Source organism: Mytilus californianus, unplaced genomic scaffold (genome assembly GCF_021869535.1).
Source record: "Mytilus californianus isolate M0D057914Y unplaced genomic scaffold, xbMytCali1.0.p SCAF_2, whole genome shotgun sequence".
NCBI classification, from domain to species: Eukaryota; Metazoa; Mollusca; class Bivalvia; order Mytilida; family Mytilidae; genus Mytilus; species Mytilus californianus.
The window spans coordinates 14114939-14187027 of record NW_026262668.1 but is presented as its reverse complement, the minus strand read 5'-3'; the positions used below and the strand labels follow the sequence as shown (position 1 = coordinate 14187027).

At 33.1% G+C, this 72089-nt stretch overlaps 1 long non-coding RNA gene across 1 annotated transcript; it reads left to right on the top strand.

The window, feature by feature from the left end:
- The first annotated feature begins 23716 nt into the window (after window positions 1-23716).
- LOC127729298 (uncharacterized) lies at window positions 23717-60785 on the top strand. Its single transcript, XR_007994580.1, has 3 exons — window positions 23717-23763; window positions 30562-30643; window positions 59839-60785. It is a non-coding gene; the product is annotated as an uncharacterized LOC127729298 (long non-coding RNA).
- Window positions 60786-72089: the final 11304 nt, after the last annotated feature.

Here is a 72089-nt window from a genome sequence, read left to right as displayed (position 1 = left end):
TTTCTCAACATTTCCCATATAATTATTCAACAGAAATTATTGGATGTATTCTTCTTTGTTGACAAAAGTTGTACAAATCATATTATTCCACTGTTTAAACATATTGATAGTGTAATCAATATTTGATTGGTTGAGACTATCCCACGTGTCATTGAACAAATCTTCATATTCCATTCCGAGGATCATATTCCCCTCTGAAATGTCGGGATTACTTCGTGCGACGTTACGCGCGGTTAATGTACATAACGTTTTGAACTTCTTATTCTTCTTAAAATAGCGATAGCAAAAATCATTATCATGTTCAAATTTATTTCAGACGATAAAACAAAAAGACTTATAATTAAATTATGATCCTTACTGTTTACCAATGGGTATTTCGTGTTTAGTTTGACTTGCAAAAACAAGCGGATAAGAAAAAAATGTATGCATAATAATATTTAATGTATTGATAGTAAACAAAGCATAGGCAGCGGAATAAAACATTCATTTCCCTTTGCCTCGGGAGATATGAAGATTTGCTCACCCTCGAAAAATCATATTTCCCTCGGGCAGAGCCCTCGTGAAATATGAATATTCTTGGGTGAACAAATTTTCATATCTCCCTCCGGCACGGGAAATAAATGTATAATGTTCACTCCTTGTTGTTGATATCATATTCTGAAAACTACCGCATTCGTTAATCGACTGATTTCAACAACACCGTCGTCCTGAACATGCATGAAATATTTGCCACTGGACGTTAAGCAAACATTAACCAATCAATCAACAAAATCATTTAAAAACCAAACAACTTTAATCCGCTAATTTAAGTTTAGAGGCCTTTTCTATGTCGAACAGTTTTAAAAATATTTATAACAAAATTAATTTAATACAAAATGTATGAGTTTGAAGAATTCAGACAACAAAGTTTTATTGACTTGAACTAATAACGATATAAGGATTATAGTCAGTTGTTTTGTATGTTTACACAGTTTTGGCTGCTGGATCCCAATTATTGTCACATTAACCTATAACGTCTGTTTGGGTTGCTCACCTAATTTTGTCAATATAACGGAATTATAATAAACTGTCATACAAGTGGGAGGTTTTGCAAGCTATAAAACCAGGTTTAACCCACCATTTCTTCGGGAAATGCCTGTACTATGCCAGGAATATGGCAGTTGTTTTTCACTTGTTCCGTTGATTGATAGCGTTTGATTTTGTCAGTGTTTATGGACTTCCCTTTTTAATTTGCATTGGATTTCGGTATTTTTGTTATACTTTTTACACTACTATTATACATATGTAATTACTTACGTGTTGATAGGCAGTAATACGATTTCCGATTCGTTCTCGCACATTTTTCGTTCTCAGAACATGGACTAGGGTAGCAAGGATCGTCAGTCTAAATATTACAATATATATAAAGTACAGGGACCAGGTTACTTTGATGGATAGTTGTCTCATTTACAATCAGACCACATCTCTTTATCTTTTTATAGTATATATATGTACCGTTTTCTATATCCCTTTCCCATCAATGGTAGACAATGCAAAGATTTGAGTCTAACAAATCATAAATTGTTTGTTACATTCATTTCAAAGCGCAACTCTGCATGGACAGAAATAAATCCAATAATCCAAGCAATAATCTCTCGGAAGAAAAAAAAATGATATGAGCATAATCAACTATAGTATTAATATAAAAGAAAAAGTCAATACATGACATAAAAAAGGGAAATCAAACTATGAAAGTAGGTCATTTAAAAAAATAACAAACAACGATTCAAATTGTATTGGCATCTAAAATAATCAACTTATAGTATTGAAAAATCCCATCCACATGTCCAAATAAACAAAAAATATTGCGCTAGATATGCATCTGTTTGCAGTAACTTCTCAACTTTGTGACAAATTTATAGATATATTTTTTTATTTATCTTTTTAAAATCAAAATTCCAAGTTTTCCTGTTTTTAATTACAAGCGGTATTTTACATGTGGCGTTATATGAGAATTTTATCTATAAAAAAAACAAGATTTAGAAGCAAAAGAATTGTCATTCAAATCTCTCGTTTTGGTTAATTATCATCCGTGAAACTTTTGACATATGTGAAATGACGAAACTGCTTTGCACAGTTCTTAAAAATTGCGTTGAGCTTTGAAAATCTCCAATTCAAAATATGATTAATTTATTTGAATATATTGAATTGTTACAATGTAATATGACAAAAAGGTAGAGACGTGGTGTGGATATTTTGTCCGTGTGATCATGTATACATACTGAACTGGGCAGGTTGCATTGAATACTATAGTTTCAAAATGCTTTATATATAAGGATGAAAGAAAATTGTTTCCTGTATTAGTAGTTTCTTTAAAGCTCATAATATTGTTTTGCCTCGGAAACTTTTGCAGCATCGTGTTACCTTAAAAATGAGCATGATCCGTGCGTGAAAAGCTTTCGACACCTTCTTATTTTTCCTATTGTTTAAGACTGTAAGATGCCTTCTAGGTGTCTTTTGGTCAGTTTTTAGTGTTGGTTACAAGTGAGAGGTTTAGCGCTATAAAACCAGGTTCAATCCACCATTTTCTACATTTGAAAATGCCTGTACCAAGTCAGGAATATGACAGTTGTTGTCCATTCGTTTGATGTGTTTTGTCATTTGATTTTGCCATGTGATTAGGGACTTTCCGATTGAATTTTCCTCGGAGTTCAGTATTTTTGTGATTTTACTTTTTACTGTCTTACAGACTTTTTAGGGTTCACTCTAAAAGATAATAATATCTTCAACGATAGAAGTTTTTGGTCGCGCCATGATTTATCAATAAAAGTAACCAGCTTACCAATGACCAAGTGTCGATTGCTGAATATATAAAATCTTGAACTGTTGAGTGTGGATCCGTTGCCGATCCAGCAAGTAATTCACATACTAAAGATACCGGATTATAATTTACAGCTGTACACAATTTATGGTACAGACAATAACGACCACACATTTTCAATCCCATATCACTGTATGTTATTAACACCGGTGAATTGCGATAATCATTTTCACTATAAGTTCCCATCTGAACTTCACAAAGACATGCAGTTATGAGAAAAACAGACAGAAACGGATATATATCTAAAAGAAGCATAGCTGCTGTCGGACTGTTTAAAACCATAGAAGCAAAGCAAGGGATATCCTTTATATACACAATTTGAAGCCTGGTATCTATGATGAGTTTATATACACACCAACGTCATTTCCAGTAAAACTGAAACATGTATTCGTGTTTAATTGAAACTTAATTTAGTAGTGCTTTGGTGCAAACAGTTTTTATGATATTATGTAATTTGTTTAACCGTGAAGCAGTCTACCGTTTTGATTGTAAATAAACATAAGTAATAAAAAATGTATTGTTGATACATATTAACAATTCCCATTGGATAAAAATTAGATTGTTATCACTATGTATAATTTGCATCTATTAAAATTTGATAAAAAATTGTAACATCCAACCCGATATAATTACAATTCAATTCCACTTATTGCAACATTTAAATTCATAGTATTGATTGGTTTCAATAAAACCTTATGAAGTATGGCTTTTTTTGTGTTAAGAAATTTGTAATTTAATAGCAATCACAGATGAATTAACATGAATCCCTTTCTGTCCAATATCCCACCAATATTGTAAATTTTAGAGAATTTGAGAATGTTCCGCTGTTACAGGAAATTATCAGCTGGTAAAGGCATATGTTTTATACTGGCCACTCTTATGTTTTTTTTTCAAGTTCATGTAGGGGGATTTTAAATGAATAAAAGGAGATGTGGGGTAGACGCCAAAGAGACAAACGCTCAACGACAAAAATATTCATAAGACACCTTTGTGTCATGAATATATTTAATATAGCATACATTCTTTTCAAAACAAGACAAAATTCAAAAACAATAAGAATTAATATCTGACCGACAAACGTTTTATTAATATCCAAATGATATTAATGAATTTATAATACTTCTTAATCATGTACCATCTCATTTATGTGATTGTTTTTAAAGAGAAGTTTATGAGGTTTATTATTTTATTCATTTGTTTTTGTTATTTCTAGTACAGATATGAAATTGAAAGACGCTACTTATAGAATAACTAATCGAAGAATTCAAATAGAGAAAAATATTCAACGAGTGACCGAACAACACATTAATTCACGAATGCGCGTAGCGCATGAGTTAATTATCAGTGTTGTTCGGTCACGAGTTGAATATTTTTCGATATTTGAATTCTTTGATTAGTTATTCTTTTTATTACATTGGCAAATGACTTTTTTTAATGAAATTAATGTAGAAAATGTAAGGAACTATATCTTTTTTCTACGCATTCACAATTTGTTTTGATCCGACGTTATCGACGTCTTGACAACGCCTATTGTTGTATGACGTCAGAGAGTGAAATAACCACGTTTAATTCACATGTGAAATTATCGGTTTGTATTTGACTTGGAAATCAATATAATTCATTGCTACCAATGTAATAAATGACGTTAATACAACAAACACAAAATCACAAAAAAAAAACAAAAGAAGTCATATAGTTCCCGATCTCCGGTTGATACTGTAGTACAATGTCAAGATTAAAATCGTGTGATACGTGGTAACAATTGGAAATTGTCGTGTGTAAGACTTTGCTTACATACTAAGCAGGGGCGGATCCAGCCATTTATAAAAGGTGGTTCCAACTCAGGATAAAAGGGAGGGGGGTTTCAACCATATTTCCCCATTCAAAAGCATTGATCGACAAAAAAAGGGGGTTCTAACCCACAGACCACCTCTCTCCGCCCACCTACCCCCCCCCCCCCCCCCCCCCCCAACTGGATCCGCGACTACTAAGTTGTTTGTCAGTGGTCACAGCTATTTCACCATTTACCTGATGAGTCTTTTGTAGACAAAACGCGCGTCTGTTGTAAAAATTTATTCCTGGTATCTATGATGAGGTTATCAACCCGAATCAAATCAACTGAGAATGAGAAAAAAATACCAAATGGCATTAAGTGTTCCATTGACTAAAGCTATACATAGTAATATTATCAAATTTTTCAACAGAGTCCTCAGCACGGTAGGTATAGTGTCGGCTAGGATCGTGGTTTTCGAGTGAATATGATCAAAAATGTAAAAAACAGTTTTCTTTTCTGGTAAAACGTGAAAAAAAGATGCTAGAACCTTATAAACAAGTTCATAGAAGGTTAATTAGTATTTTGATAAAAATATATTACCAATCCTGCATTATTTCGTTTTACAAAGGTTTAATTTAGCCTTGCAATGCTTTATTCCAAAATATAGATTAAAGCCATTTTTATACACATGCCAAACCAAATGTCAACGGAAATGTGGACATGGAATCTATATATACTTAGATATACAGACACTTTACAAAAATTCTTGTTTTTGGATTTTAAAAAAGGACATAAATCTTCATGTTAGTGTACCGATATGGATTTCATATGTAGTAAATTTTTCGTGATGTAAACAATCTTTATGTGAGATCACACATGTTGGACTAAGACGTACGTACACAAAGTGATTAAAGCGGGTAAATGTGTTTTTTTTTACAGAAAATATATCCTTTATGTTTCATTTACTATTTGTTTTGGTCCTTGTTTGACCGACTCTTGCCAAAGTGGGACGTCCGTTTGGTTGTATGGGATGTACAAGTACGCAGCCACGTCCGGTCAGAATGGGGCGTGTAGAGAGAGTGCTACGTTTATTGCACGCTAAGAAACCTTGCAACAGCTTTTTGAAGGGTCCGTAGGTGGCCTGTTGCAAGGCAAAATTTCTGTCCATATCCAATATACTCTCATTTTCAGTGGCAGTCTAAATTTCCCGACTTTCATCCCGAACATCCTCTGTTACAGGACCTACTAATTGGATTTATTGTCAATTTGTTCCCGTCCTGAACATGCATGACACATTTGCCACTGGACGTTAAGCAACCAATAATCAATCATTTAGAATTGTCCGCGTATAAAGAGGCTAAGGTTTCAACTCCATCAGGCAAAGTTGACCTTAGATGGATTTGGCTATTTTTTAGGTCCCTTTGGTCATATAGCATAAAATTATAAAGTGTCCTTTTCATCTTTCATTATAATTAGATATTCCATTCAAGTTATTGTAATTTGTTATTTATTTAGTTTTTCTGGGAGGAAGGCTCTTTTAGTAGAATATTTGGGTGTTTATTGAATTTTTCTGATTGTTTACTCCTTTTCCCTAGTTTTCTTGCTCCTATATTTTTTCGTCACTGTAATATATAGCAATCAAAAATTTTATTGACTGTAAAAACAAAGGTAGCATGCAATGAAATAAAAAAGATTATGAATCCCTGTACTCGGTTCTTAAGACCATTTTAAAAAGGACCAACTTATTTCTTACAAATCGTAACACTGCAAGGTTATGGTAAAATGTTTTTAGAACAGAAAGTTATCATTAAATTGAAAATGGTTAAATTTAATCAACACAGTAATCTGTTTTTGTGACTTATTAAGAATATATAATATTGTCCTTCGCTAAATTACTGTTACAAACTAGAAAAGAAAAAAACCCGGACCATTTGTTGAAAAACCCGGACCATTTGTTGAAAAACCCGGACGTTTTAAATGTTGCAATCGCAAAAACACGGACAATATAAAACACGATATTGTAAGTGAACTACGAGGAAATGCTGCGTCGTTTGTGTTCAAAACATATATAGCATTCAGAATAAGATGAACAGTCACGAATTAAATTATTATACTAGCGAAAGAGCAGTAAATCATAGTATATACTATGAAATTTAGACCTAGAGGCTCGCCCCGAGCACTTAATTTCATAGAATATACTTTTTAATAGACTATCCAATTTTTAGAACATACTCACCCAATCTCGTCCAATGGAAAATCATTGTTTTTACTTCTACTTTTCATAGTACATGGCTTTCCGTGCACTATAAAATGCTGTCAATGCTATACATGAATGACTTTTCATTGTAGATTAAATATGAGCAGATTGACAGGGTCGACAGGTTGACAAAGTAGAAAGGTCGACAGGTTGACTGGTTGACAGGGACGACAGGGTCGACAGGTTGACAGGGTAAACAGTTTGTCGTAAAATTAACGGCTTCCAAATGAACAGGTTCGTCAAATTGGCATATGCGGCATAAATGGAAATTTAAATAATGCCTTCTTCGCAACATTCTTTTTATGCCCTAGCGAAAACATGTCGAGGGTCATATTAATTTACCCCTGTCCGTCTGTCTGCACGTTCGAAATTCGTCAGTTTGTACGTTCGTCTGGATAAAAATATATGGTTTGTCTGGCTATCTCCTCCGACAGTTTTGAAGCTACAACTTTAATATTTTGAAAAATGTTTATACCAATAATTAAGGTGTGCATGGCCACAGGATTTTGATTTTTTTCAAATATTTTGAAAATGACAGGTAGTTGGACTTATTATTTGTTTCACACTAGCTGCATAAAGGGAGCATGGTTTGTCCGGTTATCTCCTCTTACAGTTTTAGAGCTACAGCTTTAATATTGTGTAGGATGTTTATACACATAATGGTGTGCATAGCCACAGGATATTTTTTTCCAAATATTCTAAAATTAACATAAAGTTGGACTTAGTCATTTTTTCATACTAGCTGCATAAATTAAGCTTGGTTTATCCGGCTATCTTCTCCTACAGTTCTGGAGCTACAGCTTTAATATTTTGTAGAATATTTATACCCATAATAGATGTGTGCATGGCAACATGATTTTGTTTTGTTTTTTTTTTAAATATTTTAAAACTGACAGGTAGCTGGACTTTGTCTTTTTTTTTTCGTAGTAGCAGCATAAAGAAAACATGGTTTGTCCTAGCTTACTCTTTCAACAGTTCTCAAGCTGAAACTTTTATATATTATGTAGAGTGTTAGAACTATGGCTGGCGCATCAACACTTGTCTTACAAACACAGCCATTTCAAGTTATACTTCTGCATCACTGTTTGCTAAATCTTATGTTTGCAAACTTATATTCATGAATGCAGCAGGGCCAAAGGGGAAATCTCATATATCTAGTTTTCAACATACAACACTATTTGAATCCTGAAAATGTAATGTTGTAATTCTACCTTTTTGACTCATGTTAAAACCAAATTTTATTAATTATCTTCAATGCCAATCTTTAAAATCAATTGGTTGCTTTTAAGATTAATACAACTGTTGGCGTTACTTCAATATCCCCCTTATTTCATCCAGGGACGTATATATAAGTCATTGTTTCAACACTGAGCACTACTGATGAATCATAACTTTACTTTACTTTTCATATTTACTACATTCAACTTGGTGTCAGAAATTGTTTATACCAATAAATTTTAACGTTCTATTTTACTGGGTTTTTGGGAGGTTTTTGTGTAGTCTTTTGTCCATTTCTATTTTGTTAAATGTTTGGTTTTTTTATAACCATTTCTAATCTATTTTTATCAAAATCATTTTGAATTAATCGTACCTGAATTTATGTCGGTTTTATTCAATTTAGTAAATTTGCTACATTCAAGTAATGGAATGTAAAATCTATTACAATAAGATTTAATTGCACAGTAAAATAAAAGAAAATTCTCAAGAATATCTAATATGGTTATCGTATTTAAAAATAGTTCTCACTGCAAACAACAAAGACAACCAAAATTTGTACAACAGTAGTCAATGTGTCACCATTATGTAGGAAAAACAAAAACTATTCATTGTCAAACATTATTCTAATTAATTGTAATTTATTGGAGAAAAACCAGCAATGTCAAATAGCAACCTGTAGAAAACGTATCCATTTTCAAAACCAAATCTGTAGCTGTACATAAACTCATCTAGTATGGCAGGAAGTTTATTTGGTAAAATTCCTTTCTTTTTTTTTATCCTAATCTTTGCTAGTCCCCATAGTCTTTTAATATAATTCGTACAACAGCCTTCCTCGCTTTTAAATTCTACGCTGTGGTTGACCGTTGAGTGTGTAAACCCCTCGTTATCAAGACTGTTGTATGCTGCCCACATATCCAAAAGTATGGTACTTGCCGGAACAACGTATCTTCTAATAATAGGAATGAAGGTGTTCTTGTCTCTTCTATCAACAAATTGCATAACACAATTTCTTGTGCCCCTCTCTACCATACCAAAAACCCAAAATTTTTGGTTACCTGTACCGCGATGGTATTTGCGTTTTTTTCCAAAAAGACTTTCATCAATTTCCACAATTGATGAATTAACATCTTTTCCCAAAACTATCGGATTCCTCGTAAGCCCAGATGAGCAAACATCTCTCAGCATACTGTACCAATTAATAATAATTTTTTCATTAATTTTTGGATTAAGTTTGTGGCACTGGTAAATTTGAAAGTCCAATCCAAATGCATAAATAATCTGCATCAGTGAAATTAATGAAAGACGACTTTTTTGAAAATATAAGATTATCAAAGTTTAAGTATCCTTGTAGTAATTATAAATTCATGTTTATTAGAATGAATAAAATCCTAACGCAAGATAAAAAGTAATGCATATGTGTAACCACAATTTTGCATACCTAAATAAAATAATTAGATACAGCATAAACTTTATGCAAAATTATAAAACACAAACCCCATCAACAATTTTTAAAAAATGCACAACATACTGTGCTATTGCACACATAAACACAAACTACGACGCTAGGTGGCACATTGACAGGGACTACGGCGCTAGGGGACACATTGACGCAACCTACAGCGCTAGATGGCAGTTTTTTTAATACAGCATACGGCGCTTAATGCCAATAGTTCAAAAACCCTTAAGGCGGTGTTTCTAAATCTATCACTAACCAAACTCTAACCCAAGAACGCATCCTACTGGGCTATGTAGCACATTGACACAGCCTACGGTACAAAGCGGCACATTGGCACAGCCTACTGCGCAAGGAGGCACATTGACACAGGTTATGGTGCTAGGCGGCACATTAACATAGCCTACGGCGCAAGGCAGCACATTAACATAGCCTAACACTAACCCTAACCGCGCTATGCGGCACACTAACACAGCCTTACCTTAACCATTACCCTAACATTAACACTAACGGCGGTAGATGGCACATCAATAGGGGCTACGGCCCAAGGCCGCACATACAGCCTAGAGCGCTAAATAACATTTTTTAATACAGCATTCTGCTCTTTATGCAAATCTTTCAAAGACCCATAAAGCACTGGTTATAAATCTAGCACAAACCTAACTCTAACTCAAGGACACAGCCTCCGGCGCTAGGTTGCATATTGACCCAGCCTACGGCGCTAGGTTGCACATTGACCCAGCCTACGGCGCTAGGTTGCACGTTGACCCAGCCTACGGCACTAGGTTGCACATTGACACAGCCTACGGCGTTTAATGCCAATAGTTCAAAAACCCTTAAGGCGGTATTTCTAAATCTATCACTTACCAAACTCTTACCCAAGAACACATCCTACTGGGCTATGTAGCACATTGACACAGCCTACGGCACAAAGCGGCACATTGGCACAGCATACTGCGCTTGGCGGCACATTGACACAGCCTACGGCGCTAGGCGGCACATTGACACAGCCTACGGCGCAAAGCGGCATATGACACAGCCTACGGCGCTAAGCGGCACATTGACACAGCCTTCGGCGCAAAGCTGCACATTGGCACAACCTACTGCGCTAGGCGGTACATTGACACATGTTACGGTGGTAGGCGGCAAATTGATACAGCCAACGACGCTAGGCCTCACATTGATACAGCTTACGGCTGTAGGTGTCACATTAACATATTAGCCTAACACTAACCCTAACCTTAACGGCGCTATGCGGCACATTAACATAGCCTTACCTTAACATAAACCCTAACACTAACGGCGAAAGTGGCACATTAACAGAAGCTACGGCGCTAGGCCGCACATTTGACGCAACCTACAGCGCTAGATAACATTTTTTAATACAGCATACGGGGCTTAATGCACATTTTCTGAAGACCCATAAGGCACTGGTTCTATTAAAAATACTAAATCTAACACTTACCTAACTCTTACCCAAGGACACATCCTACGGCGCTAGGTTGTACATTGACCCAGCCTACGGCGCTAGGTTGAACATTGACACAGCCTACGGCGGTAGGCGTCACATTGACACAGCCTACGGCGCAAAGCGGCATATGACACAGCCTACGGCGTAATGCGGCACATTGACACAGGTTATGGTGATAGGCGGCACATTGACACAGCCTATGGCGCTAGGCGGCACATTGACACAGCCTACGGCGCAAAGCGGCACATTGGCACAGCTTACTGCGCTAGGCGGTATATTGACACATAATACGGTGCTAGGCGGCATATTAATACAGTCAACGATGCTAGGCCTCACATTGATACAGCCTACGGCAGTAGGTATCATTTTAAAGGAAAACTTTGCAAAAAAATTAAAAATTGATATTATGTTCATTATGTATAAAAACACAAATTCATAGATATAAACGTTTTATTCTCCTAGATAAGAGATTAAGATCGATTTTAATTTATGAAAATGTTATCCAGATAGCATCCATATTACCGGCATGTTGATTAAATAAAACCACGTGATGTCTATAAACCACAAAGAACCAAAACAACGAGGGACTAACGTAGTCGCTGTTTGTTTTAAAAAGACATGTCAAGCGTACGGTTCTTCTACCAATAATGTTATGACAAAAGCATGTACGTAGTTTCCCGGATCCTATAAAAAAATTATTATACCAGGCATAGTATTAGCAAATTTGATACAGAACAATGTTAAAAAAGAAAGGTTCAAGAGTCGGGAAAGTCGGGACTATAGGATATCTTTCTTTTTTTAAATGACTGTGGTCTGTCGTTTTAAAAACATTTTTTAAACCAAGCTAATTAAAACAAGTTAATATACAGGTAATAAGTTAAGAGTGGTTACTTTGTTATATCCTATGTCCTATATGATATTAAAGTGTAAAATTGTCACAGTTTGAAAAAATCAATTTTGTTCTTTAAAAACTCTTGTGTAAAACATTTATTTAATTTGAGTTCTTCCCTGATTTAATCATCTTCATGGCAATATGAATTCTTTCCAGCGGTATTTTGAGAGGTGACACGTTCAGGTATTCAATGATTTCCTGGCGAGCTTTAAAACTCTTGTTACATAATTACGCAATGCAGGTTCATGCATCGCTTCTCTCCTGAGCGTAAAAGTGTACACAAGTAACTTGGAACTTGCATGATATTTCAAAACTATCAGGTGTAATATACATCGTGCGTACATCTTTTTTGTATCGAGTCCGGCAGTTAAAGAATGATATAAAATGAAAATATTAATCATTGTAATACCATTTACATGTATTCCCAATTAATTCCTAGTTTTCAAACAAACATTACAAAAAAATGTAAAACTGTTAAGGTTAATGGAAAAAACAAGATGGGAAACTTTTCTTTCAGTTTTAATTGGCAATATACCTGCATCTCCTGCATATGGTGTGTTCATTAAACAGCTTATCAGCTACTCCAAAGCATGTGTTGATAATAACAACTTCATTAAAAAAGGAGCATTGCATCCAAAAAACTGCTCAATCATGGTTTTTGTCTCTGTCGCAGAAAGCGAAACTTAAGAATAGTGATCCGGCGGCGACGTTAGCTTTTAACTTATATGACCATTGTCCTTAACCTCATTTTTATGGTTCAGTGACTACTTAAAAAATTAGTTAAGATATTTTGTTATGTTAATTTCTCTCTTATTAATTGTAACACGATAATTATATTGGGTATGCGCGTACCTTAAATTGCAAGGTCCTCGTGTCTGTTTTTCAGATACTATAAGGAATAGGTAAACTATATTTGGTTTATGAAATGTTTGTAAGGTGTATATATATGTCTGCCATGTTTCATCTGACCTTGACCTTATTTTCATGGTTCATTGGTCAATGTTGAGATTCTCTAATTGAATCTGTTTTTCAGATACTATAGGAATAATAAAATTATATTTGGTGTTTTATATAATTGTAAGGTTTATATGTCTGTTTAGAAGTTGTCAGTTGACGTTGACCTAATTTTCATGGTTGGTCAATGGTAAATTTTTAGTTTGGCCAGTTTTTTAGATATTATAAGTAATACGTCATGTATGTGTTGTGTATAAAGCGGTCTTAGTAGATGTACATCTTTAAATGGTAAGATGAAATTCATAATGAAATGGATCAAGTTCCTTAAGAAAGTTAAAACATCATCACCAAGTTGCCTTAATTTCCCCTTCACAAGTTTTCAATTTCATAGTACATAATTTTTTTGTACAGAATAATTGCATGGATGATAAATTATTATAATTATAAGATAGCGTTGTACTCTAATCAATGTAAATAGAGGTCGGTAAAATTTTAAACGTATCCACTCATATCAGATACGTAGACGTTAACTTATCTGGAGATATAACAAAACACAATATTTGATCCCGAGTATAAGACTATGTTGCGTATCAAAACTCGTTATGCTCTTTATTTCATAGAAACCTGGCTATAGCTAAAACAATTATACAGTTTTATTAGATTGGCAATGGTAGTGTTTTGCGAAAAGGGGGGTTCTATCATTAGCTAACGTAGGCTTTTTCTGTGTTGCATTTGGTAATTTTTACTGTCTTCGTGCCATTGCCCCATATCTCGGTTTTTTCACCGAAAATGAAAAAACCGAGATATGGGGCAATGGCACGAAGACAGTAAAAATTACCAAATGCAACACAGAAAAAAAGACATCCTATGCATGCCTGGCAATTGCATTTCAATAGCAAAGGTCTACAAATCGTTCTATTTTACTTTCTCACACTTTTATTCATTAACTGGAAGTACTTTTCGTTTTGACATAATGGACTTGATATTGGGGCCAAAATAAATTACTTACCTTGCTTACCGCGCCTACCTTTTGCGATGGCCTATCACACTTGTCTTTCCCTTTTTGTTATTTCATGCCTGTTTTATGGTTTTTACCGTTTCCAGTAAGGAGCTGGGTTTGCTTCATTTCTTAATCTTGCATTTTCTTGCATTTACAAACGTACCATTTGGAAATCTTAAGTTTAATGACTTAATGACTTAAACTTCTTCTACACACTTTGTGGCTCAAAATACGGTGCACTCGATTCGGTTACTATGTTCCAGGCGCAAGACAATTAAACTTGGACATTTATATTTGTTACACACATAGTGCCACGTACCTCGTAAGCGCAGCTCCTACACATATCTAATTTGACACAACAGTACAATGAAATAGTAGAAATTTTCGTAATTTTGAGTATGAGTGTAAATTATGTAATAATTCAATGAGGAATTATCTTTTTGTATATTTACAGGTCAATTTAATAAATTCCAAATTAGAGTTACAACTAAATTGCATCCCACAAACAATTGTATTCCAGCTTTTTAATACTACTTAATTAACTAGAATTTAACAATTAAAAGAAAATGTGTGTTTTTTTTTTTTTTCAGAAATTAAAAAGTTACATCTGTAATTCGAAGTCAGTTATGTATCGGTATATTGGAAATGACTTTTCCTACTAAATGCGGATACAGTAATCTGATTTTTGGTAAACGTATTAGCTAAAGATTTAGGTTAAGTTTAATCTAAAAAGGTTTCTATTTTGTTTGTTTTCACATTGCTTTGATAATGCTTTTTTTTTAATGTAATTTCGAAGTTCTAAATATTCACATAATAACATAAACGATACCAATTATACTGCACAAGTAAACTTCAAACTTATTTTGATTTTTTTGTTTGTTTCAAAATTAGATAGATAGATAGATCTTTATTCTCATTTACTAAATTACATAGTTACAGAAATGATAATATATACAATATAACATATTTTGCATGTGTGAAAATTACATAAATAACTGTACTTTAACCAGGAGGACAGACTTTCACTGATATATAACTAATAAATCTATACAACTTTTCTAGTAAAACAATATTGACTGTAGTTAAATTTAAGAATATTAACATTTGTACAACAATAGTGTGGTAAATATTTATATCGTTCTTTTTTGAAAAAAGGACAAAACATTACATAATGGAATTCATCGCCGATGTCAGCAGATTCACAAAGGTAACATAATCACTGATAATCTCTCTGGTCTTTGAACATTTTGACCAGACTCAAGCTGGCAGCCACTTTTAGCAGTCAATCAAGATAGCTGCCACTCTTTTCCAGTAGCCAATTTTAATGATGTTTATAAAAAAATGAAAAAACCGTATAAGACTCAAACGTTCCAAAAATCTCAAAATCTTAGTTAAATACAATATCACCTCTTTTGACAGCGGAATTCGCCATTTTCACTTGTTGTCGTGGTTCTCAAAAGATGACAATCTGTTTTATATACAAATGGTGCCAGCAGCCACTTTTTTCTGAGTACACTATAAAATTGAGAATGGAAATGGGGAATATGTCAAAGAGACAACAACCCGACCAAAGAGCAGACAACAGCCGAAGGCCACCAATGGGTCTTCAATGCAGCGAGAAAAATACCGCACCCGGAGGTAGTCCTCAGCTGGCCCCTAAATAAAATTGTGCGCAAATCTGTTTGTTTAATAAAAAATGTACTTTCGTTCTTTTTCTCGTTTTTTAATTCATTATGATTAGGAGGTACAGACAGAACGTAGGAATAGAAAATTTAAACAAATCTAAGTACAATAACCATTGTTAATAATTGTTTTAAGTAAGTTGTGGTGAATCGTACTACATATATATATATTCCCATTGATCTCTTGAAGAAAGAAGCAATGTACGACATAAAAACTACGTACAGGCTTTGCATACACACGACATCCTCAAATATCCAGAATTTCAGTTCAAACCATTTTTAATATCTATTTCTCTATACATGAAATGAAAACATTTCGATATACATATTATGTGAATCCGGTTTTTTTTTAATGTGAACAAGTATTTTCTATTTTGTACGGCATGCAACATTATCAGTTTATTGATTTAAAATTAAAATTGCCATCTAAAATATGCCAGTACAAATAAGTGACTTGTAACTAAATATGTGGTGACCAGACGGTCCCGGATCCCAGAAAAATATTTAAGTGGCGAAACAGACCTAGCTCATTTCAAAGGTTTTGACCGAGGCTATTCGCCACTTAAATATTTTCTGGGATCCGGGCCCGTCTAGACACCACAGATTTAGTTAAATGTCAATTATTTGTACTGGCACATTTGACAAGGAAAATTCCAGTTTTAGATTAATCAATTGTCAATGTTGCATGCCGTAGTCCACATAGGATTTTTATAGAAAATACTTGTTCACATTTAAAATACTGATTCCCATTACATGTATATCGAAATGTCTTCATTTCATATATACAGAAATAGATATTGAAAATTGTTTGCACTGAATCACTAGATATTTGAGGATACCGAGTGTATGGAAAGCCTGTGTGTAGTTTTTTCTGTCGTACATTGCATCTTTTTTATTCAGTTCAATGGAAATATATATATAACCAGATTCCTCACAACTTATTTAAATCAATTATTAACAATGGTAGTTGTACCTTGATTTTTTTATTTTCTATTCTTACATTGTTTCTGTACCTCCTAATCATAAGGAATCAAAAAACGAGAAAAGAACGGAAAAACGATTTTAAATTGTACATTTTTTTATTAAACAAACAGTGTCCTCCGAAAAAAGTGGCTGCTAGCATCATTGGTATTTTGAACGGATTGTCACCTTTTGAGAGTGAAAAGGTCGAATTCCGCTGTTAAAAGAGTGTTATCATATTTAACTAAGATTTTGAGATTTTTAGAACGTTTGAGTCTTATACAGTTTTATGGTTTTTAGACATATCATTAAAATTGGCTGCTGGAAAAAAAGTGGCTGCTATCTTGATTGGCTGCTAAAAGTGGTTGCCAGCTTGAGTCTGTCAACATTTTGCCACCTCCCTATCTCCACTGGCAAACGGTGATTGCCACATCTAACTTTACATAATTTCAGTGCATTATTAAACGCTAAAACTGAAATATACTTTTCAAATTTAAGTTCAGTTTTGAATAATTTATAATAACATAAACCTTTTGATGATTGATTCACATCTGTAAACCATTAATTCTTGTCTAAACTGATCTTTTAACTTTTGTTCAATGCTTAATACAATTCATTGTTTTGAGATATAATCTTGATTTTGACATATATTTGACATTCCACAATAACACAATAATTATCAAAAATACTCTTGATAAATGACAACCACTTTTTTTTCAATTCCATAATTGTTATATTTAATATATATATCGACTTATATAACATTGACGAAATCTTGTTTCCAAGTGTGTTATCAAGAAGGTTGCACCAAAATTTTATCATCCGTAATTTAACGTGTACAAAAATCGGATATCTTCCCATAAAATTAGGAGTCGATCTTTTTAACCGTAAAACATGTTCACAAAAACTCAAATGTATCCTTTCCAAAATGTCAAGGTTTTCGTATCCCCAGATTTCGGCCCCATATAAAAGAATAGATAAAACAACCTTATCAAACACCGACCTTGCAAGGGCTGTATAGCCAGTCAAGGTCGTTAAAAACTTCCATTTGTCTTATCAAACATATCGAGCTGGCACTCTATAGATAGATGGTTAGATCTACACTTCTTAATGACACAGTACATAGCTTTACTAGCTTGATCTCTTAAGATATTTTCTAGTTGCTAAAAAAGATGCATTTCTAGAGAATATAACACCAAGGTATTTATAGTTCTTAACAATTTCTATCTCTTCGTTATTAATGTAAAACTTCAAATATTATTTTGTGGTCTACCTTTTGAAAAAATCATTAAGTTTGACTTGTTCACTTTAAGTTTCCACTTTTCACAATATTGAGAAAAACCATTTAAAGGTAACTGTAAATCTGTGCTTGAGTCAACCAGTAAAATCGAATCGTCAGCATACAATAAGACAAATATCTTAAAATAAATATCCAATTCATTTTCTATGTCAGATATAATTGAATGTAAACCTTTTATATCACTATTTCCTAAAGATTCTTGAAGATCATTTAAGTACAAAGAAAATAAAATAAAGGAGAAAGATTTTCTCCTTGGCGGACTCCAATATCACTAGCAAACATGTCAGATGCTTCATTATCATGTACAACTCGTGATTTAACATCTTTATACAAATTTTCTACAATTCTAAGAAATTTACCAGTTATCTTATTTAAAACAATGCAGATGACACTATCATACTAGCTGAAACAGCGAGTGATATACAGAATACATTAAATATGTTTGAATTATATTGTACACAATGGAAACTTTCTGTGAACACTGATAAGACAAAAATTATGATATTTTCAAAAAGAAAAAGCAAAAGAAACCACTTACATGATTTCCTATTATATGGTTCTGATATTGAAATAGTAGATTGTTATCCTTACCTAGGCTTACTTTTTAATAGTAACGGTAGATTTACAAATGCCAGAAAAAAATTGATAGATCCAAGCAGAAAAGGCACTTTTTGCTCTTTACAGAAAAATTAGAAATTTACATATCCCTATTGATTTACAACTGAAATTGTTCGATTCTTTGATTGAACCCATACTGATTTACTCTTGTGAAATGTGGAGTTTCGAAAATATTGATGCTTTAGAAAGAGTTCATTTAAAATTTCTAAAAAAAATTCTTTCATTAAGAACAAGTATCCTTATGTTATGGTGTACGGTGAACTGGCAGATATCCCTTGGAAAATAAAGTACGATTACGAATGTTACCGTTCTGGTCTAAATTATTATTGAACAGCACAAAACTATTAGGATTATTATACCAATTTTGGTATAACATGCATAATTCTGGAAATATTATTTCTAAGTGGATTAATTTTGAAGGTGTGAATATTCTCTAAATGGGCCAGGCATTACTTAGTCATATATTGAACATTTAAAACCCTCGTATACACCTCTGGCTTTAACTGTGCATATAATATGACCAAGTATTGTTTCACATTTAAGTAATGAATAATTTCCAATGTAACTTAAATGTATTTAAATGAGTAAATATCTTATCATTAAAGTTGATAAATTATCACATATCTGGTTGGTAATAAATATATATTAATCCACCTCAGTGGCACTTATATTAATCTTTTTTTTTAATTTTCACTGCATCTGGTAGAAAAATAAATTTAAACTTCGCAACTTATTTCCCTCCTTCAATAAAGACGTGTTTTTATTTAACTGACCTTTTAAAATTTCAGCATACATATACGCCCTTGATCCATATCGGGACCTTCGGCTTAAGCCCTCGGTCAGTTATGGAAGTCTCGAGATCATGTCATGTCCGATGATGACAATGCCGTAAACGGACAACAAAGAATCATATATACTGTAGAAAGGATGAGAAAGAAAATATATGATAATATGGTACTAATAAAAGATCAACTTAGGAAACTGTAGAGATTCAATTTATCAAAGGAGACGTTTAACGTCAAGAACCCGTCCTCGCTCTTTTTCTCAGTTTTAGTTTTTAACCTTAATTTATATTTTCTGACGAGATTTGAACATCGGTAAAATACTCTTCTATCTTATCAACATAGATTGTACTTTTGTATTATTTAAAGTCAATAGACGTTTATTCCATCTGAAATCTCCTTGTTTTGTTTTGATCGTTTTTATTGACAAACCTTCTTTGTATGATAAATGTTTAGATAATTTACCCTCTGTTAGCCAACTCTCCTTAAATATTTACTTGTTTTATATGTTTAATTGTATAACTCACATGTTTATATAATACAATACAAAACCAATCGTTAATATGTTATCATGATGTACACGCCAAGTTCATTCTTTATTTCAGATAAAACTAGTTGTCTAATTTCTGTTTGTTTTTATAAGACTATAAGTGCTTGATTGTAGGAATTATTCGATAATTTACTTTATACAAATTAAAATCAAAGTGCAGACAATGGAACAATTGGTAATGTTTTAAAATCTTTTGCCGACCGTAAATTGTTTCATTCTCCGTTAAAGCTAGGATAACTTTGGTCAAAATATAAAAATCATGAACAAATTATTAACTTTTTTCTTAGGATTACAAACACTGTCATTTCTTGTATTGTGCTCTGCTGAAGTTATAGGTAACATTTACGAAATAGAGGACAAAACTACGTTTGTAACGTTAAATACATCAAAGATTTCAGAAAATAACTTAGCTGCTTGTGTAGTACGTTGTCTCTCAAATGAAAAATGCTGCGCCGCTAACTACGTGGAATCTGAAGATGGATGTTATCTCGTTGATACTGATCACTGTAATGATTCTCTCACAAGTGACGAAGATTGGAAACTTATTCGAATAAGACTACCGCAGAAAATTACTACTAAGGAAAGTAAGAAAAATTACTCACTATTATTTTTGCTTAAAACATACTATAAGAAACCATCTTATACACATTTAAGATATACTTTGATTTAATTAACTTAAAGTTACAGATCCTTTAAATTTAACAAAAACAAGATGAAAATGTTTTATATACTTGAATGGCTAAGCATTATTTTTCACATAACATCTTTTATTAAATATTCAGAAATGTACAACTATGAAATTATTGTTTTCCCGTACTCGCCGAAAGCTTTTCCCTATGCAGAGACCTCAACCATGACACTTTTTGTTAGAATTTCAGCAATTGCACAGCCGCAAGTGCGAAGGAAAAAAACAAGTTGAAAGAAAGAGTAAACAAACGTGAAAGGAACATTTTATTAACCGATTCTGAAAGAAAACTTTTAATGTACCAATATTTAAATAAATTAACAACTGTTATTTCGAAATTAAAGTTTCAAATGGGAATGCATGGACAATATAAAGGAAAAAAATAAACATCGCATTATCACCTTCACGTGCTCAATGCTTCTGTGTTGATTGTTTATCAAGGTAATGATTCGGTAAATATAGGCATCTAAACCTGAAAGATAATTACCAGTCAAAGTTTTCAACCGCCGAATGAAATATTTTTGACGATTATACGTTCTGGATTCGTAATAAAACGTGTGCAATGGACTTCTTTCGGTATATATGTTAGTCATTTTCTAAATTTGGGCATTTTGAAAAATGACTGATTTTTTAGGCAATTTATATAAAATGCCTAACATTGACAGGCATTATTTGAAATGACTAAAAATACCTGCCTGTTCAGTTTCAGGTAATTTGTAGAAAAAAGGATATGACCGAAATCTTAATATCTTGCAAAGAAAATATAACAAATGGTTCAGTAAAATTAAATGTATTCTTCAAATACTAGCTGGAAAATTTTGTATGTCTATAATTAGTTCTTTTTATCGATTGATTGGTGTTAAACGCCACTTTCAGCACTGTTGTGTTATTTCTTGGTGGTCAGTTTTTATTGGTGGAGGAAGAGAACCACCGACCTTCGGTAGGAAAACTGAAATTCTAGTCAATTAAGGTTAGAGTCGAACGCACCTACCACGTGCGGGATTCCAACTCATAACCTCAGTGTTGACAGGCCAGTGATACAGTAGTTTGACTACTTAGACCACTCGGCCACCGAGGCACCAAGTTCATTTTAAGAAACTATGTTAAAAATGCACACACACTGTATTTCAGATAGTACTTTTTTTATCTTCTTGTCATGATGACAGAAGACAAATTGTTCTTACAATAGAACGAAATTTACAAATATTTTTTTATAAAATCTAGAATCAAAACAGAAGTGTGTAACTGAAGCACCTGAAAAAGAAGGATATTTCTTAATGACGGAATGCTGTTTGTTTGCGTTCAGTTGCAAATATTTCATGCATATTTAGGACTAGAACAAATTGATAATAAATCAAATATGTTACTGTAATTTCTGCAATGGATTGCTCCAATCAAAGAAGGAGAATTTCGACTGCCGCTTGAAATGAAGGTATATCGAATAGTGACAGAAATGTTGCCTTCCAACAGACAACCTACGGTCAAAGAGTTCTTAACATGCAGAGCTACACGAGGCATTCGATTGAAAGTCCCAATTCGAATTTATACATACTGCACAGCCAAACGAATTCCCCTCTATAGCAATGGATTTACCGTACCAGGCCGTATTTGGTTGTGATGCAAAGATATAAGTATCTTAATCTTCACTGCCTCATTTGAATTATCGGGTCTTTATAATCTGATGAATTAAGGTGACAGTGGTTTACACATTTTCAAATCTCGAAAATCGACCCAGAACAGAGTATTCAAGGTAACCGTGAAACAATACCTGAAGGAATCTCATGAACTCCATTAGAAGTAAGACCGGGTGGGCGGCAGGGTAAGCATCTCTTGCTGTACAATTAAAATCCGCACTTCGAATATTGGATGTTGAATATCAGAGCTCTGATAAGCAAAACGATGAAAGTCAACCTAATTGTGGTTATGAGACTTTTAATCTTTTGGGAACACACGAAGTAGAAGATTGTCATGTGTGTGATATTACGAAACAGCAAGTGTTTCGTACATTAAATGTTTTATCAGAAAGAAAAAAATGACATAGCTGCATGTGTCATGGTCCGGGTTTCACCAAATGTGTTTGTAGTGATAAGACCAGAATTTAAGCCAAACGATGTATTTGCAAAAACATCAGGACAAATAGGTAACAGGACCTGCCTTCCGAACATTTTATGAAATATTAAATAATTGCCGAGTTAAATGCTTGTGGGAATTTTGAATAATTCAGTAGAATTTAGTTTTAATTGTTAAAACTTTTAAATTCCAAGCGTTAAAGTTCAGTAATTATCATAGATAAGACTCTCTGTTAAAGTTATTAAATACTTTTAATGGTTCAGTTTTTTATTAAATTTCATATTATAAAATAACTTCAGGCATTTTGTAAAATGCTTTTCAATTTTCTCAGGTATTTTATGAAATACCTGGAAAAATTAATAGATATATAAAATGCCTGAATCATTCAGGCAATTTAGAAAATGTTAAAGTTTTCTAGCATTTTAAAGAATATCTAAATTCAGAATATGACTGTAACATATAGAAATGCGTTGGTTCAATAATTTTCGTAAAGTTATGATTACCAGCAACACGTTTCATATGACACTAATTCTAAAACATAACATAAACTGACCTAAGTTTGTTCATATGTTGTACTGTTACACCTCTATCACATATTAAGGGAGGGTTATGCGCCCGATAACATGTTTAATCCCGCCATATTCTGTATGTGCCTGTCCCAAGTCAGGAGCCTGTAATTCAGTGGTTGTCGTTTGTTGCTGTATATCATATTTGTATTTCGTTCATTGTTTTTTACATAAACCAGGCCGTTAGTTTTTTTCGTTCGAATTGTTTTACATTTCTCATTTCGGGGCCTTTAATAGCTGACTATGCGGTATAGATTTTGTTCATTGTTGAAGGGTGACCTATAGTTGTTAATTTCTATGTCATTTTAGTCTCTTGTGGAGATTTGTCTCATTGGGAAGAATATGACATCTTCATATTTTTATACTAACGTTAGAATAAATCGAAGAAGCATGTTTCTATAAGTCCTCACTTCGACCCCTTTGTAAGGATCAAATTAATTATGGCATGATCTAGTTGTAAAATCTTTATGAATTGAGAATTATATAGCAACGTATGAAAGGAGGAGCACATCTTTTAAATTATTCTGTTATAAATGGCGACACCATTTAAACAAGACTTACCATTATTTTCCTTTACAATTATTGTGTATTGAATCTATGGGACATATTTTAATTCTATTTCAGCAACGAAGGAAATTTTTAAGATGTGGAAGACATGGACTGAGGCGCAGGTATAATTAATTGCCATCAATATATCTATTTCATCATAAACACTATCAACATATCGCATATGTTATATGAATAAAAAATGCAACTATAGGTCAGCGTACGGCATTCAACAATGAGTAAAACTCATACCGCATAGCAAACTATATAAAAGGTCCCGACATGACAAAAAAATTCAGAATAAAAAACTAACAGACTAAATTTTGAACATATTGTACACTAACGAGATTTATAATTCGACATACACACTATCGACGTATATCATTAATCATAAACAATAAAAACGTATCTAATTCATCATCAACATTATCAGCGTATCTAGTTCATTATAAACACTTAAGACGTATTTTACTCATCATAAATACTAAAGACGTATCTAATTTATCATAAACACTAACGACATATTTGATTATTATTCATAAACACAAACAACGTATCTAATTAATCAACAACACTAAAGACACGAATCCAGTTCATCATAAATACTATCGACGTGTCTGATTCTTCATAAACATTACCACCGTATCTAATTCATCATAAACAATATCGACATATCGAATTCATCATACACACTAACGATGTATCTAATTCATCATAAACACTAACGACGTATCTAATTCATTATAAACAATATCGACGTATCTGATTCTTCATCAACAATAACGATGTATCTGATTCTTCATCAACAATATCGACGTATCTGATTCTTCATCAACAATATCGACGTATCTGATTCTTCATCAACAATATCGACGTATCTGATTCTTCATCAACACTAACGACGTATATAATCCTTCATAAACATTAACAACGTATATAATTCACCATAGACCCTAACGACATATCTCATTCATCATCAACACAAACGACGTATCTAATTCATCATAGACACTAACGACATATTTAATTCACCAAATAACACTAACCATATATCTAATTCATCATAGACACTAACGAAGTATCTAATTCATCATAAACACTAACGACGTTTCTAATTCATCATAAATACTAACGACATATCTAGTACATCATAAACACTAACGACATATCATATTCATCATCAATACTATCGACGTATCTAATTCATCATAAACACTTACGACGTATCTTATTCATCATAAACACTAACGACGTATCTAATTCATCATAAACACTAACGACGTTTCTAATTCATCATAAACACTTACGACATATCTAATTCATCATAAACACTAACGACATATCTAGTACATCATAAACACTAACGACATATCATATTCATCATCAACACTATCGACGTATCTAACTCATCATAGACACTGACGACGTATATAATTCACCATAGACCCTAACGACATATCATATTCACCTTAGACCTTAACGACATATCTTATTCATCATCAACACTAACAACGTATCTTATTCATCATACACACTAACGACGTATATTAATTCATCATAGACACTAACGACATATCTAACTCATCATCAATACTAACGACATATCTAATTTATCATAGACACTAACGACGTTTCTAACCCATCATCAACACTAACGATATATCAAGTTCATCATAAACACTATTACACATTTAGTTCATCATAGACACTAACGACATATCTAATTCATCATAAACACTAACAACGTATCTAATTCCCCATAAACAATGATGGATCTAATCATTCATCAACACTAACGACATATCTAGTTCATTATAAACCCTTACGGCATATCTAATTCATTATAAACACTTACGACGTATCTAATTCATCATAAACACTAACGACATATTTAGTTCATCACAAACACTAACGACATATCTTGTTCATCATAGACACTAACGACGTATCTAATTCACAATAAACAATAACATCGAATATAATCCTTCATAAACACTAACGACATATCTAGTTCATTATAAACACTAACGACAGATCTAATTCATTATAAACACTAACGAAGTATCTTATTCATCATAAACACTAACGACATATCCAATTCATTATAAACACTTACGACGTATTTAATTCATCATAAATACTGACGACGTAACTTATTCACCATAAACAATGATTGAACTTATCCTTCATAAACACTAACAACATATCTAGTTCATTATAAACATTCACGGCACATCTAATTTATTATAAACATTAACGACGTATCTAATTCATCATCAACACTAACGACATATTTAGTTCATCATTAACACTAACGACATATCTAGTTCATCATACACACAAACGACGTATCTAATTCACAATAAACAATAACATCGAATCTAATCCTTCATCAACACTAACGACATATCTAGTTCATTATAGACACTAACGACAGATCTAATTCATTATAAACACTAACGAAGTATCTTATTCATCATAAACACAAACGACATATCCAATTCATTATAAACACTTACGACGTATTTAATTCATCATAAATACTGACGACGTATCTAATTCACCATAAACAATGATGGAACTTATCCTTCATAATCACTAACAACATATCTAGTTCATTATAAACACTAACGGCACATCTAGTTCATTATAAACACTAACGACGTATCTAATTCATCATAAACACTAACGACATATTTAGTTCATCATAAACACTAACGACATATCTGGTTCATCATTGACACTAACGACATATCTAGTTCATCATAAACCCTAAATACGTATCTAAGTCACCATAAACAATAACAACGAATCTAATCCTTTATAAACACAAACGAAATATTTAGTTCTTTATAAACACTAACGACATATCTAATTCATTATAAACACTAACGACGTATCCAATTCATTATATTTACTAACGACCTATCTCATTCATTATAAATACTGACGACGTAACTTATTCATCATAAACACTAACGACATATCCAATTCATTATAAACACTAACGACGTATTTAATTCATCATAAACACTTACGACATATCTTATTCATCATACACCTATCGACGTATCTAATTCATCATAAACACTATTACATATTTAGTTCATCATAGACACTAACGATATATCTAGTTCATCATAAACACTGTTACATATTTAGTTCATCTTATACACTAACGGCATATCTAGTTCATCATAAACACTAACAACGTATCTAATTCACCATAAACAATGATGGATCTAATCCTTCATAAACACTAACAACATATCTAGTTCATTATAAACACTAACGGCATATCTTATTCATTATAAACACTAACGACGTATCTAATTCATTATAAACACTAACGACATATTTAGTTCATCATAAGCACTAACGACATATATAGTTCATCATAGACACTAACAACATATCTAATTCATCATAAACACTAACGACGTATCTAATTCACCATAAACAATAACATCGAATCTAATTCTTCATAAACACTAACGACATATCTAATTCATTATAAACACTAACGACATATCTAATTCACCATAAACACTAACGACATATCTAATCATCATACACCTATCGACGTATCTTATTCATCATAAACACTATTCCATATTTAGTTCATCATAGACACTAACGATATATCTAGTTCATCATAAACACTATTACATATTTAGTTCATCTTATACACTAACGGCATATCTAGTTCATCATAAACACTAACAACGTATCTAATTCACCATAAACAAAGATGGATCTAATCCTTCATAAACACTAACAACATATCTAGTTCATTATAAACACTAACGGCATATCTAATTCATTATAAACACTTACGACGTATCTAATTCATCATAAACACTAACGACATATTTAATTCATCATAGACATTAACGACATATCTTGTTCATCATAGACACTAACGACATATCCAATTCATTATAAACACTTACGACGTATTTAATTCATCATAAATACTGACGACGTAACTTTTTAACAATAAACAATGATTGATCTAATCCTTCATAAACACTAACGGCATAACTAATTCACTATAAACACTTACGACGTATCCAATTCATCATAAACACAAATGACATATTTAGTTCATCATAAACACTAACGACATATCTTGTTCATCATAGACACTAACGACGTATCTTATTCACAATAAACAATAACATCGAATATAATCCTTCATAAACACTAACGACATATCTAGTTCATTATAAACACTAACGACAGATCTTATTTATTATAAACACTAACGAAGTATCTTATTCATCATAAACACTAACGACGTAACTTATTCATCATAAACACTAACGACATATCTAATTCATCATACACCTATCGACGTATCTAATTCATCATACACCTATCGACGTATCTAATTCATCATAAACATTAACTACGTATCTTATATATCATAAATGCTAACGACATATTTAGTTCATCATAAACACTAACGACATATCTTGTTCATCATAGACATTAACGACGTATTTAATTCGCAATAAACAGTGATGGATCTAATCCTTCATAAACACTAACAACATATCTAGTTCATTATAAACACTAACGGCATATCTTATTCATTATAAACACTAACGACGTATCTAATTCATCATAAACACTAACGACATATTTAGTTCATCATAAGCACTAACGACATATCTAGTTCATCATAGACACTAACAACATATCTAATTCATCATAAACACTAACGACGTATCTAATTCACCATATACAATAACATCGAATCTAATTCTTCATAAACACTAACGAGATATCTAGTTCATTATAAACACTAACGACATATCTAATTCATTATAAACCCTAACGAAGTATCTTATTCATCATAAACACTAACGACATATCTAATTCATCATAAACACTAACGACATATCTAGTTCATCATAAATACTAACGACATATCTAATCCATCATACACCTATCGACGTATCTAATTCATCGTAAACACTATTACATATTTAGTTCATCATAGACACTAACGATATATCTAGTTCATCATAAACACTATTACATATTTAGTTCATCTTATACACTAACGGCATATCTAGTTTATCATAAACACTAACAACGTATCTAATTCACCATAAACAATGATGGATCTAATCCTTCATAAACACTAACAACATATCTAGTTCATTATAAACACTAACGGCATATCTAATTCATTATAAAGACTTACGACGTTTCTAATTCATCATAAACACTAACGACATATTTAGTTCATCATAAACACTAACGACATATCTTGTTCATCATAGACACTAACGACGTTTCTAATTCACAATAAACAATAACATCGAATATAATCCTTCATAAACAATAACGAAATATCTAGTTCATTATAAACACTAACGACAGATCTAATTCATTATAAACACTAACGAAGTATCTTAAGCATCATAAACACTAACGACATATCCAATTCATTATAAAAACTTACGACGTATTCAATTCATCATAAATACTGACGACGTAACTTATTCACCATAAACACTAACGACGTAACTTATTCATCATAAACACTAACGACATATCTAATTCATCATACACCTATCGACGTATCTAATTCATCATAAACATTAACTACGTATCTAATATATCATAAATGCTAACGACGTATTCATCGTACACACTAGCGACGGAATTAGTGTTGATGGTGAATTATTTGTGTTTTTAGTGTTGGTGGTAAATTAGTTGTGTCTTTAGTGTTTATGATATTCGTCGACTTATCTAATTTTTCATATACACTAACGACATGTTTTGTTAATATAATAATGCATGCAATCTATTGATTTGTTAGAAATTTTCACATGGCCTGGGCCGTTATATTATAATTTTATCCCATCATTACCGATATAGAGATAAAGCTTAGTGAGACTCTGTCGAGCATTGTTCCGTTACATGGCGAATCCTTTGAATCGCCATTTACGTCAAGTGTAAACTGCTTTTAAAGATTAACTGTTGAAAATGCGGAGTAAAATTGTTACGTTTCAAAATATGTGTTGCTGTAATCAGTCAAATGAACGAATGCAACTGATAACAAAACAAAATGTCACCACTAATTATTTATCGTAATGTAATTCATACAAGAATGACGTCATACAGTAGCATATTAGGAAGAACGAAAAGAAGCTAGCATTATTCTTTAACTTCACTTTCCGCTGTATAGATGATGTCCTCTCACTAAATAATTCAGAGTTTGGTGACTATGTTAAACGCATCTATCCCATAGATAAAATAAAGAATATAATAGATACAGTTAAGTCTGCCTCATATCTTGACTTATATCTAGAAAGTGACAACGAGGTTGGTTGAGAACAAAACTTTGCCACCAAAGAGATTATTTCAGCTTTCCAATTGTGAACTTTTCATTTATCTGTAGCCACATTCCAGCACGTACCTGCTTATGGAGTATATATCTCCCAGTTGAAACGATATTTCAGATCACGTATTTCCTAAAATAATTTCCTTGATAGAGGGTTGCTGTTCGCATGGAAGCTATCAAACCAAGAGTTCCAAGTGGTGAAGTTGAAATCATCCCTTCGAAATTTTACGGACGTCATCACGAGTTGGTTGACCGTTATGGAATATCTGTTTCACATCATAAAAAAACAAAAACAATATGTTTATAGAGTAATGAATTTTTTGGAAGTGTGAACAATTCATTACAAATTTCAAAATGTAAATGTTCAATTTTTTTTGTAATAAATAGTTACCACCAGTATAAAGCATTAAGCCACGCCTACGTTTTAAAACGATTGCAGCATATATTATAAGCGGTTAAAATGAAGGGCAATGGAAAACCTTTCTCTCCTCTCGTTTTGTTCTTATACTTTTAAATGTGATTTTTTTTAACTTTCAAAATAAAAGAAAGCATTTATTAATAGGAATATTGTGTTGCATTGGGAGGAAGACTGGCGACAGTTTCAAGTTCTGATGAGGATGAGTTTTTGAAGAGTCTAACAAGCCGTAAGTATCAACAAACAACAGTTAAGTTTACGTTTGTTCAGATTTTCACTTCATTTTCAAAAAGATGATAACTCAGTACTTCTGTATGCAAACGAAATCTTTTATGTCCATTAACGTTAGATTGTATAGCTTTTAAAATGGAGATGCAAATATTTTCCAAATAACGAAGAAGAACCAGAAAAACAAATTGAATTATATTGTTTGTCATAGTATATAGGTATATAGGTATATTTCGGTGTTATTACATACATATATAGAAAATGTTTGAACATCCTTCATAACAGATTGTCACAAGAAATATTACCAATATAGGTTCTAAAAAGTAAAATAGCAAAAATACCGAATTAATGGGAAATTCAAAACGAAAAGTTCTTTATCAGATGGCAAAATCAAAAGCTCAAACACATTAAACGAATGGAAAACAACTGTCATATTCCTGACTTGGTACAGGTATTTTCTGATGTAGAAATTGGTGGATTAAACCTTGTTTTATAGCTAGCTAAACCTCTCACTTGTATGACAGTCATATAGAATTCCCTTATATTAATAGGTAAAAATGTCAAATATCGGGGTACAACAGTCATCATTGTGTTATAATCTTAATCACTATAACAACAAAAAACTATTTTAACAAAGAAAAAAAAAATGTTCGACGTACACAAGCAAAAATGAAAGACAAGAATATAAAAATGACCATAGCACAATAACACAATGGCAGGTTGTATAAATACCTAGTCACGCCAAAAGTTTATCACCAAAAATGGACTAAACAGTTAAGGTTAATAATATACAAAGACACATAAAAAGAACATTATAACACGTAATTACAACGTCAGTACCTAGGACATTATAACACGTAATTACAACGTCAGTACCTGGAACATTATAACACGTAATTACAACGTCAGTACATAGAAACTACACTTCAAGACCATCATGTATTATTTGTGAAGTTGATACGGAATATTTATCAACAAGGTATCTTCCGATGAACTTTTTTAGAAAAATGACGAGACGTTCTTTGACATAACCCTGGTTCATTAACCTTTTGCACAGGCACTGGTGCGTAGCAGCTGCAAGCTCTAATTAAATAATGTTATACAAGATAAGGCTAACGGTTAAACACAATGCTCATGACCCACCTCAATATATATTTATGTTGCTTAGTTTGTAATAATGAAATTACCAGTTTGATTACAAGTCAAAGCCGTAGTGTGGCATAATTTTCATGTTCATATATAAGGCCTTTTTAATATTCTTTGTTCTACTGCCACTGACGAGTCTTTTGTAGGCGAAACGCGCGTGTGCCGTACACAATTTTGATCCTGGTATCTATGATGAGTTTATTTATATCATACATTTTCATCTTTCTATTTTCACTTCGAATGACATAAAAATTAAATTTGTTTCCATAATTTCTTACGATATGAAATTCAACAACTACACATCCTTTCGTCTTTTTCGACAATGTATATATTTTATTTCGATATCTTACCTGTTGCAGTATTCATCACGAGTCCAAGCCTGGTGTTCCTTTTTTACATTCCACTTATAACCCGGGCAGTCATTAGTTACAAAAATAAAAATAAAGCAATATATATCAGCCTTGTATCACCATCATTGGTGATCCGATGGATAAAATTTGTCGTAGAGTTGTCACTGGTTCAGACGTACTTATGTATATATATATATATATATATATATATATATATATATAAACAAGTCTAAATTGAAAACAACGTTCAAACCAATGATTACGTTGGATAAAAACCGCAATTTTTATACGTGTGCATGCAAAACAAATTTCTTGGTAGAGGGGTCTAAATACAGCACAAACAACATTTTCCAAAAGACCAAAAAGTGAAAAAGTATATTTTAACAAAACGCATTTGACTAGCAGGTCGAACAACTGATGTTCTTAAACCCTGTTGACTGCCATTGGCGATTGCCAAATAAACGGATCACCAGATGTAACAAAATGGATCTTAAAATAATTTATTACCCAACAGAAAACAATAAACTTGAGGAAAAGATGGTATACCGCAAACATGAGGTGCAAAAATTTGTACACCATATCCGGATTTCGACAATTAATGTCTCTTCAGTGATGTTCGGAATAGAAACGGTATTTGGAAGGCCATATAATTAACCTCAATTTAGGATAGACTCTTGAATTTTGAAAGAGTCGAAATAGGATGAACGGATCATATAAACCCGAAGGCAAATATAATACAAGCCCAAACGAAAAAATATATAAACAAGTCTAAATTGAAAACAACGTTCAAACCTATGACTACGTTGGATAAAAACCGCAACTTTTATACGTGTGCATGCAAAACAAATTTCTTGGTAGAGGGGTCAAAATACAGCACAAACAACATTTCCAAAAGACCAAAAAGTGAAAAAGTATATTTTAACAAAACGCATTTGACTAGCAGGTCGAACAACTGATGTTCTTAAACCCTGCTGACTGCCATTGGCGATTGCCAAATAAACGGATCACCAGATGTAACAAAATGGATCTTAAAATAATTTATTACCCAACAGAAACAATAAACTTGCGGAAAAGATGGTAAACCGCAAACATGAGGTGCAAAAATTAGTACACCATATCCGGATTTCGACAATTATTGTCTCTTCAGTGATGTTTGGAATAGAAACGGTATTTGGAAGGCCATATAATTTACCTCAATTTAGGATAGACTCTTGAATTTTGAAAGAGTCGAAATAGGATGAACGGATCATATAAACCCGAAGGCAAATATAATACAAGCCCAAACGAAAAAATATATAAACAAGTCTAAATTGAAAACAATGTTCAAACCTATGATTGCGTTTGATAAAAAAACGCAATTTTTATACGTGTGCATGCAAAACAAATTTCTTGGTAAAGGGGTCTAAATACACCACAAACAACATTTTCCAAAAGACCAAAAAGTGAAAAAGTATATTTTAACAAAACGCATTTGACTAGCAGGTCGAACAACTGATGTTCTTAAACCCTGTTGACTGCCATTGGCGATTGCCAAATAAATGGATCACCAGATGTAACAAAATGGATCTTAAAATAATTTATTACCCAACAGAAAACAATAAACTTGCGGAAAAGATGGTATACCGCAAACATGAGGTGCAAACATTAGTACACCATATCCGGATTTCGACAATTAATGTCTCTTCAGTGATGTTCGGAATCGAAACGGTATTTGGAAGGCCATATAATTTACCTCAATATAAGATAGACTCTTGAATTTTGAAAGAGTCGAAATAGGATGAACGGATCATATAAACCCGAAGGCAAATATAATACAAGCCCAAACGAAAAAATATATAAACAAGTCTAAATTGAAAACAATGTTCAAACCTATGATTGCGTTTGATAAAAACCGCAATTTTTATACGTGTGCATGCAAAACAAATGTCTTGGTAAAGGGGTCTAAATACACCACAAACAACATTTTCCAAAAGACCAAAAAGTGAAAAAGTATATTTTAACAAAACGCATTTGACTAGCAGGTCGAACAACTGATGTTCTTAAACCCTGTTGACTGCCATTGGCGATTGCCAAATAAACGGATCACCAGATGTAACAAAATGGATCTTAAAATAATTTATTACCCAACAGAAAACAATAAACTTGCGGAAAAGATGGTATACCGCAAACATGAGGTGCAAACATTAGTACACCATATCCGGATTTCGACAATTAATGTCTCTTCAGTGATGTTCGGAATCGAAACGGTATTTGGAAGGCCATATAATTTACCTCAATATAGGATAGACTCTTGAATTTTGAAAGAGTCGAAATAGGATGAACGGATCATATAAACCCGAAGGCAAATATAATACAAGCCCACACGAAAAAATATATAAACAAGTCTAAATTGAAAACAATGTTCAAACCTATGATTGCGTTTGATAAAAACCGCAATTTTTATACGTGTGCATGCAAAACAAATTTCTTGGTAAAGGGGTCTAAATACACCACAAACAACATTTTCCAAAAGACCAAAAAGTGAAAAAGTATATTTTAACAAAACGCATTTGACTAGCAGGTCGAACAACTGATGTTCTTAAACCCTGTTGACTGCCATTGGCGATTGCCAAATAAACGGATCACCAGATGTAACAAAATGGATCTTAAAATAATTTATTACCCAACAGAAAACAATAAACTTGCGGAAAAGATGGTATACCGCAAACATGAGGTGCAAACATTAGTACACCATATCCGGATTTCGACAATTAATGTCTCTTCAGTGATGTTCGGAATCGAAACGGTATTTGGAAGGCCATATAATTTACCTCAATATAGGATAGACTCTTGAATTTTGAAAGAGTCGAAATAGGATGAACGGATCATATAAACCCGAAGGCAAATATAATACAAGCCCAAACGAAAAAATATATAAACAAGTCTAAATTGAAAACAATGTTCAAACCTATGATTGCGTTTGATAAAAACCGCAATTTTTATACGTGTGCATGCAAAACAAATTTCTTGGTAAAGGGGTCTAAATACACCACAAACAACATTTTCCAAAAGACCAAAAAGTGAAAAAGTATATTTTAACAAAACGCATTTGACTAGCAGGTCGAACAACTGATGTTCTTAAACCCTGTTGACTGCCATTGGCGATTGCCAAATAAACGGATCACCAGATGTAACAAAATGGATCTTAAAATAATTTATTACCCAACAGAAAACAATAAACTTGCGGAAAAGATGGTATACCGCAAACATGCGGTGCAAAAATTTGTACACCATATCCGGATTTCGACAATTAATGTCTCTTCAGTGATGTTCGGAATAGAAACGGTATTTGGAAGGCCATATAATTTACCTCAATTTAGGATAGACTCTTGAATTTTGAAAGAGTCGAAATAGGATGAACGGATCATATAAACCCGAAGGCAAATATAATACAAGCCCAAACGAAAAAATATATAAACAAGTCTAAATTGAAAACAACGTTCAAACCTATGACTACGTTGGATAAAAACCGCAACTTTTATACGTGTGCATGCAAAACAAATTTCTTGGTAGAGGGGTCTAAATACAGCACAAACAACATTTCCAAAAGACCAAAAAGTGAAAAAGTATATTTTAACAAAACGCATTTGACTAGCAGGTCGAACAACTGATGTTCTTAAACCCTGCTGACTGCCATTGGCGATTGCCAAATAAACGGATCACCAGATGTAACAAAATGGATCTTAAAATAATTTATTACCCAACAGAAACAATAAACTTGCGGAAAAGATGGTAAACCGCAAACATGAGGTGCAAAAATTAGTACACCATATCCGGATTTCGACAATTAATGTCTCTTCAGTGATGTTTGGAATAGAAACGGTATTTGGAAGGCCATATAATTTACCTCAATTTAGGATAGACTCTTGAATTTTGAAAGAGTCGAAATAGGATGAACGGATCATATAAACCCGAAGGCAAATATAATACAAGCCCAAACGAAAAAATATATAAACAAGTCTAAATTGAAAACAATGTTCAAACCTATGATTGCGTTTGATAAAAACCGCAATTTTTATACGTGTGCATGCAAAACAAATTTCTTGGTAAAGGGGTCTAAATACACCACAAACAACATTTTCCAAAAGACCAAAAAGTGAAAAAGTATATTTTAACAAAACGCATTTGACTAGCAGGTCGAACAACTGATGTTCTTAAACCCTGTTGACTGCCATTGGCGATTGCCAAATAAATGGATCACCAGATGTAACAAAATGGATCTTAAAATAATTTATTACCCAACAGAAAACAATAAACTTGCGGAAAAGATGGTATACCGCAAACATGAGGTGCAAACATTAGTACACCATATCCGGATTTCGACAATTAATGTCTCTTCAGTGATGTTCGGAATCGAAACGGTATTTGGAAGGCCATATAATTTACCTCAATATAGGATAGACTCTTGAATTTTGAAAGAGTCGAAATAGGATGAACGGATCATATAAACCCGAAGGCAAATATAATACAAGCCCAAACGAAAAAATATATAAACAAGTCTAAATTGAAAACAATGTTCAAACCTATGATTGCGTTTGATAAAAACCGCAATTTTTATACGTGTGCATGCAAAACAAATTTCTTGGTAAAGGGGTCTAAATACACCACAAACAACATTTTCCAAAAGACCAAAAAGTGAAAAAGTATATTTTAACAAAACGCATTTGACTAGCAGGTCGAACAACTGATGTTCTTAAACCCTGTTGACTGCCATTGGCGATTGCCAAATAAACGGATCACCAGATGTAACAAAATGGATCTTAAAATAATTTATTACCCAACAGAAAACAATAAACTTGCGGAAAAGATGGTATACCGCAAACATGAGGTGCAAACATTAGTACACCATATCCGGATTTCGACAATTAATGTCTCTTCAGTGATGTTCGGAATCGAAACGGTATTTGGAAGGCCATATAATTTACCTCAATATAGGATAGACTCTTGAATTTTGAAAGAGTCGAAATAGGATGAACGGATCATATAAACCCGAAGGCAAATATAATACAAGCCCACACGAAAAAATATATAAACAAGTCTAAATTGAAAACAATGTTCAAACCTATGATTGCGTTTGATAAAAACCGCAATTTTTATACGTGTGCATGCAAAACAAATTTCTTGGTAAAGGGGTCTACATACACCACAAACAACATTTTCCAAAAGACCAAAAAGTGAAAAAGTATATTTTAACAAAACGCATTTGACTAGCAGGTCGAACAACTGATGTTCTTAAACCCTGTTGACTGCCATTGGCGATTGCCAAATAAACGGATCACCAGATGTAACAAAATGGATCTTAAAATAATTTATTACCCAACAGAAAACAATAAACTTGCGGAAAAGATGGTATACCGCAAACATGAGGTGCAAACATTAGTACACCATATCCGGATTTCGACAATTAATGTCTCTTCAGTGATGTTCGGAATCGAAACGGTATTTGGAAGGCCATATAATTTACCTCAATATAGGATAGACTCTTGAATTTTGAAAGAGTCGAAATAGGATGAACGGATCATATAAACCCGAAGGCAAATATAATACAAGCCCAAACGAAAAAATATATAAACAAGTCTAAATTGAAAACAATGTTCAAACCTATGATTGCGTTTGATAAAAACCGCAATTTTTATACGTGTGCATGCAAAACAAATTTCTTGGTAAAGGGGTCTAAATACACCACAAACAACATTTTCCAAAAGACCAAAAAGTGAAAAAGTATATTTTAACAAAACGCATTTGACTAGCAGGTCGAACAACTGATGTTCTTAAACCCTGTTGACTGCCATTGGCGATTGCCAAATAAACGGATCACCAGATGTAACAAAATGGATCTTAAAATAATTTATTACCCAACAGAAAACAATAAACTTGCGGAAAAGATGGTATATCGCAAACATGCGGTGCAAAAATTTGTACACCATATCCGGATTTCGACAATTAATGTCTCTTCAGTGATGTTCGGAATAGAAACGGTATTTGGAAGGCCATATAATTTACCTCAATTTAGGATAGACTCTTGAATTTTGAAAGAGTCGAAATAGGATGAACGGATCATATAAACCCGAAGGCAAATATAATACAAGCCCAAACGAAAAAATATATAAACAAGTCTAAATTGAAAACAACGTTCAAACCTATGACTACGTTGGATAAAAACCGCAACTTTTATACGTGTGCATGCAAAACAAATTTCTTGGTAGAGGGGTCTAAATACAGCACAAACAACATTTCCAAAAGACCAAAAAGTGAAAAAGTATATTTTAACAAAACGCATTTGACTAGCAGGTCGAACAACTGATGTTCTTAAACCCTGCTGACTGCCATTGGCGATTGCCAAATAAACGGATCACCAGATGTAACAAAATGGATCTTAAAATAATTTATTACCCAACAGAAACAATAAACTTGCGGAAAAGATGGTAAACCGCAAACATGAGGTGCAAAAATTAGTACACCATATCCGGATTTCGACAATTAATGTCTCTTCAGTGATGTTTGGAATAGAAACGGTATTTGGAAGGCCATATAATTTACCTCAATTTAGGATAGACTCTTGAATTTTGAAAGAGTCGAAATAGGATGAACGGATCATATAAACCCGAAGGCAAATATAATACAAGCCCAAACGAAAAAATATATAAACAAGTCTAAATTGAAAACAATGTTCAAACCTATGATTGCGTTTGATAAAAACCGCAATTTTTATACGTGTGCATGCAAAACAAATTTCTTGGTAAAGGGGTCTAAATACACCACAAACAACATTTTCCAAAAGACCAAAAAGTGAAAAAGTATATTTTAACAAAACGCATTTGACTAGCAGGTCGAACAACTGATGTTCTTAAACCCTGTTGACTGCCATTGGCGATTGCCAAATAAACGGATCACCAGATGAATCAAAATGGATCTTAAAATAATTTATTACCCAACAGAAAACAATAAACTTGCGGAAAAGATGGTATACCGCAAACATGAGGTGCAAACATTAGTACACCATATCCGGATTTCGACAATTAATGTCTCTTCAGTGATGTTCGGAATCGAAACGGTATTTGGAAGGCCATATAATTTACCTCAATATAGGATAGACTCTTGAATTTTGAAAGAGTCGAAATAGGATGAACGGATCATATAAACCCGAAGGCAAATATAATACAAGCCCAAACGAAAAAATATATAAACAAGTCTAAATTGAAAACAATGTTCAAACCTATGATTGCGTTTGATAAAAACCGCAATTTTTATACGTGTGCATGCAAAACAAATTTCTTGGTAAAGGGGTCTAAATACACCACAAACAACATTTTCCAAAAGACCAAAAAGTGAAAAAGTATATTTTAACAAAACGCATTTGACTAGCAGGTCGAACAACTGATGTTCTTAAACCCTGTTGACTGCCATTGGCGATTGCCAAATAAACGGATCACCAGATGTAACAAAATGGATCTTAAAATAATTTATTACCCAACAGAAAACAATAAACTTGCGGAAAAGATGGTATACCGCAAACATGAGGTGCAAACATTAGTACACCATATCCGGATTTCGACAATTAATGTCTCTTCAGTGATGTTCGGAATCGAAACGGTATTTGGAAGGCCATATAATTTACCTCAATATAGGATAGACTCTTGAATTTTGAAAGAGTCGAAATAGGATGAACGGATCATATAAACCCGAAGGCAAATATAATACAAGCCCAAACGAAAAAATATATAAACAAGTCTAAATTGAAAACAATGTTCAAACCTATGATTGCGTTTGATAAAAACCGCAATTTTTATACGTGTGCATGCAAAACAAATTTCTTGGTAAAGGGGTCTAAATACACCACAAACAACATTTTCCAAAAGACCAAAAAGTGAAAAAGTATATTTTAACAAAACGCATTTGACTAGCAGGTCGAACAACTGATGTTCTTAAACCCTGTTGACTGCCATTGGCGATTGCCAAATAAACGGATCACCAGATGTAACAAAATGGATCTTAAAATAATTTATTACCCAACAGAAAACAATAAACTTGCGGAAAAGATGGTATACCGCAAACATGAGGTGCAAACATTTGTACACCATATCCGGATTTCGACAATTAATGTCTCTTCAGTGATGTTCGGAATAGAAACGGTATTTGGAAGGCCATATAATTTACCTCAATTTAGGATAGACTCTTGAATTTTGAAAGAGTCGAAATAGGATGAACGGATCATATAAACCCGAAGGCAAATATAATACAAGCCCAAACGAAAAAATATATAAACAAGTCTAAATTGAAAACAACGTTCAAACCTATGACTACGTTGGATAAAAACCGCAACTTTTATACGTGTGCATGCAAAACAAATTTCTTGGTAGAGGGGTCTAAATACAGCACAAACAACATTTCCAAAAGACCAAAAAGTGAAAAAGTATATTTTAACAAAACGCATTTGACTAGCAGGTCGAACAACTGATGTTCTTAAACCCTGCTGACTGCCATTGGCGATTGCCAAATAAACGGATCACCAGATGTAACAAAATGGATCTTAAAATAATTTATTACCCAACAGAAACAATAAACTTGCGGAAAAGATGGTAAACCGCAAACATGAGGTGCAAAAATTAGTACACCATATCCGGATTTCGACAATTAATGTCTCTTCAGTGATGTTTGGAATAGAAACGGTATTTGGAAGGCCATATAATTTACCTCAATTTAGGATAGACTCTTGAATTTTGAAAGAGTCGAAATAGGATGAACGGATCATATAAACCCGAAGGCAAATATAATACAAGCCCAAACGAAAAAATATATAAACAAGTCTAAATTGAAAACAATGTTCAAACCTATGATTGCGTTTGATAAAAACCGCAATTTTTATACGTGTGCATGCAAAACAAATTTCTTGGTAAAGGGGTCTAAATACACCACAAACAACATTTTCCAAAAGACCAAAAAGTGAAAAAGTATATTTTAACAAAACGCATTTGACTAGCAGGTCGAACAACTGATGTTCTTAAACCCTGTTGACTGCCATTGGCGATTGCCAAATAAACGGATCACCAGATGTAACAAAATGGATCTTAAAATAATTTATTACCCAACAGAAAACAATAAACTTGCGGAAAAGATGGTATACCGCAAACATGAGGTGCAAACATTAGTACACCATATCCGGATTTCGACAATTAATGTCTCTTCAGTGATGTTCGGAATCGAAACGGTATTTGGAAGGCCATATAATTTACCTCAATATAGGATAGACTCTTGAATTTTGAAAGAGTCGAAATAGGATGAACGGATCATATAAACCCGAAGGCAAATATAATACAAGCCCAAACGAAAAAATATATAAACAAGTCTAAATTGAAAACAATGTTCAAACCTATGATTGCGTTTGATAAAAACCGCAATTTTTATACGTGTGCATGCAAAACAAATTTCTTGGTAAAGGGGTCTAAATACACCACAAACAACATTTTCCAAAAGACCAAAAAGTGAAAAAGTATATTTTAACAAAACGCATTTGACTAGCAGGTCGAACAACTGATGTTCTTAAACCCTGTTGACTGCCATTGGCGATTGCCAAATAAACGGATCACCAGATGTAACAAAATGGATCTTAAAATAATTTATTACCCAACAGAAAACAATAAACTTGCGGAAAAGATGGTATACCGCAAACATGAGGAGCAAAAATTTGTACACCATATCCGGATTTCGACAATTAATGTCTCTTCAGTGATGTTCGGAATAGAAACGGTATTTGGAAGGCCATATAATTTACCTCAATTTAGGATAGACTCTTGAATTTTGAAAGAGTCGAAATAGGATGAACGGATCATATAAACCCGAAGGCAAATATAATACAAGCCCAAACGAAAAAATATATAAACAAGTCTAAATTGAAAACAACGTTCAAACCTATGACTACGTTGGATAAAAACCGCAACTTTTATACGTGTGCATGCAACACAAATTTCTTGGTAGAGGGGTCAAAATACAGCACAAACAACATTTCCAAAAGACCAAAAAGTGAAAAAGTATATTTTAACAAAACGCATTTGACTAGCAGGTCGAACAACTGATGTTCTTAAACCCTGCTGACTGCCATTGGCGATTGCCAAATAAACGGATCACCAGATGTAACAAAATGGATCTTAAAATAATTTATTACCCAACAGAAACAATAAACTTGCGGAAAAGATGGTATACCGCAAACATGAGGTGCAAAAATTAGTACACCATATCCGGATTTCGACAATTAATGTCTCTTCAGTGATGTTTGGAATAGAAACGGTATTTGGAAGGCCATATAATTTACCTCAATTTAGGATAGACTCTTGAATTTTGAAAGAGTCGAAATAGGATGAACGGATCATATAAACCCGAAGGCAAATATAATACAAGCCCAAACGAAAAAATATATAAACAAGTCTAAATTGAAAACAATGTTCAAACCTATGATTGCGTTTGATAAAAACCGCAATTTTTATACGTGTGCATGCAAAACAAATTTCTTGGTAAAGGGGTCTAAATACACCACAAACAACATTTTCCAAATGACCAAAAAGTGAAAAAGTATATTTTAACAAAACGCATTTGACTAGCAGGTCGAACAACTGATGTTCTTAAACCCTGTTGACTGCCATTGGCGATTGCCAAATAAACGGATCACCAGATGTAACAAAATGGATCTTAAAATAATTTATTACCCAACAGAAAACAATAAACTTGCGGAAAAGATGGTATACCGCAAACATGAGGTGCAAAAATTTGTACACCATATCCGGATTTCGACAATTAATATCTCTTCAGTGATGTTCGGAATAGAAACGGTATTTGGAAGGCCATATAATTTACCTCAATTTAGGATAGACTCTTGAATTTTGAAAGAGTCGAAATAGGATCAACGGATCATATAAACCCGAAGGCAAATATAATACAAGCCCAAACGAAAAAATATATAAACAAGTCTAAATTGAAAACAACGTTCAAACCTATGACTACGTTGGATAAAAACAGCAACTTTTATACGTGTGCATGCAAAACAAATTTCTTGGTAAAGGGGTCTAAATACAGCACAAACAACATTTTCCAAAAGACCAAAAAGTGAAAAAGTATATTTTAACAAAACGCATTTGACTAGCAGGTCGAACAACTGATGTTCTTAAACCCTGCTGACTGCCATTGGCGATTGCCAAATAAACGGATCACCAGATGTAACAAAATGGATCCTAAAATAATTTATTACCCAACAGAAACAATAAACTTACGGAAAAGATGGTATACCGCAAACATGAGGTGCAAAAATTTGTACACCATATCCGGATTTCGACAATTAATGTCTCTTCAGTGATGTTCGGAATAGAAACGGTATTTGGAAGGCCATATAATTTACCTCTATTTAGGATAGACCCTTGAATTTTGAAAGAGTCGAAATAGGATCAACGGATCATATAAACCCGAAGGCAAATATAATACAAGCCCAAACGAAAAAATATATAAACAAGTCTAAATTGAAAACAACGTTCAAACCTATGACTACGTTGGATAAAAACCGCAGCTTTTATACGTGTGCATGCAAAACAAATTTCTTGGTAAAGGGGTCTAAATACAGCACAAACAACATTTTCCAAAAGACCAAAAAGTGAAAAAGTATATTTTAACAAAACGCATTTGACTAGCAGGTCGAACAACTGATGTTCTTAAACCCTGCTGACTGCCATTGGCGATTGCCAATTAAACGGATCACCAGATGTAACAAAATGGATCCTAAAATAATTTATTACCCAACAGAAACAATAAACTTACGGAAAAGATGGTATACCGCAAACATGAGGTGCAAAAATTTGTACACCATATCCGGATTTCGACAATTAATGTCTCTTCGGTGATGTTCGGAATAGAAACGGTATTTGGAAGGCCATATAATTTACCTCAATTTAGGATAGACTCTTGAATTTTGAAAGAGTCGAAATAGGATGAACGGATCATATAAACCCGAAGGCAAATATAATACAAGCCCAAACGAAAAAATATATAAACAAGTCTAAATTGAAAACAACGTTCAAACCTATGACTACGTTGGATAAAAACCGCAACTTTTATACGTGTGCATGCAAAACAAATTTCTTGGTAGAGGGGTCTAAATACAGCACAAACAACATTTCCAAAAGACCAAAAAGTGAAAAAGTATATTTTAACAAAACGCATTTGACTAGCAGGTCGAACAACTGATGTTCTTAAACCCTGCTGACTGCCATTGGCGATTGCCAAATAACGGATCACCAGATGTAACAAAATGGATCTTAAAATAATTTATTACCCAACAGAAACAATAAACTTGCGGAAAAGATGGTATACCGCAAACATGAGGTGCAAAAATTATTACACCATATCCGGATTTCGACAATTAATGTCTCTTCAGTGATGTTTGGAATAGAAACGGTATTTGGAAGGCCATATAATTTACCTCAATTTAGGATAGACTCTTGAATTTTGAAAGAGTCGAAATAGGATGAACGGATCATATAAACCCGAAGGCAAATATAATACAAGCCCAAACGAAAAAATATATAAACAAGTCTAAATTGAAAACAACGTTCAAACCTATGACTACGTTGGATAAAAACCGCAACTTTTATACGTGTGCATGCAAAACAAATTTCTTGGTAGAGGGGTCTAAATACACCACAAACAACATTTCCAAAAGACCAAAAAGTGAAAAAGTATATTTTAACAAAACGCATTTGACTAGCAGGTCGAACAACTGATGTTCTTAAACCCTGTTGACTGCCATTGGCGATTGCCAAATAAACGGATCACCAGATGTAACAAAATGGATCTTAAAATAATTTATTACCCAACAGAAAACAATAAACTTGCGGAAAAGATGGTATACCGCAAACATGAGGTGCAAAAATTTGTACACCATATCCGGATTTCGACAATTAATGTCTCTTCGGTGATGTTCGGAATAGAAACGGTATTTGGAAGGCCATATAATTTACCTCAATTTAGGATAGACTCTTGAATTTTGAAAGAGTCGAAATAGGATGAACGGATCATATAAACCCGAAGGCAAATATAATACAAGCCCAAACGAAAAAATATATAAACAAGTCTAAATTGAAAACAACGTTCAAACCTATGACTACGTTGGATAAAAACCGCAACTTTTATACGTGTGCATGCAAAACAAATTTCTTGGTAGAGGGGTCTAAATACAGCACAAACAACATTTCCAAAAGACCAAAAAGTGAAAAAGTATATTTTAACAAAACGCATTTGACTAGCAGGTCGAACAACTGATGTTCTTAAACCCTGCTGACTGCCATTGGCGATTGCCAAATAACGGATCACCAGATGTAACAAAATGGATCTTAAAATAATTTATTACCCAACAGAAACAATAAACTTGCGGAAAAGATGGTATACCGCAAACATGAGGTGCAAAAATTATTACACCATATCCGGATTTCGACAATTAATGTCTCTTCAGTGATGTTTGGAATCGAAACGGTATTTGGAAGGCCATATAATTTACCTCAATTTAGGATAGACTCTTGAATTTTGAAAGAGTCGAAATAGGGTGAACGGATCATATAAACCCGAAGGCAAATATAATACAAGCCCAAACGAAAAAATATATAAACAAGTCTAAATTGAAAACAATGTTCAAACCTATGATTGCGTTTGATAAAAACCGCAATTTTTATACGTGTGCATGCAAAACAAATTTCTTGGTAAAGGGGTCTAAATACAGCACAAACAACATTTTCCAAAAGACCAAAAAGTGAAAAAGTATATTTTAACAAAACGCATTTGACTAGCAGGTCGAACAACTGATGTTCTTAAACCCTGTTGACTGCCATTGGCGATTGCCAAATAAACGGATCACCAGATGTAACAAAATGGATCTTAAAATAATTTATTACCCAACAGAAAACAATAAACTTGCGGAAAAGATGGTATACCGCAAACATGAGGTGCAAAAATTTGTACACCATATCCGGATTTCGACAATTAATGTCTCTTCAGTGATGTTCGGAATAGAAACGGTATTTGGAAGGCCATATAATTTACCTCAATTTAGGATAGACTCTTGAATTTTGAAAGAGTCGAAATAGGATCAACGGATCATATAAACCCGAAGGCAAATATAATACAAGCCCAAACGAAAAAATATATAAACAAGTCAAAATTGAAAACAACGTTCAAACCTATGACTACGTTGGAGAAAAACCGCAACTTTTATACGTGTGCATGCAAAACAAATTTCTTGGTAGAGGGGTCTAAATACAGCACAAACAACATTTTCCAAAAGACCAAAAAGTGAAAAAGTATATTTTAACAAAACGCATTTGACTAGCAGGTCGAACAACTGATGTTCTTAAACCCTGTTGACTGCCATTGGCGATTGCCAAATAAACGGATCACCAGATGTAACAAAATGGATCCTAAAATAATTTATTACCCAACAGAAACAATAAACTTACGGAAAAGATGGTATACCGCAAACATGAGGTGCAAAAATTTGTACACCATATCCGGATTTCGACAATTAATGTCTCTTCAGTGATGTTCGGTTTAGAAACGGTATTTGGAAGGTCATATAATTTACCTCAATTTAGGATAGACCCTTGAATTTTGAAAGAGTCGAAATACGATCAACGGATCATATAAACCCGAAGGCAAATATAATACAAGCCCAAACGAAAAAATATATAAACAAGTCTAAATTGAAAACAATGTTCAAACCTATGATTGCGTTTGATAAAAACCGCAATTTTTATACGTGTGCATGCAAAACAAATTTCTTGGTAAAGGGGTCTAAATACACCACAAACAACATTTTCCAAAAGACCAAAAAGTGAAAAAGTATATTTTAACAAAACGCATTTGACTAGCAGGTCGAACAACTGATGTTCTTAAACCCTGTTGACTGCCATTGGCGATTGCCAAATAAACGGATCACCAGATGTAACAAAATGGATCTTAAAATAATTTATTACCCAACAGAAAACCATAAACTTGCGGAAAAGATGGTATACCGCAAACATGAGGTGCAAAAATTTGTACACCATATCCGGATTTCGACAATTAATGTCTCTTCGGTGATGTTCGGAATAGAAACGGTATTTAGAAGGCCATATAATTTACCTCAATTTAGGATAGACTCTTGAATTTTGAAAGAGTCGAAATAGGATGAACGGATCATATAAACCCGAAGGCAAATATAATACAAGCCCAAACGAAAAAATATATAAACAAGTCTAAATTGAAAACAACGTTCAAACCTATGACTACGTTGGATAAAAACCGCAACTTTTATACGTGTGCATGCAAAACAAATTTCTTGGTAGAGGGGTCTAAATACAGCACAAACAACATTTCCAAAAGACCAAAAAGTGAAAAAGTATATTTTTACAAAACGCATTTGACTAGCAGGTCGAACAACTGATGTTCTTAAACCCTGCTGACTGCCATTGGCGATTGCCAAATAACGGATCACCAGATGTAACAAAATGGATCTTAAAATAATTTATTACCCAACAGAAACAATAAACTTGCGGAAAAGATGGTATACCGCAAACATGAGGTGCAAAAATTTGTACACCATATCCGGATTTCGACATTTAATGTCTCTTCAGTGATGTTTGGAATCGAAACGGTATTTGGAAGGCCATATAATTTACCTCAATTTAGGATAGACTCTTGAATTTTGAAAGAGTCGAAATAGGGTGAACGGATCATATAAACCCGAAGGCAAATATAATACAAGACCAAACGAAAAAATATATAAACAAGTCTAAATTGAAAACAATCTTCAAACCTATGATTGCGTTTGATAAAAACCGCAATTTTTATACGTGTGCATGCAAAACAAATTTCTTGGTAAAGGGGTCTAAATACAGCACAAACAACATTTTCCAAAAGACCAAAAAGTGAAAAAGTATATTTTAACAAAACGCATTTGACTAGCAGGTCGAACAACTGATGTTCTTAAACCCTGTTGACTGCCATTGGCGATTGCCAAATAAACGGATCGCCAGATGTAACAAAATGGATCTTAAAATAATTTATTACCCAACAGAAAACAATAAACTTGCGGAAAAGATGGTATACCGCAAACATGAGGTGCAAAAATTTGTACACCATATCCGGATTTCGACAATTAATGTCTCTTCAGTGATGTTCGGAATAGAAACGGTATTTGGAAGGCCATATAATTTACCTTAATTTAGGATAGACTCTTGAATTTTGAAAGAGTCGAAATAGGATCAACGGATCATATAAACCCGAAGGCAAATATAATACAAGCCCAAACGAAAAAATATATAAACAAGTCTAAATTGAAAACAATGTTCAAACCTATGATTGCGTTGGATAAAAACCGCATTTTTTATACGTGTGCATGCAAAACAAATTTCTTCGTACAGGGGTCTAAATACAGCACAAACAACATTTTCCAAAAGACCAAAAAGTGAAAAAGTATATTTTAACAAAACGCATTTGACTAGCAGGTCGAACAACTGATGTTCTTAAACCCTGTTGACTGCCATTGGCAATTGCCAAATAAACTGATCACCAGATGTAACAAAATGGATCTAAAAATAATTTATTACCCAACAGAAAACAATAAACTTGTGGAAAAGATGGTATACCGCAAACATGAGGTGCAAAAATTTGTACACCATATCCGGATTTCGACAATTAATGTCTCCTCAGTGATGTTCGGAATCGAAACGGTATTTGGAAGGCCATATAATTTACCTCAATTTAGGATAGACTCTTGAATTTTGAAAGAGTCGAAATAGGATGAACGGATCATATAAACCCGAAGGCAAATATAATACAAGCCCAAACGAAAAAATATATAAACAAGTCTAAATTGAAAACAACGTTCAAACCTATGATTGCGTTGGATAAAAACCGCAATTTTTATACGTGTGCATGCAAAACGAATTTCTTGGTAGAGGGGTCTAAATACAGCACAAACAACATTTTCCAAAAGACCAAAAAGTGGAAAAGTTTATTTTAACAAAACGCATTTGACTAGCTGGTCGAACAACTGATGTTCTTAAACCCTGCTGACTGCCATTGGCGATTGCCAAATAAAAGGATCACCAGATGTAACAAAATGGATCTTAAAATAATTTATTACCCAATAGAAACAATAAACTTGCGGAAAAGATGGTATACCGCAAACATGAGGTGCAAAAATTTGTACACCATATCCGGATTTCGACAATTAATGTCTCCTCAGTGATGTTCGGAATCGAAACGGTATTTGGAAGGCCATATAATTTACCTCAATTTAGGATAGACTCTTGAATTTTGAAAGAGTCGAAATAGGATGAACGGATCATATAAACCCGAAGGCAAATATAATACAAGCCCAAACGAAAAAATATATAAACAAGTCTAAATTGAAAACAACGTTCAAACCTTTGATTGCGTTGGATAAAAACCGCAATTTTTATACGTGTGCATGCAAAACGAATTTCTTGGTAGAGGGGTCTAAATACAGCACAAACAACATTTTCCAAAAGACCAAAAAGTGGAAAAGTATATTTTAACAAAACGTATTTGACTAGCTGGTCGAACAACTGATGTTCTTAAACCCTGCTGACTGCCATTGGCGATTGCCAAATAAACGGATCACCAGATGTAACAAAATGGATCTTAAAATAATTTATTACCCAATAGAATCAATAAACTTGCGGAAAAGGTGGTATACCGCAAACATGAGGTGCAAAAATTTGTACACCATATCCGGATTTCGACAATTAATGTCGCTTCAGTGATGTTCGGAATCGAAACGGTATTTGGAAGGCCATACAATATACCTCAATTTAGGATAGACTCTTAAATTTTGAAAGAGTCGAAATAGGGTGAACGGATCATATAAACCCGAAGGCAAATATAATACAAGCACAAACGAAAAAATATATATAAACAAGTCTAAATTGAAAACAATGTTCAAACCTATGATTGCGTTGGATAAAAACCGCAATTTTTATACGTGTGCATGCAAAACAAATTTCTTGGTAGAGGGGTCTAAATACAGCACAAACAACATTTTCCAAAATACCAAAAAGTGAAAGGAAAAGTATATTTTAACAAAACGCATTTGACTAGCAGGTCGAACAACTGATGTTCTTAAACCCTGTTGACTGCCATTGGCGATTGCCAAATAAACTGATCACCAGATGTAACAAAATGGATCTTAAAATAATTTATTACCCAACAGAAAACAATAAACTTGCGGAAAAGATGGTATACCGCAAACATGAGGTGCAACAATTTGTACACCATATCCGGATTTCGACAATTAATGTCTCTTCAGTGATGTTCGGAATAGAAACGGTATTTGGAAGGCCATATAATTTACCTCAATTTAGGATAGACTCTTGAATTTTGAAAGAGTCGAAATAGGATCAATGGATCATATAAACCCGAAGGCAAATATAATACAAGCCCAAACGAAAAAATATATAAACAAGTCTAAATTCAAAACAACATTCAAAACTATGTTAGCGTTGGATAAAAACCGCAATTTTTATACGTGTGCATGCAAAACAAATGTCTTGGTAGAGGGGTCTAAATACAGCACAAACAACATTTTCCAAAAGACCAAAAAGTGAAAAAGTATATTTTAACAAAACGCATTAGACTAACAGGTCGAACAACTGATGTTCTTAAACCCTGTTGACTGCCATTGGCGATTGCCAAATAAACTGATCACCAGATGTAACAAAATGGATCTTAAAATACTTTTTTACCCAATAGAAACAATAAACTTGCGGAAAAGATGGTATACCGCAAACATGAGGTGCAAAAATTTGTACACCATATCCGGATTTCGACAATTAATGTCGCTTCAGTGATGTTCGGAATCGAAACGGTATTTGGAAGGCCATACAATATACCTCAATTTAGGATAGACTCTTGAATTTTGAAAGAGTCGAAATAGGATGAACGGATCATATAAACCCGAAGGCAAATATAATACAAGCACAAACGAAAAAATATATAAACAGGTCTAAATTGAAAACAATGTTCAAACCTATGATTGCGTTTGATAAAAACCGCAATTTTTATACGTGTGCATGCAAAACAAATTTCTTGGTAGAGGGGTCTAAATACAGCACAAACAACATTTTCCAAAATACCAAAAAGTGAAAGGAAAAGTATATTTTAACAAAACGCATTTTACTAGCTGGTCGAACAACTGATGTTCTTAAACCCTGTTGACTGCCATTGGCGATTGCCAAATAAACTGATCACCAGATGTAACAAAATGGATCTTAAAATAATTTATTACCCAACAGAAAACAATAAACTTGCGGAAAAGATGGTATACCGCAAACATGAGGTGCAACAATTTGTACACCATATCCGGATTTCGACAATTAATGTCTCCTCAGTGATGTTCGGAATCGAAACGGTATTTGGAAGGCCATATAATTTACCTCAATTTAGGATAGACTCTTGAATTTTGAAAGAGTCGAAATAGGATGAACGGATCATATAAACCCGAAGGCAAATATAATACAAGCCCAAACGAAAAAATATATAAACAAGTCTTAAATTGAAAACAACGTTCAAACCTTTGATTGCGTTGGATAAAAACCGCAATTTTTATACGTGTGCATGCAAAACGAATTTCTTGGTAGAGGGGTCTAAATACAGCACAAACAACATTTTCCAAAAGACCAAAAAGTGGAAAAGTATATTTTAACAAAACGTATTTGACTAGCTGGTCGAACAACTGATGTTCTTAAACCCTGCTGACTGCCATTGGCGATTGCCAAATAAACGGATCACCAGATGTAACAAAATGGATCTTAAAATAATTTATTACCCAATAGAATCAATAAACTTGCGGAAAAGGTGGTATACCGCAAACATGAGGTGCAAAAATTTGTACACCATATCCGGATTTCGACAATTAATGTCGCTTCAGTGATGTTCGGAATCGAAACGGTATTTGGAAGGCCATACAATATACCTCAATTTAGGATAGACTCTTAAATTTTGAAAGAGTCGAAATAGGGTGAACGGATCATATAAACCCGAAGGCAAATATAATACAAGCACAAACGAAAAAATATATATAAACAAGTCTAAATTGAAAACAATGTTCAAACCTATGATTGCGTTGGATAAAAACCGCAATTTTTATACGTGTGCATGCAAAACAAATTTCTTGGTAGAGGGGTCTAAATACAGCACAAACAACATTTTCCAAAATACCAAAAAGTGAAAGGAAAAGTATATTTTAACAAAACGCATTTGACTAGCAGGTCGAACAACTGATGTTCTTAAACCCTGTTGACTGCCATTGGCGATTGCCAAATAAACTGATCACCAGATGTAACAAAATGGATCTTAAAATAATTTATTACCCAACAGAAAACAATAAACTTGCGGAAAAGATGGTATACCGCAAACATGAGGTGCAACAATTTGTACACCATATCCGGATTTCGACAATTAATGTCTCTTCAGTGATGTTCGGAATAGAAACGGTATTTGGAAGGCCATATAATTTACCTCAATTTAGGATAGACTCTTGAATTTTGAAAGAGTCGAAATAGGATCAATTAATCATATAAACCCGAAGGCAAATATAATACAAGCCCAAACGAAAAAATATATAAACAAGTCTAAATTCAAAACAACATTCAAAACTATGTTAGCGTTGGATAAAAACCGCAATTTTTATACGTGTGCATGCAAAACAAATGTCTTGGTAGAGGGGTCTAAATACAGCACAAACAACATTTTCCAAAAGACCAAAAAGTGAAAAAGTATATTTTAACAAAACGCATTAGACTAACAGGTCGAACAACTGATGTTCTTAAACCCTGTTGACTGCCATTGGCGATTGCCAAATAAACTGATCACCAGATGTAACAAAATGGATCTTAAAATAATTTATTACCCAACAGAAAACAATAAACTTGCGGAAAAGATGGTATACCGCATACATGAGGTGCAAAAATTTGTACACCATATTCGGATTTCGACAATTGATGTCTCTTCAGTGATGTTCGGAATCGAAACGGTATTTGGAAGGCCATACAATTTACCTCAATTTAGGATAGACTCTTGAATTTTGAAAGAGTCGAAATAGGATGAACGGATCATATAAACCCGAAGACAAATATAGTACAAGACCAAACGAAAAAATATATAAACAAGTCTAAATTGAAAACAACGTTCTAACCTATGATTGCGTTGGATAAAAACCGCAATTTTTATACGTGTGCATGCAAAACAAATTTCTTGGTAGAGGGGTCTAAATACAGCACAAACAACACTTTCCAAAAGACCAAAAAGTGAAAAAGTATATTTTAACAAAACGCATTTGACTAGCAGGTCGAACAACTGATGTTCTTAAACCCTGCTGACTGCCATTGGCGATTGCCAAATAAACTGATCAGCAGTTGTAACAAAATGGATCTTAAAATAATTTATTACTCAATAGAAACAATAAACTTGCGGAAAAGATGGTATACCGCATACATCAGGTGCAAAAATTTGTACACCATATCCGGATTTCGACAATTAATGTCTCTTCAGTGATGTTCGGAATCGAAACGGTATTTGGAAGGCCATATAATTTACCTCAATTTAGGATAGACTCTTGAATTTTGAAAGAGTCGAAATAGGATGAACGGATCATATAAACCCGAAGGCAAATATAATACAAGCTCAAACAAAAAAATATATAAACAAGTCTAAATTGAAAACAATGTTCAAACCTATGATTGCGTTGGATAAAAACCGCAATTTGTATACGTGTGCATGCAAAACAAATTTCTTGGTAGAGGGGTCTAAATAAAGCACAAACAACATTTTCCAAAAGACCAAAAAGTGAAAAAGTATATTTTAACAAAACGCATTTGACTACCAGGTCGAACAACTGATGTTCTTAAACCCTTTTGACTGCCATTGGCGATTGCCAAATAAACTGATCACCAGATGTAACAAAATGAATCTTAAAATAATTTATTACCCAAGAGAAAACAATAAACTTGCGGAAAAGATGATATACCGCATACATCAGGTGCAAAAATTTGTACACCATATCCGGATTTCGACAATTAATGTCTCTTCAGTGATGTTCGGAATCGCAACGGTATTTGGAAGGCCATATAATTTACCTCAATTTAGGATAGACTCTTGAATTTTGAAAGAGTCGAAATAGGATGAACGGATCATATAAACCCGAAGGCAAATATAATACAAGCTCAAACAAAAAAATATATAAACAAGTCTAAATTGAAAACAATGTTCAAACCTATGATTGCGTTGGATAAAAACCGCAATTTGTATACGTGTGCATGCAAAACAAATTTCTTGGTAGAGGGGTCTAAATAAAGCACAAACAACATTTTCCAAAAGACCAAAAAGTGAAAAAGTATATTTTAACAAAACGCATTTGACTAGCAGGTCGAACAACTGATGTTCTTAAACCCTGCTGACTGCCATTGGCGATTGCCAAATAAACTGATCACCAGATGTAACAAAATGAATCTTAAAATAATTTATTACCCAACAGAAAAAAATTAACTTGCGGAAAAGATGGTATACCGCATACATGAGGTGCAAAAATTTGTACACCATATCCGGATTTCGACAATTAATGTCTCTTCAGTGATGTTTGGAATCGAAACGGTATTTGGAAGGCCATATAATTTACCTCAATTTAGGATAGACTCTTAAATTTTGAAAGAGTCGAAATAGGATGAACTGATCATATAAACCCGAAGGCAAATATAATACAAGCACAAACGAAAAAATATATAAACAAGTCTAAATTGAAAACAACGTTCAAACCTATGATTGCGTTGGATAAAAACCGCAATTTTTATACGTGTGCATGCAAAACAAATGTCTTGGTAGAGGGGTCTAAATACAGCACAAACAACATTTTCCAAAAGACCAAAAAGTGAAAAAGTATATTTTAACAAAACGCATTTGACTAGCAGGTCGAACAACTGATGATCTTAAACCCTGCTGACTGCCATTGGCGATTGCCAAATAAACGGATCACCAGATGTAACAAACTGGATCTTAAAATAATTTATTACTTAACAGAAGACAATAAACTTGCGGAAAAGATGGTATACCGCAAACATGAGGTGCAAAAGTTTGTACACCATATCCGGATTTCGACAATTAATGTCTCTTCAGTGATGTTCTGAATCGAAACGGTATTTGGAAGGCCATATAATTTACCTCAATTTAGGATAGACTCTTGAATTTTGAAAGAGTCGAAATAGGATGAACGGATCATATAAACCCGAAGGCAAATATACTACAAGCCCAAACGAAAAAATATATAAACAAGTCTAAATTGAAAACAACGTTCAAACCTATGATTGCGTTGGATAAAAACCGCAACTTTTATACGTGTGCATGCAAAACAAATTTCTTGGTAGAGGGGTCTAAATACAGCACAAACAACATTTTCCAAAAGACCAAAAAGTGAAAAAGTATATTTTAACAAAACGCATTTGACTAGCAGGTCGAACAACTGATGTCCTTAAACCCTGCTAACTGCCATTGGCGATTGCCAAATAAACGGATCACAAGATGTAACAAAATAGATCTTATTATTAATTTATTACCAAACAGAAAACAATAAACTTGCGAAAAAGATGGTATACCGCAAACATGAGGTGCAAAAATTTGTACACCATATCCGGATCTCGACAATTAATGTTTCTTCAGTGATGTTAGGAATCGAAACGGTATTTGGAATATATGTAATACTCAGAAACGTGTCCTTCCCCCCAAACGTGTCCGATTCCCCCAAACGTGTCCGATTCCTACAAACGTGTCCACATGACGTCACTGAACTGCAAAACATATCTTAATGTAAAAGGGCGCCAAAGCGTGTCATTTTTATAAACCCCAAACGTGCCCAATCTCACAAACATGTCCAATCCCCCAATCGTGTCCATATCAAGCTTAATGTTTTTCTTTTACTGGAACTATCATTCGTGTCCATATTATATTACGTAGGTTATTTGGTTATTGCTTTTTCATTAACGTATACTCATTTTACTATTTCATTAAAAAATAGAAATAAATTACTTAAGGTCTTTTTTAAACCGGCAGTATAACCTGGGTAAAAGTGGGGCGTCCGTTCAACCTTGTTCGATGTAAATGTAAGCAGCCATGCTCAGTTAAATTGTAGATATTAAATCAGATACCTCGTGTAGGGAGAATGTCACTATCTCTGCGCATTTAAACCTTTATAGCATTTCACTCTTTCATGGTGCCATCAGTTGTATTTTGGAAGGCAACATTTTTTTTTTAAATTTCCGTAACTTTTGTTTAAAACGGCTTCTATTACATAACGGAGATTGAAGTAGTTTCTTACTGAAGTCATAAAAAAATCGGTCTTTACTGGCCCTTAATTTTTTTAGATTGAAATCCCAACTAGTGTTAATCCCGAATAACCGTAAAAATGTAGGCCCAATCCTAAATTCCCAGTATGATAATGAAACCTATGTACAGTATTTATTGTAAATATGATGTCGTTCAAATAATGCATGAAATATTTGGCACTGGACGTTATGTCTCTTGTTTGTGTGTCTTTAGTGATGTTCGAAACCTAAAATTAAAAAAAAAGGACTGAAAAACCAGTTTGTATCAGAACTGTTGAAAAAAGGGAAGTACATTCTATAATTGAAAGCCCGCCGTGTAATATTCGCCGACAGGAATGATATAAAAAGGCATATATCGGAGTTTAATAGTACAAAATAATTCACTTAGTAAACGAATAATTCAACTGTACTAAAATTATTTGTATGTTCGCTCTAAATATGCATGAAATACTTGCAACTGGACAATAAGCAATTTCATTCAAAAGTTAATTCATATGCAACAGATTAAATTTGCAATTATGATAATAATTAACAATCGGCATTGAACAAACTAATGATAATAAATGACCACTTCATCAACTGTGTCCCCCATCATAGAATTGCCGTAATCGTTACTGATGTCATTTAGGACAAACGTGTATTAGCGCTAAAAGACGTGAGACGTTCTGGCGTTTAACAGTGGACACATTTTGGCGAATAACAATTATCGGACACGTTTGGGGGTTATGAAATCGGACACGTTTGGGCAATATTGAATATTACGGACATGTTTGGGGAGAATAGACACGTTTGGGGGAATCGGACACGTTTGGGGGAATGGACACGTTTGGGAGTGTTACATATATACAAAAAAAAAATGTTTATTCTATTTTTCACACCTAATCTGCTTTTCATTGAATTCTTTAAAATAAATCAATAAATATTACATTGATATGTTTTGTCCTTTGATCAGATATGTGATACACCTTGTATATTGGAAAATTTTTCGTTGAATATTAGTCAAAAGTGTTCGTCATTAGAAATCTTATACTATCAATTTTCGAAGGTATCATCAGCTAATGATCAGTAGTCAGTACTTCGGTACTGACATGATTTATACCAAACTTTCTAAAATTGTCCGTTTATAGATTAAGAAATTATGAAGGAACTAAGGTTTAAACTCTCTCAGATAAAAAATTATCTTAGATGGATTTGGCTGTCCTTTTTGTTTCCTATTTGGTCATATAGCTCGAATAATATCCTTGGTTTTCAAATATTTGGCTTTGGACGTTCTTGATGAAGGTAAATTCAGAGAAGAACTTCGGACGCATGACATTTATAAAGTGTTGTATTCATTTTTTATAGTTAAAAACTTAATTTTTTAATTTTATCTTAAAAGATATTTTACCTCTCCTTAAAACACGATTTATTTTATTCCAAAATATTATTAGATAAGGACACAAAAACGTTATCTTGTTCTTGTGAACAAAAATTACATAAACTGTTATTTTACCAACTGAATAAAAGTTTCTTTATTGGTAGAATATGGCTCCTATTTCTGTATCATATGTAGTAGTTTCCACCTTTACTTATTTACTTTTTTTTCTTTCAAAGATTAAAATGAACATATATATACCTTGTCCTGATGCAACATTATATCTAGTATAATATTTAGAATACTTTTACCGTTTACTAGATCCAATAGATGGTTCAAATATTTTTGCTAACAAGAAAATTATACAACATTTTGTTTGATAATGTTTCTATTTCTATTGGCAAAACGTTCCGGGTGAACTGGTTTCCTTTTATTTTGACTGTGGTGTTTATGTCCCTTTGGTATCCTTCGCCTCTCTTTTTTGATGTTTTCCGACTTCAAGATGGTAACCAAATCATTTGGTATTTATTTTGTTATTTAATTTATTTCAACTATCTAGTTTGATTTTTATATTTCAATTTATTTAAGATATCATCTTGATAATCACAGCCTTTATCATTTCATATATGATCTACATAAATAAGATTGCTTGTAACCCAATCAATCAAAGTTGTTTTTTTTTTTTTTTTGCTTCATTGTTAGACACCCACTAGTTAATTTCCAACATTTCAAGATATCTTTATAAAATCTGGGATATTTTAAAGATTTTCACCAAGATTACTATCTCCACTGATTTTTTGAAACAGAAACCAATGTAGACAAGAATTACTGGAATAATTAAGAGGTATGAGTTTCCAATTCCAACAACGATTTTAAAGATGTCAAATAGCTTCTTAATTTCTTATCCCCCGTCTTCGTTCGAACCAATGGTAGAATTTCGTCTAACTTTGTCTGCTTTACTTGGTCAAATGCATTTAAAACTGTTTTCTATTTACTTCAAATAGTTCAATGGAACTTATAAGCATTCCCCTATAAACGTGAATATAGATATAGTTAATTTTCCAATTATTACATTTTTATTAAATATTTAAAACATTTTATGTATCTTTACTTTTATATTTTCCAAGTTTCTCACATTCCTCTCCACGGTGCTTAAAATATATACCCATGATTTTAAGTGATCCTTCACTCCAGTTGATACATTCTTATAATTGTCATTTCCGTTGACCAAAAAAGCTACTGTAACCCTTTGAATCTCGGGGACAATATAATTATCCTCGATTTTTTTTACATGGACATTACTTGTATAGTCAATTAATAATATAATAGTAGATGTAAAAGGTCCACAGTTATCTAACAAGAAACTAACATGAACTGCCTCAAATAGATCAAAATCACATTTCGGAACCATATGTAGTACAAATGCCCCCATAAAAAAGCAAAACACTTGCATACAGACTCAGCGGTTTGAACATCTACATCAATTATATTTTGAAACCTAGGCATTTTTGTCAGTGCTTACACCCGATTAAGAGGAACAGTGGTTTAACGTCAACCGCAACCAATCCGGCACGATTAACCCTGGGTTTTTGGCGGGGTTCGAGTTTCGATTTTAAATTATGTGAGTATTTTCTAGACTGAGATGCACCTCTACATATTTTTTTTATTTTAACCATGATATTGTTTTTCATTTCTTGGCCTGATTTTTCAATCCCTTGTTTATATATTCATCTTCATTTATCAACATATATCAAATGTATATAAAAAAAAAGAAACAGAAAGAGAATACTTAGAACAATCATCATTTGGACCCGGGGCATTATCTTATCTGTGTTATTAAAGTTTGTTAGAATACAAAATATATATGATATAAATATTATTTTGATTTCAAAACTTCTTTTTAAAGGTTTATTTCCAGTGTGGATAGGTGGATCGGATGTTGTATCTGAGGGTAACTGGACATGGAACGAAGGGACCAATGCAGAAAAGCGCAATATACAACCGACCTTCTGGGGACCTGATCAACCAGATAATTTAGATAGTGATCAGCACTGTTTGGGATATCACAATTTCCAGCATACGGCATATGCATGGAATGATATGTATTGTTGGAGCGGCTATTACTTTATTTGCGAGACGTAAATGCTCGTTATACTGGAAATTATCGGCAAAATGATAACACTGCTTTGATATTTTCTGCATAAATCTTTATAACTTGGTTGTATTTGATTTGAAATGATAATTCGTCCATGTACGTATAAAATAATCCTAATGAAATATGTACTTTGAACTTGGGTTCAGGTATGAAAATATAAATATTATTTGATTAAAATATCAAATAACAATTTATAAATTTCATACGTCCGAACCGCTTTTCTGGATCTACCCAACTAGTATTTAACGTATACTAGTAATTGTTATCCTCTTGTAGCACCTTATTTGTGTCTAAGTTGTAAAGGTTTGTCTTGTCTTTTAGATTGCATGTTAAGCAAAACACCTGTTCTACTGCAAGTAATCCAACTCCTGTTCCACTGCACTTAAGAAATGCATTCGTTCCATCGCAGGTAAAACAATACATCTAACGTATCGTGTTAGCATCTTTTTAAATATTATCAGTATAAATTTTGTAGTTATTGTATAGCAAGTATTGACAAACCTCGATTTATTGTTGTTGTATTGAATTATATTGCTCATTTATTTAAAGTATGACATGCTTGCAAATTTAATGTATATTTAATGTATTTGTTAATTTATAATCGTTATCCTCTTGTAGTACCTTATGTGTGCCTAAGTTGATATAAATTATCACGTCTTTTCTTGTCTATTCGACTGCAAATAAAATAATACACCTGCTCCAATGAGGTAAAATGGCAACTGTTCCATTTCAGAAAAAAAATGACACATGATCCTCTGAAGGTAAAACAATACACCTACTCCACTGAAGATTAAATGTAAAATGATCCACTGCAGGTAAAAACTCCTGTAGGTTGCAATTCTGTAAATACAGACAATGCAATTTCCCATAGGAACTCCCTTTGCGGCTAAAACTGTGACACTTTTACTATGAAGTTTCGTGAAAAATAATATCCCAGAACGGAAAGTTTATATGCACTACTATTTTATTCAAAGGTCAAAATATAGGGCTGTGCGACATATTTTCAACATTTATATGCCCTGAACTTCTAAGAGTTTAAACTTATACTAAAATTCTATACTACCCTTACCTCCATTTTTGGACCTCCTAAGAATTAAAATTTAACCGATACTGGTTACATTCCCAAGTGATGTCTCTATGAGATGAAACACAGAGATCATCAATGGGAACCAGTACGTTAACAAATTAACATACCTATGAATATTAAATATCTCCCCAAAAGAGGCGTGGTTTGAGAAACAGCTGTATTTACAAAGTGCAACCTATACAAACATTTATTCAAATAGAAAACTCTCTAAAAACACTTTTTCTCACAACAATACTTATTTATCAGAATTATAGCCTTAAAGAAATCACTGCATATACTCTAAGTCTCCTTTTACAGTACATTTTATACCCCTACCCCTGTTTCAATTTTTTAAAGATTTTGAAAACAAGACTCTAATTATTGCCAGCTTACCCTATGTGCATGTTTTCTGACATGAACTGTCTAAAACCTGTTTGAAACTATTCTGATAACAAATTGAAAGCATTTTAGAATACTATAAATGTTTTGTTTAGTAGTTAAGCATTCCAACATTCAAGATTATACAAAGTATCAAATCCTGCCTGTGTCTCCAGTCCACATCTTACTGTATGCCTATTTGTCAATGAAAGTTCACAATTTCTGCCTCAAATGGTCAGTTTAGAATTCTTGTCACAACAGTATCATCCCTAACCATATATCTAACATAAGTTAGTTAATATATGTCCTAGAAGTGTTTAAACAAAGGCATATTTGCAAAAGTTGTATTTATGAAGATATCAGTCTGGTGCATAAATTCACTACAAGTTTCATTGAAATGACTGCTTACATCTGATTTTTGCATAACTTCCTAGCACAGTTATTGTTTACTTTATAAAAGACCTTTAAAATAAAAAAATCATAGCATTTACAAGTTAAATTATCTGTTTTATGACTCAGGGGTAGGCATTTTCCTCTGTTTTTTGCCCCTGGGGCCTCACATTTCCTAATTTTTTTCCCTGTTTCTAGCAATGTGAAATATTTACTACATATTTCGGATAGAACACACTATTGTAAGTTTTACTGAGGTCTTTTTGTAATTCTAGCTTGTATTTTTTTATGCCGCAGTCACAAAAAAGCACATTTAGGCGTTACGGCTTACTTTTGGGTTATCGACAGGACAAAAACACCCCACCAGAAATATTTAGGAAGGATGAATGAGTTGCAATTACTGCGAAGAGTAAATATAAGCACTTCTAAACAATTTAAATTACAAATAGGCATATATTATGAATTTATTTTGAATTCAGGGCTTTAAGTAAACCATGCATACTTTAAACTGTGAATTTATGCTGAGTCATCATAGTTAAGGCCCAGGATTTTCTCAATCTTCATGAAATATTTATAAAACTTCATATTTGAGTTAAATTCTTTAAAATCTCTGAGATAAACCAGATTTTGTGAAATTCTGTATGTTCTATTTTTTAACCCTATATAGGTTGCAATTCTGTAAATACAGACAATGCAATTTCCCATAGGAACTCCCTTTGCGGCTAAAACTGTGACACTTTTACTATGAAGTTTCGTGAAAAATAATATCCCAGAACGGAAAGTTTATATGCACTACTATTTTATTCAAAGGTCAAAATATAGGGCTGTGCGGCATATTTTCAACATTTATATGCCCTGAACTTCTAAGAGTTTAAACTTATACTAAAATTCTATACTACCCTTACCTCCATTTTTGGACCTCCTAAAAATTAAAATTTAGCCGCTACCATGTTTATCTATACTGGTTACATTCCCAAGTGATGTCTCTATGAGATGAAACACAGAGATCATCAATGGGAACCAGTACGTTAACAAATTAACATACCTATGAATATTAAATATCTCCCCAAAAGAGGCGTGGTTTGAGAAACAGCTGTATTTACAAAGTGCAACCTGTAGACTTGTTCAGCTACAGATCAAACAATACAGATGTTTATACGAAGGTTAAACAAAACATCTATTCCACTGCTGGTAAAACAATATGGCTGTTCCACTGTGTGTTGAACAAAACACCTATTCCACTGCTAGTAAAACAATACAGCTGTTCCACAACAGGTTTAACAAAACACATATTCCATTGCTGGTAACAAAAATACAGCTGTTCCACTGCATGTTAAACAAAACATCTATTCCACTGCTGATAAAACAATACAGCTGTTCCACAATAGTTTAAACAAAACACCTATTCCACTGCTGGAAAAACAATACCTGTTGTTCCACCGCATTAAACAAACAGATATTCTACCGTAGGTTTGACAAAACACCTATTCCACTGCTGGTAAAACAATACAGCTGTTCAACTGCAGGTTAAACAAAACACTTATTCCACTGTTGGTAAACAAATACAACTGTTCCACCGCAGATTATACAAAACACCTATTCCACTGCTGGTAAAACAATACACCTGTTCCACCACAGGATAAACACAAAACACCTATTCCACTGCTGGTAAAACAATACAGCTATTCCGCCATACAAAACACGTCTAAGTGCGGCAACCAGAAAATATTTTCTTACTTGCAACAATATAACCACGAACGATGATGTACTGTTTATGATTAATTTTAAGCTAATCAACTTAACGGTGGATCCCTTGAACAATGATTAGAACTTTTGCACTAAACTTTTAATCATTTAGAAATTGATAGAAACGGATAAAAATGTGGGAACACAGAGTCAACAATTAAAGACCAAACAGCCTTTTCATTTTAACCAGTGATTCTTTTCTTCAAATTTTGTGTGAAGGTACTTCATGATATTAAGAATCAAATATGATGAAAAAAATTGGGGGATCACTGACAGTGATTTCTTCATAAAGATTGCAAGAAAAAAACATAGTGTGTTTTCTTTGAAATAAAACCTAAAAAAGTATATGTCACCGACCTTTCAACTTTTTTTTGAGTATTTCTCAAAAAAAAGCTGTCTTTCTTCAGAACACTGAATCTGACGTCATAGTACAAGTTTCTCCTTAATTTTCAAAAATATTGCAAATTGGACTTTTGAAACACACAGTCAAATTTTGAAAGATAACAGCAATAAACACCAACTTTTGTTATCCGGTACTGAAGAGATCACATGTCATTTATCAATGTATCAGTATTTGTCAGATCTCATTCTGTTGCCGCAAAAAATAGCTTTCAGAAACCCCGATCGGGTGAAATGTAAAAATTGTTCGAAAATCACCTTCTATTCCGCTTTAACCATCTCTGTGTCATGGTCCACTTTTGACCCATTTCATTAAACGCGCTAACCCTGGCCTGGTCAAACCAAAATCTTGAAAATTGGTATTTGTTGCTTTTCCGCTAAGCACGCGATATTTAGGAGTCGGGTGTATAAAAACTATTCCATCTAATTGGTGAATTCATTATTTCTGAATAGTTAAAATCTAAGAAACTTGAAATGATAGGTAGAATTAAGTATTTAATTCTAGAATGTTACATGTATTTGGCCTATTATTAAATACGAACTCGATTATACTCTTCAAAGGTCTTGTTTCAATGACACAGTAAGTACAAAATATAAATAAGCCGGAAAAGACGTCTAGTTTTAGAATTTAACAATTTTCATTTGAACTGTAAGTAATAATTTCCTGTTTAAAACTATAAATGTATATCACAAAACAAATATAAATGTAAAAGATTAACATTTCATTATCTTTTGAAACTTAGCTGTTCTTTTTTATAAATTAAAACAAATGACAACGTATACATGTACAATTGCTGGCACTGAAACTTGAAATTTGTTTTCAATCTTTAAGGTCATTGTAACTTCTTGAAAGTGAGAAAATTAATGTTGGATTTGTTTCGCGGAGAAATCGTATTTTTAATTAGTTAATGTAACAAAAGTTTAGTTTTACAAACCTTAGATTTTTTTCACATTCAAGTATTGATTTCTTAAACATTTTGCTTTAAGCTTTAGAGAGAGCAAGCGAAGTCTTTATTCTTTTTTCCTTACGACAATTATAAATGAGACAAATGACAAAATGCAATGCACCTTTAATCCTTTTAAAGATTTTGTCACACCTCATTAATAGATCGGACAATGGTATAGTTTTACGTGAATCAGTTAAACTACTCCATCCAGATAATGAGGAAAAGTCAAAATTGGTGCCAGTAGATCGAAATTACTAGAACAATTTTTATTGGCCTAAACTTTAAAAAGCTCAGTCATAGTGAAAAACAAAATTCAAATTCTAAGCGTTAGTCAATTTAAATTTACCCTTGTACACACGTAAAAAATCGCAATATTTGTAGTTGAACCTTCAATATCATGGTTACAGGTAGTGTAGCATCTTTCGTGTTAATTTTTGTCTAAATTTCAGTTTTCTTGAGAAAACTTATTTTGACGCGTACATCATATTGGAATCCGTGAAACACGGGAAATGGAACACTATAATCTGCTGTTTTTTGCCGAACTGGAAGAAACGTCATAGAGTTTTCATGTCACAATTAAGTTGCGTTAGCTAACGTGCATAAACAATAGGCTGTTTGATTTTTTAAGTACAAGTAATCCAGTTTGAGTGTAGTTCGTGTTGCGCATTTTATAGTTTTCTATCTTTTGTTTTGTGGACTGTTGTTTATTTTTAGCTTTTTGTGTTTTCCTGCCAAGGTATTGACGGTATTTCTTCGGCTTTGGATTTTTGCTGATCCCTTTGTTTTCATTTGCCTCTTTTATATATAAAAACCTTTCAAAATTTTGGGTCCTCAATGCTCTTCAACATCGTACTTTATTGGGTCTTTTTAACCTTTTTGATTTTTAGCGTCACTGATGAGCCTTTAGTAGACGAAATGCGCGTCTGGTGTACACAATTTTAATCCTGGTATCTATGATGAGTTTATTTATAAAGCTATATCTTATCTGCTGATATGACACTACATGCTTTTGTTTAAAACCTGACGTATTCTTTGCATGTACTAAGAGAAGCTAATAAATCCAAACGTCGGTATTACTTTGTGTCTATATAAAGTTATTAATATGAAATGTTATAACCCAAATTTCATACATCAGTATTGTACATAATATAAACCTGTGTAGTTGTAGGTAAACAATGTGCCTATTCAACTACAGGTAAAACAATACACTGTTTTACTGCAAATAAAATAATAATAAAGTTTTCAAGTAAAACAACATCTTTTCCATTGCAGGTAAAACAATATCTGTTAAACTGCAAGTAAAACAATACACCTGTTCCACTGAAAGTAAAATTCCATCTGTTCAACTGAAGATAAATCAGCCCCCACCCTCGTACAGGTAAAACCATGCATTTTTTTAACTTTCGGTTTTTAACACCTGTTACTGCAAGTAAAACAGGATACTTGATCTGTCCCACTGAAAGTAAAAAAATATTCCTTTTCCACTGCTTGTTAACCAATACACCTGTTCAATTGCAGGCACAACACTTGTTCCACTGCATGTAAACCAATACACCTGTTCAATTGTAGGCACAACACTTGTTCTACTGCATGTAAACCAATACACCTGTTCAATTGCAGACACAACACTTGTTCCACTGCAGGTAAACTATAACTGTTTCACTGCACGTAAAACCATAGATCTGTTTCAATTCAGGTAAATAACACGTGTTGAAGTACAGAAATCTAACACCTGTTCTACTTTGCGTAACACAATGCACCTGTTCAATTACAAGTAAAACAATACAACTGTTCCACTGCAGGTTAAACAATACACTTTTTCCACTGATGGTAAAACTATACACTTTTTCAACTTCCGGTAACACAATACACCTGTTTTATTGCAATTAAATCAAAACATTTACCACTACAGGCAACATTTTACGCCAGTTCCAATTTAATAACAACACAACAACTTGTCCCACTGCAGGGAAAATCTTTCAACTGTTCCACTGCAGGTAAAACAACACATTCCACTGCAGGTAACATAACACCTGTTTTAGTGCAGGTAAATTCATCCATATTCCACTGCAGGTAAAACTATATCTGTTTTCAATGCTGGTAAATAACACCTGTTCTACTGTTGGTAAACTAAGACATCTGTTCAAATGCAGGTAATTAACAACTGTTCATTTGCAGTTAAAATGATACACCTGTATAACTGCAGATAGATAACACTAGTTCCACTGTTGCAGGTAAAACAAAACATCAAAGCGAATACTGTTAAAGTGATACACTTGTATAACTGCAGATAGATAACACTAGTTCCACTGCTGCAGGTAAAACAAAACATCAAAGCGAATACTGTTAAAATGATACACCTGTATAACTGCAGATAGATAGCACTAGTTCCACTGCTGCAGGTAAAACAAAACATTAAAGCGAATACTGTTAAAATGATACACATGTATAACTGCAGATAGATAAAACTAGTTCCACTGCTGCAGGTAAAGCAAAACATCAAAGCGAATGCTGTTAAAGTGATACACCTGTATAACTGCAGATAGATAACACTAGTTCCACTGCTGCAGGTAAAACAAAACATCAAAGCGAATACTGTTAAAATGATACACCTGTATAACTGCAGATAGATAACACTAGTTCCACTGCTGCAGGTTAAACAAATCATTAAAGCGAATACTGTTAAAATGATACACCTGTATAACTGCAAATAAATAGCACTTGTTCCACTGCTGCAGGTAAAACAAAACATTAAAGCGAATACTGTTAAAATGATACACCTGTATAACTGCAGATAGATAACACTAGTTCCACTGCTGCAGGTAAAACAAAACATTAAAGCGAATACTGTTAAAATGAAAAAAAACATGTGCATTCTACTGTTATGATTTTTTCAATGTGTTCTTTATATACGTTTTGTTTATCTACATTAAATTAAACCTCCATACATTCTTTTGTACCTGACACTAGTTGAAACCTTGTCATGTGCTTATGGCACACCTCCGATGGTTTCTGTTAAATTCATTCACAAATTGTATAGAATTTGAAACTTTAGAAATTTGAAGCTTGACCTATTGTATGGACACCGGTCTGTTGTTGAAGACTGTATGCTGTACTCTAGATGTCTTTGGATATTTTTGTCGTTGTTTGAAGTCTAATTGAAGTGTTACCCACATCTTTTTTTATTTAGATAGATCCAATTTAGGTGAATAACTCAACTTCTTTGTTTTTCTCTTTTACTTGTAGGATAATGAAATTATTCTATAAATTTATGTAAATGCTTTATTTATGCAATGAGGATCGATTAAATTCCAGAAACCAATACTGACTCTCTTTGGCAAGCTAGCAAAGGATTTACCAAAAATAGCACTTGTGTCATTATAGTGGTGGGTGCCACTAGTAGATCAGGAACGGCTTACCCTTCCGGAATACCTGAGTTTACTCCGATTTGGTGATGTTCATTACGCTCAATTTTAAGTGTTCCATGTAGTGTTTTATAGAATGCTGTTTTCTTGTTCTTTATTTTGTCCCTATTGTTTTTCTTCTTCAATTTATGGTTTTTGATTGTCACGTGGTATCTTCTTCCTCTTTTTACAAAGCCAATAATAAATTAATCAACCCATGTATAGAATTTTGTTTAAGCATTGAATTAGAGCCTTTCATGCTGTACAGGCGATGAAAAAGCAAACATTTTTGAGATTATCAATTTCAGTTATATCTTACAACTAACGCTCGTTTCGAAACGAAAAGTGACCAGTCGTGTAAAATCTGCAGCAATTAGCAATACAGTACGGTAGTATGTATTAATTATACAAATGAAAATTTAGAACATATGAACTTGTATTCATTATATTAGATTAACATTATAGATCATTATATATATCAATAGTGAATTATGACCATCCTTCCACATTTCACGTGACAATATTGAGTATTTTCGAAACGAACAAGAAAAGTTTTTAATGGTTTCAACGGTGCCACAATTAAAGTAATTACAATACCTATACGGAACGATGTCTTAATTAAACAGGTGATAGTTTAAAACAGTTGTACTTAGTACACTGTATCTAAACTACCCCGGCAAAAAATGTTTGGACTCGATGGTATCTAATATCCGGCACGGTGACGGAACATTAATAGACAGAGAAAAGGTAGGTTTCTGTTTATTTATTTGTTATTTTTATGATATCGAAGAATAATTATACATATATAACTATTTTCTATTGTGAGATGTAATATTTTTTACAACCGTTCTAGATTAACGGAGAAATAAGTAAAAATGCACGTCAAAATCACGAATTGAGTGAACCTTGCCTCGAATTTGTTTAATTTCTCCTTAAATTGTTCACATTGTACGGAAAGAAAGGTACGGAAAGAAAGATATTGACAGGGAGATTGCAAAACTAGTCACTATGAGTACCTCAATAGTTGTATTTCTGTGTATGGAACGAAAGAAATGGGTCATGTCAAAATGGAAGGACCCGGTTTTGTCAATGTTGTTTACTACACAATGACCCGGTTTTGTCTATGTATAGGACCCGGTTTTGTTTGGTTTTGAAACCACAAATTTATGAAAAGCAACGTTAACACGGATCTGAACGTTGTCCATCGAAAGAAATTCAACATATATGTTATTGTAAAACAAACCTGTCGTGTAAAAATTTATTTTAAACGGGCACTTTTCGAAATAGGTAGTACACATTTTCCTAATTTTATACGTATCCTTTATTGCGCTTATCATCGAACTAAGTTTAAATGGAATATAAATTCTTAATAGCATGCACTTACATAATTCTTTTATAACATTATGATGTTTGTTTGTTTACTATATTAGTATGTAATGATGTAAAATAAGAAGATGTGGCATGATTGTGTCATCATTTTAATTTATTTGAAGGTAAAGCTAGAATGTTTTACTATACTTCACGCTTTGTTTACAAATATTAATTAATTCATTCATTCATTCAATCATTGACGAACAGTCAGAAACAGACTTTAGTCTATACTATTCTGCACGAATTAATCATGTATGTAACCCCGCCAGATTTTCTGGTACTATATATACTATATTCCCCATTTCCACTCTCAATTTTATATGTTACTCGCGTACTAATGCGAGTTTTCACACTTGTGCACGCACATAACATAGCTGTGGGATTTTTAACTTTCTCCTTAATTTCAGGTAAGCACATTTAGTTTTATAGGCATTTTAACGCATGTTATCCATATCATATTCACAGTTCAAATTCAAATGAAACTTTGAGATAACATTTGAAATAAATATATATTACAATTATGTGTTTTCAATGTAAATAAAAGTTGGTTTGCAAAATATTATCGTCATAATATCTACGTATTATTTAGAACAACCTAAGTAGCCACTTACCCCGTAAAAATTACTAATGAGACAACTTTCCTTCAGAGACCAAATGACGTAAAAGTTATCAAAGATAGGTCAGCGTATGGCCTTTAACAATGAGAAACACCCATACCGCATATCAAGCTATAACATGGCCCGAAATGACAAATGTAAAAATAATTCAAACGAGAAAACTACCTGCCTATTTTATGTACCAAACGAATATGTTATAAAGCAACCAAAGACAACCACTGAATTACAGGCTCCTTGTTTCGGGACTGGCCTGGCACATACAGAATGGTGGGGTTAAACGTGTTGGCGCCTCTCACCAACAGCACAACAAAAGAACAAACTATCAAAAAAGTTGAAAAGAGATTAACTCCTCCGATTACATAGCATGTATAGTAAATGCGCGATTTGCGCTAAAGTTGTATCTTTAAGATTACCCCTTACTATAATATATACATGTATGTAAGGTTAGAAAGTTTGGATTTCGATGATTTATTTGGGGTAAGGGGATATTTGGTCTCAAACTCCTCTTGGTGATAATATTACAATTAGGGGACGACCATTTGATATTCTGGGGGGGGGGCAGGAGGATTTTGAAAATAAATAACTCAGCCTTGATAATCACAAAAATAAATGGTTTGTTCTGTGGTAGTTTGAAAATAAATTACCTGACTTGCAATGTATTGAAAATAAATAACTCAGCAGGTCTAATCGAAAGTATGAGATGGCACCAGATTCTTCATAAATTCATCTTTTTTCCAAAAAAAAAATCGGGAAACACTTCCCATATCTTTTAATAATAAAAGTATAAATATTATTTAAATATACTTGAAATGTCAGAAAATTGGTTTCATTTAACTTGAGGTTAATTGTCTCAGGAACACTTACCTCACTTTTATTAAATCAGGGCCGTAACTACACTGAGACAAATGCCTCATGTAGGAAATTTCAAAACCAAACGCTTGTCTCCATATCAAATTGTGTTCACCGTGAGTGCCTTGCAAGAAGCAAGTTCTGTTCTCCCTCAGATGTAGCCCCTGATTTTTCGGGATCAATGTTTCTTATTTATTTGTCTTTTGTTCATTGCTTGCCCTTCTGTATTCTGTTAGTGTTGCATTCATTTTGTAATTTAGTAATTTTATTATTAACTTGATCATGAGTTTAAAAAAACACAGCAGCCACAGACTTAACTATGTGAATTACATTATTGCTTTATCATACATATTTGTCTTTTGATGTTGTCCCTAGAAACTTAAGTCTTACACTGAATCTATAACGTGATTTTGCTTTGAGACCAAAATATTGTCAAATAATTTTTAAAACAGAACTTGCATTTTCAGTTTAAGAAAGGGTCTGGGGAACACCCAGAAAGCATGATTTTGCATCATTTGTTCTATAGCTTCTTGGGCCTTCAGCGGTTCAAAAACAGTTCAAAAAAAATTTTGCCTCGCTCCGCTCGGCAAAACATGTTTGCCAATACTTTTAAAAGAGCCTTAGTTACAACCAAATATTAATACTGTGTATGTATGCAATACATGTATATGCATTGGGGAATATAGAAGATTCATTTCTGCAGAGGATAATAATTAATTCTGATTAAATGGTACATATTGACTTGACTATACATGTATTATTTATAATAAACAAATAATTTAAAAATTGTATGTTTTCGAATATTATAAATATAGTTGTGAAAATAAATAATCAG